This window comes from Mytilus edulis, chromosome 11, assembly GCF_963676685.1.
Source record: "Mytilus edulis chromosome 11, xbMytEdul2.2, whole genome shotgun sequence".
Lineage (NCBI taxonomy): Eukaryota > Metazoa > Mollusca > Bivalvia > Mytilida > Mytilidae > Mytilus > Mytilus edulis.
Window position 1 is genome coordinate 71273240 of NC_092354.1, and position 72089 is coordinate 71345328.

The window sequence follows — 72089 nt, forward strand, 5'->3', positions numbered from 1 at the left end:
TCTCATGTACAAGTCCCAGTTATTAATAGTAAGGTTTGTTTGATTGTTGTTAATAATCGAAAGAGTGAGTTTAAGAAGACGACAACTAAATTTTGCTGTCCTACACAAACTTTATTCTACAATAATTGGACAATTACTCGTAAAAGAATTGTCTCCCTAGTAACATGAGGTACTGTTTAGATGGTGTGCAAGAAATGAAGTGATTTTTCAGGTTTTATTACAGTAATGTGGTTATATCATATTGATATAGATATACACATATTGTAAGGTGTAGGTCCAAGTCATCGATTATGGAAATGAGATCTTAAGACTGGTTTCATGAGTGATAATTATGGTATTTTAACTTTGGGTTTCCTTTTCCTTGTATTTACACCAATATTCAATATTCCAATTTATTACACATACTAGTATATGAATGATAAACTATGCTTGTCTCTGCAAGTGGAGTCATGTGAGAGTTAAGCATGTTATTTCATGCTGGTTTCAGTTCATGAATTGGAAGATAAGTACATTATGTCTTTGACGAAGAGTTGCCTCAATATCACACACACTTCATATTAATTTTATAGTCATTTATTGTGGTTCCATATTTTTCTCTTCCAAGATACCATAAGCAATTGTTGACATATTATATGTAAGAAATAATTGTATGGTGTCAGCTGTCGGAATTAGACCTTGACTCAAGGACTCATGCAATCCCCCTCCCAACTTTCGTTAAATTCCTACCTGAAATATATTAACAGCAAGTTTTTTTACCAAAACAAACATCTCTATAGTCAAGAATGTTATTAGTTCTATATTAAAAAATTAAAACAATAATGTTTAGGGTTACTTTTAATTTATCATCATCAAGCAACACCAAGAATTTTGTGATTACAACCAATTCACATGATCTATTCAGACATATATAAACTGCATATAAACTTGTCCAGATTGTATTAATTCCAAAACAATCAATTATAAATAAAAGTTTTAAAAAGCATAGTTTGATTTGCAGCAGGCCAAGTTTACAGGCTTGTTCCATCCATGCCAGGGACTTATAACCTTACGACCTTTCACAGTGCGCCAGGGGGTTATATCCTGTTCTGCAAATCATTTTATGCACCCACTCCTAAAATTTCAACCTGATTAATCTCAACAGCAAGTTCCTGTAAATAGTAAAATTAACAACTCATTTGTTTTAATAACCTTTCTATATTGCAAAATTTATGAATTAAAAATGCAATAATTTTAACTTTAGACGGCCCACCAATAAGAACAAAAGGCATGAAAATTAAAGAATATTAATAAACTTTAAAAAAAAAAATCACCTTTTTTTTAACCAGGTACATTTTCTGACATGATTTTTTTTAAAAGCTTCTCCTGTTGAAATTGATCTAATCTAACACTAAAAAATCATTGTTCTCAATTTCTCAATTTCCTAAAAAAATATTGTTGTCATTTCTTCTTTGGTTGGTAAATTTAAGGATCTGGACAATTCAGTATTCAATTTATCATGAACTATTCTTGGTACAATAGAAACATCTGTAACAGTGTGTTCAAATAATGTGAAACATGAATGAAAAAGAGTTTCAATGTTTCACAAACAGGTAATTAATTTTGCCTAAATGGAACCGGTTTCCTTTTAAAGGTAAAAGATTGTTGATTGTGTCAAAAATTTCCTTACTCTGTTTACTTAAATAAAGTAAATATTTATTTATTTTAATGTCAATATTATTACTTTCTTCTTCTGCATGGTCAATCAAACATTTGGACTGAACAGCCTTTTGTTGGTTCTCAGATATCTTTCTCGATTCCAACTGATCATATATTTCTGATTCAAGTGACAAAAATTGTTTAGAATCCAAATTTGTGTTGTTAATAGCATTCAGTTAGTCCACTCCTTTTTTTATCTTTAGAAAGTTGCTTGAGAACTGTTTGCTTATACGGATTCCAATGGCTTGACCCTCTGAAACCAGAAATTGTTTAGAATCCAAATTTGTGTTGTTAATAGCATTCAGTTTGTCCACTCCTTTTTTTATCTTTAGAAAGTTGCTCGAGAACTGTTTGCTTATACGGATTCCAATGGCTTGACCCTCTGAAACCCGAAATTGTTTAGAATCCAAATTTGTGTTGTTAATAGCATTTAGTTTGTCCAATCCTTTTTTTATCTTTAGAAAGTTGCTCGAGAACTGTTTGCTTATACGGATTCCAATGGCTTGACCCTCTGAAACCAGAAATTGTTTAGAATCCAAATTTGTGTTGTTAATAGCATTCAGTTTGTCTACTTCTTTTTTTATCTTTAGAAAGTTGCTTGAGAACTGTTTGCTTATACGGATTCCAATGGCTTGACCCTCTGAAAAATTGAGTTTTAAAACCAAGTGCTATTTACTGACATGGTTTAAGCTTTTCCTTTATTTATCGATCTAATAATTGTGTTGTCAACACAAAAAAAGCACTGTTATCAATTTAAATATCATCTTCATCTAATTCCTCGTCACTGTCCTTTTCTATATAAATACTGTTCAAATCATTAGTTTCAAACTGCTCAATTTCCTGAAATACTGTTGTCATTTCTTCTTCGGTTGGTAAATTTAAGGATCTTGACAATTCAGTATTCAATTTATCATGAACTATTCTTGGTACAATAGAAACATCTGTAACAGTGTGTTCAAATAATGTGAAACATGAATGAAAAAGTGTTTCAATATTAAAATGTTTCACAAACAGGTAATTAATTTTGCCTAAATGGAACCGGTTTCCTTCTAAAGGTAAAAGATTGTTGATTGTGTCAATAATTTCCTTACTCTGTTTACTTAAATAAAGTAAATATTTTTTTATTTCAATGTCAATATTATTACTTTCTTCTTCTGCATGGTCAATCAAACATTTGGACTGAACAGCCTTTTGTTGGTTTTCAGATATCTTTCTCGATTCCAACTGATCATATATTTCTGATTCAAGTGACAAAAATTGTTTAGAATCCAAATTTGTGTTGTTAATAGCATTCAGTTTGTCCACTTCTTTTTTTATCTTTAGAAAGTTGCTTGAGAACTGTTTGCTTATACGGATTCCAATGGCTTGACCCTCTGAAAAATTGATATAACAAATTATTTATTGGCTCTCAGAAAAAAGGACATAACACTGATAAAAATAATGGTAACATGTTATTAACGTGTCAAGTAAAACGGTAAATAGAGAGTTGTACAGAAAAACATTTGTGAACAGTTCGCAATGAAAAGCAGGTTATATGACACTTGATTTTGTATTTTGAAGGACTCATTTGTAGTTTGAGAAAAATGCAATAAAAAATTCCTATATGGCTATTTACAAATAGTTGCTGAGAGGTAAACCTTAAAATTTAACACATTGTATAGCTTGACGTATAAAGCTTGAATCACAACTTCTTAGAAAGCCATACATAATTATAGAAAAAAAAAAATGTTAATTCATTGAAAATTGAATTGAAATTATAAATTTGACTCTATGGGTGATTAATTAAGTTTTGAATTGTCTACCGATGGTACCATGTAAGTTTAAATACATGTAGAACAGCTCTTATGAATATAATACTAGTTATACATTTTCATACCTGCATATTTCTTCATCAAGCTAGACAAATATTGCCGGTCAGTTGCAAGTTCCTTTAATTTCACTAAACATGCGCTTTTTCTCTTTGTCTGAGCTGATTCTAAAAGCAGTTGTCCTTGATCTGAAGTAAGCTGAAGCTGGGTTAAATTTGTTTTTTTCTTCAACTTTGAACAATCTGATATTAGCCTAGAAAAGAAGACATTATAATAGAACAAATGAATTTTGTTTTTAAGTGGGGTTAAAATTTCACTCCATAATGTAAAATTGAAAACTTATAACATTTTTAATTATTGCACAACTATACTGTAATCACAAGTGTATTTAGCGTAAGATCTAATGATCAACAGATAAAGTATCATCACATGTTTTAAGTGCAACCCTTACAAATAAAAAAAAATAAACCAAATTTTTTTTAAAAGTTGAAATTAAAAGTTGAAGTGTTCATCCATTTGCAGTTGAGTTTTTTATGGGTTTTTTTAAAGTTTGATGGTTAAATTCATTTCTTCAGTTGTATAGGTTATACGTTCATGAGCTGATATTTGAAAAGTTCACATATTTAAGGACGACATCAAAAGTTCAATGAAGGATAAAAAAAACTTAATTCGTATAGTTTTTTCACTGACCCCCCTCCCTCTAAACTTAATTTGGAAAAAAATGATTGACCCATATGGATATCTTGCAGCAGTTCAACCCCACCCCCAAACTATTTTGAATTAAGTTTTTTTTTTTTTTTTATCTTACATTGATCTTTGATGTTATCCCTTAATGACTGTAATAATATCCATATTCAAATTAATGCATGTACACATTTTTTTCCCAAAGCATGTTTCATCTATGACAAACAATCATCAACAAATGCCAGAAAACTTTGTAATGTCTCTGTATGATTGCAGAAAAGGTTAAAGTGCTAGTGCTTACAAAATAATAAGGAATATAACAATAATATATTAAAAATGTTACATATATATGTGTCAAATTCACCTTTCAATGCGTCTTTCCATTTCCACCTTTTCATCATCTGCTTCATTTATATCTAATAGTTGCCTGTAAAAGAAACACAATAGTGTAACAACAATGCACAAGCATTGTAGCAGTTGTAGCAGGAACTACCACAGCAGACTAAATTAAATCATAAAAAAAAGGAAAGGTAAGTCAGTATTTTCATTTTTTTTTATCTTATTTTGGCACTATGATTTTGGATGAAGTGATTCATATTTCCATGGTCTGAGTTGTCTATAGGCCAAATTGACCTGTGTATTTAATGAGTAGATTTTGAATGTTTTTTTTTTATTTGATACTAAAATAAACTCGAGTGTCTTGTTGTTAAATCTAAAAACTAAAAGGAACAGAAAATAGAATTATCAAAAGCATTTATGTAGTTTCTTATTTAATCCCCCCCCCCCCCCCCCCCAAAAAAAAAAAAGAATCTAGTTGCAATTTAACTACCACCTGGAATATTGGTTGTATTTCCCAATTTCATTGATAACCGTGTTAAAATTCCAATAACTGGCCATGGTCCTTTTTCGCAAAATACCCAGATATACCCCTTATGTCCAACAATTTCAATTAGTTACTTCCTAAATAACAGAAATTAAATGATGTAGTCAGCTGGTTCTACAATAAGAGTTGGTTGGCTTACTGTGACATACATATATTCTGTTTTGGATTTGATTTAAGACTTATTCTAACACTGATTTGGGGCATTTTAAGGCAGCCAGTCATTTAAGATAAGAGCAGCAAGAATGGGTTTAAACTCCTGACCTCCATGTTGACTCACTAGTGATTATAGTTATAACTTAAATCACTCAGCCATCAAAGTTCTAATTTTGTTTTGGCCTTCAGGAAAAAGTTGTAGATGACATTATATTCTGTCCTAAGATCATGTTAGTTTTCAAAACTAGCTTTTAAGAACATAAACCCTCAATCCACCTTTTTTTTTTATTTCACAATGGGTTCTAAATGTTTTACAAGGATGAGCCACATGATTTGTTTTTCATTCAAGTTCTCAATTGAACTGCTTGAAACTCACTTTTTGGATTCAATCTGATGCAGGAGTTCAGCATACTGCTCATCTGTAGTCAAAGGCAGAGCTAAATGAATAAATTTAAAGAACTAGTATAATATATTTAAAAATAAATAATATAAAGTTGCCTGCATTTTTCCAAAAATAGAAAAGATTGTGAGGTAATAGTATTAAGTGTATTTTGAGATTCTGGACTTGTGTTACTGTACTAATTTTCAACCAATATCTTAGATCATTCTTCATAGAAAGTAAATTAACCTGTCAAGGCTTTTACTTTGAATGAGTGGCAAATGTGTAGTATGTGCAGGATGTTGCTGCACAACAAATCTAAACATTAATTACACCCTACAACTCAAAATTATAAAATATTTCTTATGGAAGGCTACCAATGAAAACTATTATAAATTATTTCGTATCGGTTGGGAATAAGATTCTCTTATTGGATAAAAAGGGGTCATGACATTCATTAATCTTCAGTAATAAATTCCATTGGTCATTAACAGAACAATATGGACCAGAAAACCGGTTGTTAATGAACTTTTACATGATATGGACCGGTGGGGCATGGTTTAGGTCTGATAATGACCGTTGGGGCGTGGTTTCCCTTTGATAATGACTGTTGGGGCGTGGTTTCTCTGCTATTAATGACCAATGGGGCGTGGTTTCTCTGTTTAGAAAGATGTACTTTTTATAAAGCATGTTCCTGATTTTAATATTGAATTTAAGTTGTTGAATTGTTTATTATATGTTTTCGTTAATAGTAAAATTAAAGAGAACTTAATTAAGAATTTATATACTGAAAAGTTGCACTAAAATGAATGGCAGTATTACTACGACTGGTCTTCACTATTTGCTATAGAAATCGTACAACTACTCGAGTTCGCTTTAGGCGTTTTGAATTTATGAGAATTTCCTAAAACATGGTTTCTCAATGAAATAACCATGATAGTTCTTGAAAAACTGGTCATTATCATGATATATGGACTTCCCACAGGACAGTGGTATTGACTAAGAAAGTGATAATGACTGAGCCAAAGGCGAGGTCATTATTGCTGTTGCAATATAAGTTTACTTCCCAAGGTCTTTCCTGTAAAATGCATATTGAATCACGCTTAGTCAAATATTTATGCAGAGGACTATGCATTATACCAGACGTACCACAAAAAGCATTCATATTATTCCTCACCTTTCCTTTCTTTTCTGTTGGATTGTGTTTTCCATTCTTCCTTCCAGGTTTGAATCACATCTTTAGATTCTGTAATAAAGAAATAAGTTTAAAGTTCTGTCTACTCTTGAATAAATATATTGGCCATGACGACTTGAAATTAAATCTCAGTCAAAAGTCTGGAACTGTTTAAAAATCGAGTTGTTATAGGAACCCTATAACAAAGAACAAAATTCATCTTACTTTGTACTTGAACATGATAAATTTTCCTTAAACTAAGCAAAGTTATATACATGTAAATGTGCACTTGCATAAGGTCTATTTCTATCTGACGAAGCTCATATATTATCAATCAGCTTTTTTATGAATACTTCTTTTACAAATTAATTTGACTTTTATACTGCATTTTTAAAATTGGTAAAGATTCTGTCAATAAATATTACTCAATAAAATAACAAAAAAAGCATGTTATTATATGACTATAAAACAATAGTTAACTTTTGATTTTAGTTGAATATCATATCTCGGGTTAATAAATATTGATTCTTACATTGATCTGTTAGCATATTTTGATTCATCAAGTTAGCTAAAAAATTTATGACCCTTAAAATCATCCAACAATCTCCGAGATCACCGTCATCAAAAGTCAATAATTGTATATTATCAATATAAATATATTGTTTGAGTGCCAGTGAGAAAAAGACCTATGTATGTACTTCTTGAGAACTATATCTTGCATAATTTCATCAAAAAGTATTGAAACAGGGTATCAAATTACTTGATATTAATAAAATAAAATGGGTTAACTTACATTAAAACTAAACATTGCCTATAAAAGGCAACATAATTCAGGCCAGCATGATAAAGGGGTAGGCTATTTTTTTTTAATTTGAACTGATATGAACCAGCTGAGCATGCATTTATGGATACCCATTTTTATTTCAAAATAATACAAATTTCAATTAATAGTTTAAAGGTCATCCTACCTTTCATATCAACAAGAATTCCAGATATAATGGCCTCATTTTCTTTCAATATCTGCACACATCGTTTCTTCTTCTCTACCATTTTTTTTCCTGAAAAAAAAAGAAAGTATATCTATGTTAAGAACCCTATTTTGAATTATAATATTGAGTCAAGGTAAAGGTGAAGAAAGGAAATAAATTTTGGGACATGCTTACAGACAGGCATGGGTATATTTTTGGCTAGCATAAAGATGATTTTCATATATATGAATTAAATGAAAATCTAATATTAGCTACATACCTAGATTCCATATTTGTTTTTCTGTGTGGTGCAACATAGCTTCCGTTAGTAGATCTTGCCTGTTATTGATCGTCATTTCTTTGGTTATTTTTCTAAAACCCCTCAGATAGGACCACAGCCTTTCAATTCCCTCTCCGTCTGTCAAACCTGTTCCGTCTGCAAATCTCTGACCATACATCAACTAAAAAAAACATTCCAAAAGTTCCTAAAATTAACCTTACAACAACAACAGCATACAAGAAAGACTAAAATACATTAAAAAATATAACACTCAAAAAGTAACTCAATTGAATAAGGTTGGAATCAAAAGCTAAAAATGTAATTGTCCCATTTTATTTCAATCAAGTTGTACCGGAACATTAAAAGTAAAATCAACGAAATTTCAAAATTTTCTATTCAATTGCAGTTAGGGGAACAATTTTATCTTTTGAACAGCCTTTAAAATTAAAACTAGCACTAAAGAAATGTCCAAACAATTGTTTTGTTATCTTAGAACACAAAAATTTGGGAATGAAATTTGGGACACCTAACATGTCTGCTCTATGGTCGGGTTGTTGTCTCTTTGGCACATTCCCCATTTTCATACAGATAAAAAAATTTGCTACCATCATCATATGACTAGGACATAATTCATAAAATTGATAAGTTTACCTGACATTCTGTATTGTGTGCAAAACTGTGAAAAACAGGGACAGCAAAGGAACATCTCTCTAAAACATCAATGTTATTAGTTTTCTGAAATGAAAAGAGAGTAAATTATGCAATTTATGTATACAAACAGCATAAGAAGGAACAATATATATATATATATAGACACTAGTCTAAATTGAAAACATTCAAACCTACAATTACGTTGTATAAAAACATATATATATATATACAAGTACGTCTAAACCAATGACAAACTTTATAGCAGATTTTATCCATCAGGTCACCAGCAGGGATGGTGATACAAGGCTGACAATACATTCTGTATAGATAATTCGTTTAAAATCAGCCCAACAATGTCAGACATCCTTAAAAGAACAAAATGTTTGCTTTCACAAATGTACAGATCTAGCATTGTTGGGCTGATATATAGGGAGTATATACAGTTAATCAATCAGAATCTTTTGAGTATATTTTATTTTAGAATCCAGAATACATGTAACTGATGTTGTTTTCAAAAGAAATAAATCACTTACTAATCCCATGAATAATACTAAATAGGAAAAAAACTTTAAACAGTATATTTTTTTCAAACATCCATTAAACAAATTTTTAAAGATTACCTTCAAATGTTTATGCAACATACAGGCAATGTCATACATGACAACCAAATTATCTGATGACCTATTTTCCAATATACACTTTAACATATAGACTGGATAACTCAATCTGAAAAGAGAAAGAATTTAAAGAAGTTCTACATATAAACATACACAAAGATGTAAAATTTCACAATATTTATGGAAATATTTATTTACACCTTTAAGGTTAATTGTTTGAAAATCATATTTTTACAGTAAACAATCATACTGACTCTTACTTGCCCAAGGAAAGACTTGAAGACAAAAAAAGTATATGAATCAACTTGCAGAAGCATTAGATACTAATAAAAAATGAAAACTATGCTACTGTAAATCTAAAATAAAATAGTTTGACAAATTATTTCTTAATTCAAGGGTAAATAACATGTCATAAGATGACAGTTGATGATTAAAATTACAAGGGTTCCCAAGAGCAGTGGCGGATCCAGGGGGGGGGGGGGGGGGGTTCCGGGGGTGTGCACCACCCCTTTATTTTTGCCGATCAATGCATTTGTATCGGGACATATGTTTTGCACCCCCTCTTTGCCATGGGTGCCCTGGGTTAGCACCCCCCCTTTCGAAAATTCCTGCATCCGCCCCTGAAGAGTGACATTTTTCTTACAACTAAATCTAACTAAAGCAGATTTTTTTAATTGTTTATTAAGTTTATTAATTGGTAATTTTGCATGGTAATAAATACTCCTTTTTTCTTAACTTTGTCCATAGAATAAATAAAGAAACTGAGAAATAACCAAACAAAACAGCCTTTTTTTAATAGGATTTAAATAGGAAAACAGTTGTAACAGAATATACATTTGTACATATACCTTTCTCCATGAACCAAATCTGCAAAATATATTGGAATGTCATGCTTGCATACACTGCCAAATATTCCTGTAACATCAAGTTTTCCATTTTTCACTTTAGAGCGAATGGCATTACCAGCCTGGAAGTTTGAACATTCCTAAAATGTATATATAACTTTATAATTCATCTATATCTATGGTTTATACACATGTGATGTGATTAAAATTGGAGTATATTCTTTAGTTAATGTACAAATAAACTTAAAAATAATTGTATACTGTACATGTATTGTCATTTCAAAATCCTATATTAATATGAAAGTAAAAAAGAGAAATCTGAGAAAAAGGACATTTTAAATTTAATTATCATGGTGGAACCATAAACAATTTAAGGAGTAGGGGTATTTAAGGGCAAGTTTTGGCCCAAGAAATAAAACATTGGACAACTATTTTAAATTTGCACATAATGTACGGAAATGCACAGAGAACAAAAATATGGAGAAACATGATGTCGTCTCAATAATGCATTAAAAGCAAAGTTTTCATTTAAACAATGAACATGATAAAAATTAATATCCGCAAATGTGAATTAATGTGTTGTTCAGCCACTTAATTAATATTTATATCTATTAAAGTTCTTCGATTAGTTATTGTATAATTCTTGGGTGTGCACATAATTTGACAATCTAAAATACACTTAAATTAGTTAAAAAAAACCAACTATAGAACTTTCGTCATATTTTGTTTTCATGGTTACACATTAAATGTGAATTTGGTTCTTATTTTCTGAATACCTTTTACCCAAGTCTAGTTAATAAAAAATGTATCATTCCACTGATGGATAATGACTACCATACACTGTCGTAAGAAATTAAAATAACTTACACTATTTGGTGCTTTACTGTCAAGAGCGTAATCATCAATAAATCTTCTGAGATCCCCATGATCAAGAAAATATAGGTTTTTATGTCTAGCTGATTGTCTGTCTTGACCAGATCCTGACGATTGTTTATGAACAAGACCAAAGTTGGCATCCATGGAAACTATTGATGGTGTCTGTGAAAAGATTATAAAGTCATATAGAACTCAAAATTAAATCATTAAAACAATTATAGCGTACGTTGTTTCAGATTTGAAAAACGAGACAGACCAATTACAAAATTGTATTTGTAAAATTTATCATGACACATGAAATCGCTAATATGTTTTCCAAAATGATATGATAAGTTAAAGTTTGTTGGAACAAATCAACTCAAAAAGAAATAATATAAATTTATATTAGAAACTTACCTTAACACATATTGGACATTCAGTGGCAAAAGAAGATTCTGTTATGTTTGCTCGGGTATTCAGTGAATACCTATGGTAATTGTACTCAGTGAGGCAATCACCAACCACAGCTCTATATATGTTTTTTTCCTAAAAAAAAGAAAGAGAAGAGAATTTTATTAAAACAGATTCAAATGAAGTAACCTGCTACACACTGTAGAGTCAATGCTGTAACCTCTTTTCTTAAGAAAATGAATTGTTTATGTTTGAATTTCTTTTATTATCAATAAAAAAATTAAGGTTTTTACAAATGTCTGATGGTGTAACTAAGCTACTGAAAGCGAGTATTGTAAACAACAGGGCGACTTGTTTTCGCTTTGAGGGTTGAGCAAAGGGAAGTGGCGGTAGCGTAAACCAGTGAGTAAAACTAAACCAATGATAGCAAGGAGCTATATTGATATAATAATTTAGGTGTTATGTTTGAAAGATGTTATTCTTATGTTTTATACCAAGTATTTACAATATACATTGATGAGGTTGAAAACAAATCTTAATGTACCCACAATATACAGGGTATACCAGCATTTTTTTACAAACTTAATTTGCAAGATGTGAACCAAATATCTTTACATTCTAGTCCACAATTCCCATCTTTTTTCTTATTTTTTCTACATCTAGACAGCACATTGTGACAATAAATAGTTTTAAAATATATCAACATTTTTATTGTCTATATTGATGCATTTCTAACAAATGAGTAATGTCAGAGACAAAACACTTTCCTACATCAGAAAACTGTTAAAATTAACTTACAACGTTGGAGATTAATTTGATGTAGTTAGAGTGCATAGTATCTAAAGCATCACAAAAAGATTTTGCAGGTAAACAGCACTCAAGTTGCAAAACAGACAATAGCTCCATAAATCTGAGATCAAAGCCAATTTTAGGGCTTGTAGGTGTAGCTGGCCATAAGCTGTAACGCAAAAAAGTGACAGCAGGATCTTCACATCTGCATAGCTGGATTTTACATGTATGTTGTAAACCTGCAAAATGAGAAAAAAATATTAAATAAAGAAGAACTAGAGGCTCTAAAGAGTAATAAATTCAGTTTCTTTCCCTTTAAAATTATTATTTCATCTGACAGTGTATAAAGTTAATTTCAATTAAGAAAAAGAGGATACTAAAGTAACCATACAGAACCCATTATTTGGAACATTTATTTTGGGGCAGCATAAAAAAATATTTACCCTTTACATCAACAGCATATATGGAAGTAGAGTATGATGATTCACAAATGTGGTCTTTCCTGGCAAGTTCATTAGTCATTTGAATAGGTACATACATGGTTTGCTGTAATAGAGGTAAAGTATGTATATAAATTATAGTATTATTGTATGAGGTTAATACGATCAAATATAAACCTGAAAAAGATATATTAGTACAGGGCAAAGTCACAATTAAATTTTTTTTGGTTTGCCCAAACCCTACCCAAAGGTTGAGACGGTGAGTAGGTAGGTAGGCGTTTTCTTTTTTTTTTTCAAAAAAAGAAATTGAAGTATCTGGTGTTTATTAGCTTTTTTCTGGGTAGGTAGCGTTTGGACAAACAAACCTATTCTTTTTTATGGAATAAAAAATCTTTGGATCAATATACATTGCATCTTGAAGGCGATTAGACCAATCTCGTCTTAACAATTTTTCAATGAATTTCATGGTGTTTTTTTTGTGTGTACATTTTAAGCATTTGAACATTCTTATTGAAAATAGTGAGTAATAACTTCTCAATTTTTAAAACTTATTAACGGTTTTATGATATTCATTAGATAACCTCAAAAAGCATTGCAAAGTATATCAATTTTTAAACATTTCTAAAAGCTGCAATATTGCTTTTCTATTCTAGTTTTCAGGTAACATGGTTAAGTTTTTAAACTACATTTAAACACATGAAAAACTGACATTAGTCTTAGATGCATGATTCTTTTAATAGTTGTAAGTGGATTTGAACTAGCTGTCAGTAACTGCGACGCTGAGTACTCTCAAATCTGTACTAACTAAAATTAATAAAATTGAGAATGGAAATGGGAAATGTGTCAAAGATATTACAACCCAACCATAGAAAAAACAACAGCAGAAGGTCACCGACAGGTCTTAAATGTAGCGAGTAGCAGGATGTACAAGTACCTGGCCACGTCCACTTGTACTAGTAACATTTGTATTTTTATCCATCTGATGAGTTAAGCCTTTTTCAACTGATTTTTATAGTTCGTTCATATGTTAAACTATAACAACATGTCCCAGGTTAGGGGAGGGTTGGGATAATATTGCTAACATTTTAACCCCACCACATTCTGTATGTATGTGCCTGACCCAAGTCATGAGCCTGTAATTCCATGGTTGTCGTTTGCTTATGTGTTACATGTTTTTCGTTCATTTTCTTAACAAAAATTAGGCTGTTAGTTTTCTCATTTAAATTGTTTTACATTGTCATTTCAGGGCTTTGTTCATTGTTGAAGGATGTACAGCAACCTATAGTAAATAATTTCTTTGTCATTTGGTCTCTTGTATGCTTGTGGAGAGTTGTTTCATTAACAATTATACCACATCTTTTTTTATTTATATATTGTGGCCATATTTTACCTTCCACTGGTGTGGTTTATGGAACAAAATGTTCTGGTGAATCCTCTTACAGCAAGTATCACAGTAATATGCAGAGGGACCACAATCCTGACAAAAAATAACATCATCAACAGATGATTCACAAAAGCAACAACAATGAGTTGCTGGGGACTGTTCCTCCAACCTGGTTTCAATGAGCTTGTCTCTCAGCAAGTCCCATGCTCCCATTACCTTTTTCCTTTTTTCTGCATACGTAAGATTGATTCTTCCAGGATTACTGTTCACATTATCTGCAAAAACAGTCAATTTATCATAATCATTGTAATTCGATCAGTTCACAAAGCAGGCAAATTAACAAGACAAATAAACACTCATACAGCCGCAGGTTTTTAATTTGTGGTTTTCAATTTGTTGGTTTAACATGATCGAGTAGACACACCAGGCACAGAATATCATAATACGTCCTGTAAACTGGTGTATAAAAGTAAAATACAAAATGTGTAATCAGACAATTTTACCGTTGTTGTTATTCAACACTTTTAATTACTTTAAACAGTAGCCATCTTTCTTGAGTCAGAGTGTATTGCGTTTTGTGACTAATTTCTAGCAATCTTTACAAGATATTGTCCACAGATGCAATAATAAAAAATATAGTGAAAATGGTGTATAGTACAATAAATTTTTACATTGTAGTAGAAAATCCGGTAAAAATCCATAAGTATAACTGTATTACCTTAAATATCTTATGTAAATAGAACATTTATTTGAATATTTCTTCAAGAATACAAATTCTAAATGTCAGACAATTATATAAAATACAAAAATACCTTCACATTGAAAATCGAATTGGTCAGCTGGATAGTCTATTTGGGCAAGTTGGTTAGTCACTTCTTGGTTGGTATTGTTGCTATTACTAACATCAGAACCATTATATGTCATCCTGACATGTTTTGTTTGGAATTTGGAAGATGCCCCATCAAAAACAGTCCTCTTTATTTTGGGTGGTTTTGTTGTTAAATGAATCCTTTTCATCTGAAAAAGTAATAAATGTGAAGTAAAACAAGTAATTGATAACTCTTTGTTAAAAGTTGTGTTTTTTAAAATAATTCATGGTTTGCACTGCAATCTTAAAATATCATTCAGTTCATGATGTTCAAATGTTACAATTGTGACAATCATCATGATCATGGGCTATTTTAATTGTGCAGTGTTATTACAGAGCCATTGGTTAATTTTAAATAAATATTATGTAAGTAGTCTTTAATGAAATGTTCATAAAACTATTAAGTGTATTTTCCTGTGTATTTTTAATAGTTACTAGAACACACCAATGATATCGCGGGTCCGTGACTGAATTAAAGTATATAACTATGCGCAAGCCTTATTTAAGTATTAGTATTGTCATCTGATAAAGTCATGATGATTATAAGATGCACAGTTTTCTCTGCTTTCAAATCTAAATCTTTCTGTTTGAACCAGTAGAACTGGAACTTATCAATCATTGGTAATATTAATTACTTGGAAAACAAAAGGTCCTGGAACAAATATGGAATGGAGTATGTTTTAATCAACAGCATTGTCCTTTATTAGTTATAAATAAAGTTGAATTCTCTGATTCGCTGTTTTACATCATGCCCGCTAACAAATTGAAAACTGTACCTATACGCTTTATATTTAAGTATTCCTATTGTTATCTTAAAAAGTCTTGCTGATTAAAATACTATAATAGGTAACAGTTTGACAATTTAGAAGGGCCAAAATTAAAAATATGTTTGTTTCCCCTCCCCCCACCCGGGTCAAAATATTATTTTCCACAAAAAAATAAAAATTATTTTTTTCCTGAAAATAATTTGTTTCCATTTTTGGAAAGTGCTTGAAAGCAGAAGGATTGATAATCTAAATAAATACACTCAAATTGAGCACAAACAACTGATAAGTGGCCTGGACTGGACAAATCAAACCATTCATGTGACCATGCAATGACAAGCACGTCCAGTAAAAAAAAACCTGCCTTCCTGGTCTGTTTACAAAGGGTAGACCCGGGGAGGGGAAATAGACATTCTTTAAAATGTGGCCTAGTGTCAACCCTGCGATTATGACCCGTGTATAAATACAGCATATTAATACTGAATACACCGTTTTGTGGTGCGCCTGTCAGATGCGGAACGTACAAATAAGGTAACCGGTAACATGTGAATATATTACTATTGGTATAGGTATTGGACTCGATCCGGAACTTCTTAATTATTGGCAATTTTAATTACGTGGAAAACAAAAGAGCCTGGAGTGGTGTAATTTCTAATCTACACCTTTGTACTATATTAGTTATATATAAAGTTAAATTCTTTGATTCGTCGTTTCTACGTGATGACGGCTGACAAATTGGACCTCATCATTTTAGTATTATCGATGCAATATTTTGAAAATGTCTTTGAATTAAAAGAAATCAAATAAAAAGAATTCCCAAATCCCGATACCAGAGTCCTTGTAAAGGTCAGAACCCCCTCTTAGGCCCATCTATTATTTTTTTACTATTTGCAAACCATGGTCTCTATTACACCTTATTGCTAATTGTCCGCCATTACTGGATATCACACAGGTTCCCGTAAAATTTTTACGTCATAAAACAAAATATCTGACGCCACAATGGAAAAATGATTGTTGTATGCGTCAAAAGTTCAAGCGGCCCGGTCAGCCGGCCGATAAGGTTAATAGCGATAAATTAAGTGTATAGTCCGCAAATAGTCAAATAATAACACTAGAACCTACATGTACCCAAGAGCTACATGTACAGTTCTGCAGCTATGTCATTCCCGGAATTATAGATTATCTTTAATAATCTCAAAGACATTGGGGGGGGGGGGGGAAGGGACCCCATTTCAGATTTTTCTTATTGTTGCTTACGGATTCACTGAAGCGTGAAGCAACCAGCCTACTCTTAGGCAGCCAGTGAGCCCCCATTTATGAAAATTTCTGGATCCGCCACCGATTTGGACTATTTCCATGGACACTGATGGATAGAAACAAGTGCCTGTGGCAATCACCCTTACAAATTAGTCAAGGAAGGCTCATACCCGTAGCCAGGGGGGGGGGTTCGGGGCGTTCGGACGAACCCCCCTTGAAAACAAATAATGACTGTTAAAGTCAACGTTCTGTTCGAATTGTGACTGTAAAAGTCGAGTTTTTGAGGCCAACGAACCCCCCTTTGGAAATTCCTGGCTACGGGCCTGAGGCTAATATTGCAATTGTTTGCTTTGACGCCTTCCTCGTCAATGTGGGATAAAAAAACAAAGGCAAATTAAAAAAATACACGCAGCAGACGGCATGATTAGCTAGATACCTTGTAGTTCAAATAATTATGACGTCTTTATATATTTTTTTTCTTTGACGCATTACTTCGACGTAAGGCGTCAAAGAAACAAATTATAATAGCCTTTCAAGACGTCATAATTATATGGACTAGACACCTTGTAACGTCTTGTTGGAAGGATATTTTCTGTTTTTGCTATAACGCTGTCCGTCGATCAGGAACATATATATTAACGTTAGATATACTGTTCCCAGCGTCGATGTAAGGCGTCAAAGAAAAAAAATATAACAGCCTTTCAACATATCATAAATATTTAGACTATCCTACAGATAAAAAGGTGTTTTTATAAATATGGGCACTTACTTTTTATCTTTTTTCTTAATCTACAAATGGCCGCCAAAAACAGTGATGCTGAATGCAGCGTGCTTAGCTAAACGGAATTGCGCATGCTCGAAAAGACCTTATAGTTCCTCTTAAGTAATTCTATTCAACAGGATAACCCGATACTATATAGTAACATAGTATACTATGTTATCGGCTGAACAGCATAACCCCACATAACCTAACATCTATTGAATAGGAAAACCTGAGTCGTATCGGGTGGTATACAATTCAATTCTGTCACAGTTTGATTACACATATATGCTTAATCACGCGAAGTTCTGGCTCACATACTATACATATATTATATCAAAACATTGCAACCTACTATTAAAAAAACTTCTTTATTGAACTGAACTTTTCTTCCTTAATAAATCTTAATTTCACCTGTTTAGTACTTTCAACATGTTATACTAATAATATCATATGTAAAACACAATAAGACCTTTCAATATAAGACCATTTCCATTATTTAGACTGATGATATTTCTATAATCAATTGAGAAATTACCTGTTATATTTCATGTTTTCGCAATAAATACTTCGTAGTTAAAAAAGGATTTCAAGATAAATTCAAGTATTATGTTTGACGATATTATTACTTTTTTTCGTAGGAAAAACCCGGATATGTACATCTTTTAATATAATATTTTATACCCACTAACAACATGAACAAACGGTAGGAAGCATTGAAGAATACATCTTGTTAACGTGGAATCTGATATTATAAGGGAATCAACACACATTATAAAAACTGTAATCACTATGGTTTTGGCATCTTTGTAGTCAGTCAGGAAGTATGATGACAAACGTTAAATATTAAATTCAGTGTCCATATCATCAGTTGATGGAAAAAATTTAAGTGAGAACATTCAAAACAAGATATTAAAACTATTAAATCCAAAAAGGCGACTACTAACAAAATTGTATAAGGTCCTTATTTATCAAATGGTTGCTGCAGTACGTTTTATAGACTCAAAAATGAAAAATAATTCATGATATTGAATTACAATCAGTATACATGTCAAATACCAAAATATGGTAATTCACTAGCCGTCTTACATGTTACATTTGTGTTAAGTTGAAAACATATACTATAATGATGCAATCTAATTGTTGATGTCTTTCATTTCTAAAAAAAACCTTCATTAAAAATGGTGACAAACTGCTCACGTTCAAAATATTCGAGAAGCGAAAGGGTCTATAATGCTTATCCGGTCAATTTTAGGTACGAAATTTAAGATCATATATAAGATCATAAATCTTACACAGTATTATACAGATCCCTGTAATTGACATATTATTTCTGCATGTTGATCCGTTGCTAGTTATCAATTGTGTAAAACTAGTTTGACCGGTCAGTAATCCTCTGTCATCTGTTACTTCAACAACAAAGGTTTCGCTCTCGAATCCTTTGTTTTCTATAGTGTAGGATACAGTACTAACCGTGTTCATATATAGATCTAAAAATATAATATAAAACAGCAAATGAATTCAATGTCAAAGACATGTTTCAACACCTCAGTAACAAACAGTAAATTCACAAAAATACTGAACTCAGAGGAAAATCTAATCATTTTGAAGTGCACAAAGCAGGAAAGAACAATGCTATGTGCACATCATGGAGCCCTTTAAATAACTTTGCTTATTGTTTATTTGCATTAACAATCTGTATCTGGGCGATAAACAAACACCAACCAAAATGTTTAATCAATCACTGGTCAGGTATATCAGGATTTTAATTATTTACGCAAAAGAGAGAACAAAAGGAAATAAATCATTCTTAGTTGGATATCTAAAAATTATTTTGATCCGGAACGAAAAAAGACAAATAATTTGTAAGCCAACTATTTGTGAATGCATTGTTCATTTTGTTTTAAAACTGCATTACATCAGTTTTATAAATTTTCCATAATTTGCACTGCATATTGTATGTTAAGAATTTATTGCAAGCATTTATTATTAATGCGAGTAATGCGATAGGGTTAGAATCGTAATGAAAAAAACGCACATTCTGATATCTGATATATATTTATGCAGCTTTTCTGAAATCGCAATAACTAAGCTTGCATTTTTGTCCATTCTTCAAAAATAACAATGTACGCAATAACAGTATATTGATGCAGTTCATTGTTATTTACAAAATGTATACAAACCGGGTGTTGAAATGACTTTGAGTCTAACGGTAGTCGGAGTTATCAAATACGGTGAAGTTCTCATCCATGTATTTCCACTGTTGTCTGTTCCGTACATACTTATCTTGTAAAGCTGAAAAAAGCTTACCGATATTATGTTTGAAGGATAAATAAAGTCGGATCAATAATTTCTAAAGTTGCTAATTCCAAATCTTTTGGTCAATTTATTTAATATGATTCCAATAACTCCTTCTATTGATGCAGTGAACCAAAATGAATTGATCGTGAAAGTGTATAAAAGAACAATTAAAAAAAGGTTTTTTGTTCTTTAATTTCATTTATCATGCTGCATAAATTTAGTTCAGGACACTGATATTGTTTATTAAAACATTAGCCACCTCTACCTGAGAGGTATATTACATATAAAATTAGGTTACTATCTTCTGGTAAACACAGTGTATAGATAATGATACAACATACTTTAAAAGTTGTTTTTGCGTGTTTATGTGATGTTTTTCTGTCGGGTAGTGTTTTTGCACTATTTTGTAACTGGTATACAGCGAGAGGATTTGGTAAACCATTTAACACACCATTCTTTTTGTAAATGTCCTGTACCAAGTCAGGAATATGGCAATTCGTTTCTATTGTGTTGGCGTTTGTTTTTGTTGCACTTCGATGTTCATGTTGTTCTTTTACATTCCTCCTATAGTTAATGTGTTTCCCTCGGTTTTGATTTATAACGCCGATTTGTTTTTTCTCCTCAATCGATTGATTGATTTTTTTATTCGTTATATAAAATACATAACTACATCAGATGACAGAGTCGTTGAAACAAAATATGTGGTTCCAAAATCCCCAGCAACTTCTGTTATATCAAGATTGGTTGTTGGTGAACCATTCGTTTCCAAACGCACTGTTGATGCATCCATACCAACAGGTAGATCATAAACAGTCAAATATATTCTATATTGTTCGCCTTAAAAAAGTTTAAAAGCTCGTTTTATGTTTTTATTTTTCTATCTTTATGCTAACGTTAACAACATATTTTTCACATTTATAACCTTCTACTTATACTTAAATGTGTTTTTTTTAAACATTATTATGAAATACTAATTAAAACATGTCATTGTAATCATTTCGTCACTTTCAAGTTGGAATATAATATCACGTAAGACACAAGAAAATCTGACAATGTCATGGGGTCATGGTACAAAAAAAAAGACAACGGGGAAAAGGCACAGCATTCTTCAAAACAAAACTCAGAAAACATATGACGCTATAAAACCGGATTTGGGAATGTAAGAATATGCTGAGAAACTTATAGGGCGCATATGCGGACTTCAAATTAGTATGTTGTAAAATGTTTACAATAATTAAAAGAATATTTACACCAAAGTGTTACAATACTCCTTGATAAACGTACTTTTTGAACATACAAGGACCATAACAACAATACTGAATAAATATATCAGTCAAATTTGTGAAATGAAATGGAACTAATTTATATACATGTATAATTATACAACATTCTTTTAGTGCAACATTGTATTATATTGACCATAGCTTATCAAAATGAACTGCTATAATCGCAATAAATGCAAATTAAAACAATCCACACCGGCGTGCATTCGATAGACATTCTAACAGTTACATTTTATATCTGTTGAATAAACAGTAACAACTAGCGGTATTTGTTAAACCAGTGTGTTTTAACAAAATTTATTACACTAACCGTTTATTATTCATGTTGATGAACAATTTTCAGACAGATAGTTATCATATCTTATCACGTTAACAAGTTGCAAATAGTAAAACCTTCTTACTGGTGTTAATCATTTAATACATACCTACAATTGGCTTTCCTGATATTCTATAAAAGTATCCATCTTCTGCTTCTTCTGTTATAAGATAATGAAAATCTACAGAAGTTTGAGCTGTTATATTAGCATACCAATAGTTGTTTCCTGTTCTTAATAACTTGTATATACCCCGGGTTGGATTCTAAGAGCAAAAAAGGCATTATTAATATCTGATTAGTTTCAAACATATTTAACTAGTTTAAGTAAAAATAGTGGTGTAACATGTGTAAACTGACCATCTGATCAAATCATGTATTGTCGAACTTTTTAATTTTGCATAAAAGAGGGACGACGAAAGATACCAATGGGACAGTCAAACTCATAAATCTGAAATAAACTGACAACACCATGTCTAAAAATGAAAATGACAAACAGACAAACAATAGTACCCACAACATGGAAAACTAAAGAATAAGCAACACGAACCCCATAACTATTTACTAGATTTCTATAAAACTATCAGAATATTAACATTGATTAAGCTAATCTTTTTATAGCTTACAATGCGGTATGGACTTTGCTCATTGTTAAAGGCTGTACGGTGACCTATACTTGTTAATTTCTGTGTCATTTTGGTCTCTGGTGGAGAGTTGTTTCATTGGCAATCATACCGCATCTTCTTTTTTTTATATTTGCCGAATCGTAAACTGAAACAAATGAGACAAAATAGTTTTTTTAATGATTTTATTTTGACCAATTGAAGATGGAGACGTTCCTTTATGATTTGCAGCATTACTTCGAGAAACATGATATAGTATAAAGGTAGTATACTGTTGTTCAAAATTCATAAATCGATAGAGAAAAAACAATCCGGGTTACAAACTAAAACTGAGGGAAACGTATCGAAAATATTAGAGAACTACGACACAACAGAGACACAACATATTATGCCATAAGTACATGAAGTACAAGAATAAGTATATAGCAATTTTGTTGTTGAATTACACATGTATATGCGATGACAATTAGTAAGATTAAAGCAATCAAAAACTAAAATCATCCGTACTAGAGTTATTTTGGTGACTGTAAAACAAACATCGATTCTGAAGGACAAATAAAGGCAACATTAGTATACTACTCTTTAATAGCCATAAATCGATTAACTTAAAAATCGGGTAACAAACAAAACCGAGAGAGAAAAAAAGAACTATAAGAAGACAACAAATTAACAGTAGAATCACGAATGTGCAGAAAAAAACACGTTTATATACATTGATATCAACTCCCATATCCCTGACTAAGTACAGGACATACACAGAAAACATATTGGGTTGTAACTCAAAAGAAAATCAAATCGAAAAGTCCCTAAGCACATGGCAAAATCAAATGACAAAACACATCAAAAACGAATTAACAACTGTCATATTCCTGACTTGTTATAGGCATTTTCAAAGGTAGAAAATGGTGTATTAAACCTGGTTTTGTAGCACTAAACTTCTCACTTTGTACGACAGTCTCAAATGTTATATTTACAATGATGGGTGAACTAAACACATACTAAATAAAATGGTCAAAATAAAGGTAGAGCAGTCATCATCGTGTTACAATTTTGAAGGAAACAATTTTGCGTGTCTGATATCAGAAAATTTATACGTCATATTTTTGTCGTTCAATGTTCATAAAAACAATTTTAATTTCACTTGGCAATGCTTATTCAAGAAAATGTCAAAGAAGCATAATTGACATACATATTCTGCTGATAACTGAATGTTTAATGTATTTACCAAAACAGTGACACCTACTTTGTCTGGGCTTTCGAAATACACACTTGTAGTAACAGCTGTCATTATTGATCCTAGAAAAAAAATCAGATATGTAAAGAAAACCATACAGATGATAATACATATTTAATATATCTCTTAAGGTACTCTTTGTCGCTAAATATTACCTGCTATCATGTGGGCCCTTTTTGTGGTGACTATGTTGAACGCGAATCTATCCCATCGAAATTAAGATAAAGGATACATCAGATACAGTTATGGAGGTACCTAACACTACAGGGAGATAACTCTGTAAAATCAGCAAAACGTTTTAATCACGTTGTTTTGTAAAGGAAATAGAATTTTTTATAATTATGACAAAGAGTCAAAGTAAATATTTTGGCAAAATTTTATGAAAATTAAACGAGCCAAATTTATTTTAGTCCAGGTGTTTGGAACCATCTAAAGTCTATCTAATATATTGACTTACATCTTAATTTAATTTAATTTAGTGGAGGTCGGTTGAAAATAAAACTTTACGACAAAAAATATGTTTCAACTTCCCAATTGTGAACTTTCCATTTCTATGTAGCAACATTCTAGCAACGCCTGCATATAGAGTATATATCGACCAGTTGGTACGATGCTCCAGGATGATTTCCTTCCTGTTGTTGCTTACATGGAACCTATTAAACCAAGTTTCAAGTCGTGATGTTGAAATCATCCTTACGTACGTTTAACGGAGCCCGTCACAAGTTAGTTGACCGTACTGTAATATTCGTGTTTCACAAATGATAGCGGTTATGTTCCCAATATCGATATTACAATCCCGTCCCTACTTGCCATCACATAAGGTCACCCCAGTTTTTGATTGGGTTCGTTGTGCTCCGTCTTTATTTTTTCTATGTTGTGTTTTGTGTACAATTGTTTGTATGTTGGTCTTCGTCTTTTTAAGCTATGGCTTTATCAGTTCATTTCCGACTTATGAGTTTGAATGTCCCTTTGGTACATTTTACCTTCATTTCTGTAATATCCTACACTCTTTCTGAACTTATCTTAATAATATATAATGAAAAAATTTCGCATTTTTTTGTTGTAACATATACATGTACATGATATAGTCATTTGTTCACCATAGAAAGATTTTTCATAAAGGTTTTGGCGAAACAATTTCAATCAAAGTGTATTTCGGAGGGGAAAAAAACATAAACGAATCAACTAAATCCAAATGTGTTGCTGTTATCATTCAAGCATATCTCATATAAAATGTATTTACGAGACATTTTAAAAAAATAAAAAAATATTAAAGTTACCAAGTGGAGATTCGGTATCAACATCAGCAGCAGAAGTAGCACCAATCACTGTGATTTTAACATTATTTAACATTGAATCCACTGGAAACGAAATTGGATTAGTTTCACCATCCTTGAGCTCGAACGTGTCCACTATTGCAGTTGCTGATGGAAAAAGTTCCTAAATATGTGGACACAAAATAAAAAGATAAAGGAATAATAGAATGTGAAATTTATATAGATATATAGAGAAGATGCATGTAAAGCATGTGTAAGTATATACAAATCAATGCATATATGCTATCAATGGATGTCTTTTGCGATTCTTGATATCATTTGAAAAAATACTCATTCACCTTTAATGTGTTGGAATGCAGTTTGCTGTATAACAATTAATATAAATATTGATATTGTACATCGTTATTTAGATTTAAGGTTTTGTTGCAAATCAAGCGGGTTTTTTTTTGTATTATGTTAAACATTTGAATTCGTGGAATTTCTTCCTTCGAAACTCAGACACACAGTATTGTCAGATATAATAGATGTGCAGGACAGGGCATTGTGGGTAGTGTAAGTTCTGAAACAATTGATAACGTACCAAGGGTAACTGAAATATATTAGTACAATTATCACAGACAACACACAGACAGAAAAAGATAAGAAATCGACTGGAGATTTAAAATTAACAATATCAATGCATTACACACACCTATATCTTGCTGTGCAATGCAAATGCCAGTATTATCTTTATAGAACGAGAATTTGGTTTACAAATGTGCACATAGTTATCTTACTTGTGTAATTGAACATATGTTTTTTTGCGTTATTCAGAACAGGAAAACTACCGGTCTAATCTATAAACGAAAGACAATGAGAAACACTAAGGAACCATATCAACAAACGACAATCACTGAACAAAAGATCCCTATCTAATGACAGATACAAACAAATGCAATGGATTTAAACGTTTTTACAGGCGCAAACATTCACCCTAACCTAAACATGCTAAAATAGTAGGGTGACATTAAATCATAAAAAGTCAAACAATAAAATATCAATTAAAATGGCTGTAGGAACTTACTTTAAATAAATCAAATTTATTCGGTAATAACTGTCCTTTCCTGGATTTAGATATTTCGGTTTTAAACGGGAAACTCCACACTAAAATTTACGACAAAAGAGACGATTTTCCGTTCCCTATTGTTAATTTTCCATTTTTAGATGGTGATGTTCCTTTGGCACCATCTTACGGTTTTTATATTTCACAACTTGTTCGCTATGCCCGTGTCTGTTGTGACGTTTTTGATTTTTACGAACGCAACCTATGTATTACTGGTAAATCATTAAACCAGGGATATCGTTACCGTAAATTACTTAAAACCTTTACTAAATTTTTCCATAGATATAAAGATTTGGTTTTGAAGTTTGGTTGTCCCTATAGAAAACTTATTTCAAACGGGATAACACATCCTTATTTTTACGGAAATGTTGTTAACCGTGCCCGGAAATTTAGAAATGATCCATGTAAACTTGTCGCCCCTTTAAATAAACCTATTCTAAAAGGTTACCTATTCAACACTGTAATAAGATCATTAAATATTGTTTTTATTGGTATAAATATTGATTTTGTTATCAGTAAATTAAAAGCTAACTAAATATACATATTCAGATCCGTTCATTGTGTCTTTTTGTGTCAGGATATATAAGTACCGGGCCACGTCCACTGTATTTTTGTCCTTCTGATGAGTTAAGCCTTTTTCAACTGATTTTTATAGTTCGTTCTTATGTTGTACTGTTATACCACTGTCCCAGGTTAGGGGAGGGTTTGGGATCCCGCTAACATGTTTAACCCCGCCACATTATTTATGTATGTGCCTGTCCCAAGTCAGGAGCCTGTTATTCAGTGGTTGTCGTTTGTTTATGTGTTACATATTTGTTTTTCGTTCATTTTTTTTACATAAATAAGGTCGCTAGCTTTCTCGTTTGAATTGTTTTAGTTTGAATTGTTTTACATTGTCTTATCCGGGCCTTTTATAGCTCACTATGCGGTATGGGCTTTGCTCATTGTTGAAGGCATGGTGACCTATAATTGTTAATGTCTGTGCTATTTTGTTTTTTTGTGGATAATTGTCTCATTGGCAATCAAACCACATCTTCTTTTATATACTACTCAATCAAGAAGAAATATTATCAAATACTGGTAAACACACTAAACGAATAAATTGATCTCTGACGAAATATAAATACAATATAAAATTTAAAAAAAAAAGGTGATGTCAAACAATGTCGAAAAGACAACAATTACCTAGGATAATATTGCCTTTTATTCAATAAAGAACACCGATAAATTCATTTATACTAATTTTATTGTTAGGAGTACGTAAATATGTTTTACAAAATAAATACATTTGTAGTTCAAGTACGAGAACAGCAGTGAACATATATCGTCACACTAAATACTTGTTGTATAACAAAACTGCATTACAAATTGTGTCATCAGGTAAAATTAAAACGAAAGTACGATTTGAGAGAACTCGCAGTTTCTAAAAACTAGTTAAAACCCAAAAACATTAAATAAAAAGAAATCTTGTCTTACGCAATGGACAGCCAAAGAAGACATGATATGTGCAATACCAAAATAGGATTTGACCTTATAATAAAAATGTATAATTTTATATATAGATAATGCCATCTCTATATTGAAAATGAGGTGGATGTGTATTCATACATCCGAGCAATCATTCAGTTTTTTTATTTAAAAAAAAAAGTAAATTGTGCCTCACTCTTTTAAAAAAAAAATGGCTGGAAAATATATGTTAAAATGGAGACGCATGACCAAATATAACATATACATGTTATACCTTTCTCTAATCCACTCATTGCATACTCTGGACAGTCAAAGCCACCATCTACAGTTATATTACCAAGTGCACTTATCATTTCTAGTCCGTTTGAGGTCGTTAGGCGATGCATATGCTTCACTGCAAATACAATATTTTGAAAACAGAATTATATTATCAACAGGTTTTTCTAAATAACGTTTATAATTCTTATATTGTTTATGAATAGTTTTAACTAAGGGCCAACTGTAAGTGCTGTGTTGGTTTAAATGAATATACTACTTCAATCAAATGCTGAAATGATGTAGGGATCAAAGCAGGAGTTTATACAGAGGGACTATGACTGTCGGGATGGCATCAACAACACATGAAGAAAGATGACATCACCTAGCTTTTGAAAAGATAGAATGATAGTCAAATCAATCCACAAAACATAACATCAAATACTTCAAGTGTACAAAAAGAGGGACAAAAGATACCAAAGAAACAGTCAAACTCATAAATCTAAAACAAACTGACAACGCCATGGCTAAAAATGAAAAAGACAAACAGAAAAACAATAGTACACATGACACAACATAAAAAACTAAAGAATAAACAACAAGTGTAGCAACAAAAATAAAGTACTTAAAGCAAAAGTCTTTCGATCATATACAAAATCTACAGAGTTCATATGTACGGTTTTCATATAATTGTTTTACCTTTTGGGTTTTTTAAATTTTCTAGTCAAATTTTTGTTTGTTATATTGCACTTACCTTTGCCTATTTGAATCGTCTCTGCTTTTTAAAGAATAAAGAATACACATGAGATCGTTTGTAGAAAATGAAAAGTGTACTTGTATTATGTGTTTGTGTGAGTTTATCTAGATTTTTCTGGTGATGTTGTATGCATCCATGAGATTGTATAAGTAGGAACTTTTCATCAAAGCTAGTGGCCAGGGTTGCATATTTCTCTCTTCAAAAAGCTTAATGTTCAAATGTGTTTTACGAGGTTCACAAATTACGGCAGACTGAATGTTGGCTTGAGAATAAGGCTATCTTTTACTGTTGTATCATGATTTTAGTACTTAGTATGTATATTCTTATTGTTTCATTACTCATAAATGTTATAACAACTACCTGGATCGTTGAACGTAACTAAAATGTAATTGGATGGCGCATTTGGAGTACCGAAAACATTAGTGATGATATCTATGCATGCCTTTCGAACTTCTTCAATTTCGTCCCCCATGGAGCCAGTGTCATCTATCACAAAACCAAATGACGCCTGGTGACGCTTAAACAACCCAAATATCTGTACAAATGTGTCTGCGTTCATGTCGTTTATGATACCTATATCTGTAACACATACAAATTTGTGTACAATATATTTCGTCATAAAAATCACTCCATTATACATCGTATATGTGTAAATTGTATTTTGTTGAAAAGAACAAAAAATTGAAACTGTCTTTTTACATTAATATCAGAAATTGAATTGCATGTACACAGACTTTTTTTTCTTCAAAAAATATTCTATAAACAAAACAATATTAAAAAAAACAATGTTATAATAAGAACAAATCATACCCTGATCTTCTAGAAATTGTTTTGTTGCCTTCCGTGCCGCATAAAATGCATTATAATGTAGATGGTGTTGAGGGGAATACTTAGAGTCTAATCTATCTTTGTTTATTCCACCTTTGGCAGTTCGGAAACCATTTTCAGTATCAGTACTACCTCCAAATCCACACTTCCCTTGATCAAAGTTGTCATTCGTTTCTACAATAAGATGGACTTTTATATTATACGCACATTTTTCTCTTCGTGTGTAACGTTGCATGACGTTATTAATCTGTAATTGAAAAAACGATTTATATAAAATCCAGGTATTAATTTTGACGATAAATGTTTACTTCTGTTCTCGTACTATGAACATCAAATACGTATTTTGTAAAATATATCTCCGTCCACTATGGACTCCTTGCAAATAAATATTTATATTAACCTGTGAACGTTATCTTTTTAAACGGCATGCTGAACAATGTTATTGTTGTCTTTCTTTTGTCATTTATCAATTATTACGCTATGTTTAATCAATTTTAATTGACATTGTGTCATAGATCAAATCTTTTCGTTCAGCTTACGTTTACTTGTTTTTGTAAATATGTCTTTAGTTTGAGTGAAGTAATTTTATTTGATATCTTATAGTGCGTCTTTCTATGTTCTGATGCTACACTATGATATTAGGTAAGTATGAATATTGGCGCCTGTTTGAACCCGCTGCATTTGATTGCGCCAATCATTAGTTAGGAACCTGTTGTACTGTTGTTGTCGTTTTGTTGCTGTTCAGTGTGAGTCAAGGCTCCGTGTTGAAAACCGTACTTTGAACTATAATGTTTACTTTTACAATTTGTGACTTGTATGAAGAGTTGTCTAATTGTCACTTATACCACAGCTTCTCATATCTGTTTTTAATATACAGTTTTTACTGAAGAGACATGTATTGTCGAAATGCGCATCTGGTGCAGGACAATTTGTACCGTTAATGTTATTACTACCACTCGGTCGATGCCACTGCTGGTGGACTGTTAGTCCCCGGAGGTATCACCAGTCCAGTAGTCAGTACTTTGGTACCGGCATGAAAATACGGAAATTTGTGTTATTAAAATTTCTGTTACAAAATATTAGAAATTATTATAAATTAAGGAATGTATTTCCCTCATGCAAAGCTCTGATTCCTTTCACAGATTTGGCTATACTTTTTGGACCTATTGGTTTATAGCTCTCCATCTTTTATATAAGCTTTGGATTTCAAATAGTTTGGCCACGAGCATCACTGAAGAGACATGTATTGTCGAAATGCACATCTGGTGCAGGAAAATTGTGCCGTTAATGTTATTTCGAATACACATGTAATTAGTTAATTTTATTAAGTATTATTTATGATTTGTTCTAAAATCGATCTTATTTTTTTTATTAATAGTAATTTTATTTGGATGCAAATCATGACGATAAAACAAACGATTTGTATCACGTTTTATCAGAAACACAGATGCGCTCATATAGTACTCTTAAACCATTGAACTACCAGTTAAACATAGGTATGTGTTTGTTTATTTGTTATAGTATATTGTGACGTAATCAGCTGATTTTACACAATGAGCATATGCATTTGGAAAGCAACTATATCTTGGGACGTTAAGGATGTTCGCTTGTCATGTTTTGGGAATTTTGTCAAATTTTTGAAATCCTCTGGTTTTATGCCTTAACAGTTTTTGCCCATTGACCCCTATTTTTCTGTTCATACATCTTTTACTTGTATAATTATAAGCCATCTGTAAAAGTCTTATAAAATCTTTGTTGTTTTTCAATAGCTTTTGAGAACGTTAACTTGTCAATGATAAAGTTAAGAAAAGTCAAGAGAGAGCATTTTCCCGCCAATATTTCGAAAACAAAGCACATTGACCTATACATTTTTTCTGCTTTTTTTTGTTACATTATTTATCCCCTATGAATATATACTAGTGTTATGAAAAGCTTGTTATTTTTAAACTGAGTAGCAAACCTCCTTAAGAATCACTTTTACAGTACGCGCAATTGAAAGGAATGAAAATTAATGTAATATATATATATATAAAGCTTATACAGTGTTGTAGTCGTATCGTATCTTCAGTTTGTAAATTATATACATACTATATGGAGGTTGGACATCTTGGCCCGTCTGGTATCCACTAGTTAACATATCGCCTACCAATAAATTGTTATTGCAGGAATTCTAATTTGTTCTTAGAAAATAAAATAAAGATGTCATCATATCAATAGACACTCTCTACCTATGCTATTATTATGTGTTAAAGAGCCTTGAAGGCAAACAAAAAAATAAAAAGTCAACTCGATTAAGACCAGCTATTCTTTTTGATGAATAAACCTTAATATGAAAAATTAAATATACATATTGATGTTAACTGAATCTTGTATATATTTGTATTGCTTTGTTTTCAGATAACAAACGTTGCCCGTTTTAAGTCAGTAATATATCTATATCACTTTGTATTTTATTCTTAAATGCACATAGCAATTAATTATGTCACCGCGCTTTGAACTGTTCTGAATTTTCGGTTGTGCGTATTTTTTGGCGCGATGTTAAAAAATGCATGTAGTTTATATCGCTATGAAGTATATTATATATTTCTATATCCTACTAATTGATATTTCACGAAAATTGGTATATAAGGGAATTAATTTTGAGACATAAGTATGTATAGTTCACTTATGTAAATATTGCAAGCAACCGTAAACATTAAAAAAACAAACTCGTATGAAATCAAAATTGCATGTGTTCATGTGGTCCAACAAGGAGAACATTTCAATGTATGCCTTACTTTTGTTATAATAAAGACGTAAAATTAAATACATAAAGTGAGAACCATTTTTTTTATGAGGATCAACTACCGCAATCATGACACATATATATTAAATATGCTTCTAAGCAATTGTGTTATTAATATTTTTACAGCTTCATGGGCGCCATTGTATAGGTTTCGACTGTTTATTTATATACTATACGTACCCAGAATTATCACAATCCTGGCAAGTGTCCACCAAGTGTGCCAACGATAGCCATTAATGTCCTGTTTGGGAAACCTATACCACAGAAAGAATAGATTTAATTTAGCAGTCAATTTTCATAATGTCTTTTACCGGTAATGACTATTTTAATTGGCTCCTTGGCATAACTTCTATGCACTGTATAAAACATGCAGGATCACGTTATATATTTATATATATATATTTGTTATACACTTTGCTAGTGACATAATTAGTTTTATGTGTAAATTCCATATGTGGATTTGAGATTTGATCTCACTATAATGATGCCATTTCAATTTAGCAGTGCATCTTAGGTTTATTTGTTTGATGCATATTAAGTTGAAATGATCATACTCATAATTAATTGGTATTTGCATTTGCATTTTTTTTTACGAATATATTAATGGCTTTGTAAATGTTTTGTACATACTCCACGATTTTGAATAACTAAAACATTTCAATTTCGACACGTTTATTAATGAATTTATGTAACGAACTGATTCTTGTTTGATTCAAATGCTCACGTAAAGAGATATTTTGACACTTTACACGTTCGGATTGTCCGGTCGTCACTGTTCGTCAATTTTGTAAATTATAATACATCTTACCGAAATCTTTGTAAACACTATCCCCATTCATTTCCACCCAATTACTTCCGCTATAAAAAGCTTGTATTGTGTAAATACACTTTCCAATCATTTTGCGTATCAAAGAAAGATCTGGTTCCGTACTTTGTGCAAGTACCGCAATTTGTTTTCTCAGTTTTATAACATGGTTGTGAGCTGAAAATATAATTCAAAGACACTTATCTGCTGTATAGCATTACACCTCAAAAACCATTCTCTAGATTTAAGCAGTATTTGGATGTTAAAGAATAAATTCCTTCGAAACATATTTACTGGTATGCCAATTCTATATATTTGAAGAACTGTATGAAAAACTCTCTATGCAAACACATTGCTCAACACCAAATGCATTTGGACGTTTTTTATAGTCTTGTAAAAAATGCTTAATCGAATATTGTTTTCATATAAGATTAGAATCTTGAAACAATTGTGTGCAATGTCCAAATTATAGTATAGATAAAACTTGTACAAACAGTTTTTAAGTGAAGCACATATAATAAACCTAACAAATTGATTAACTCCCAGAAGCAGTCGCATACTAAAGTAAGGAATTTTAGAATTCATCAACTGAAAACACAATTTTATATTATAGGACATATCTTTGTCATAAGCTGATGAAGTAATTTGTAAAGTCTGTTATTTTTATATATTCAACAAAAAAATCTGATGTGGATGTCTTAGAAAGTTAGAATCCAAAAAGCATTTTCATAATGAACCGTCTTACCTAATTCAATCTGTTCAGAATTACAGTGTATATAAGCTTCATTGATTTTTCTTAATCCTTCACATTTTCTATTATATCAGTTTCCTTTTCAATAAATTTCGCATATCCATCTGAATCTGAAGTTGTGTGTTTAAATATATAGAGGATGTAAATGAAAAAAAAATAATTCAATAAAACAGTAACAAAACGTCAAAAAAGAACGATATCTAGAAGTCAACATGCACATTATGCTTATTTAAAACAGACTTGTGTCTTCATAACATATTTCAAACTCTGTATTGTCTTAGTCTTAAAAAAAATTACCAACTTGTTAAAACCAGACAAAGATCTGCAATTAAGTAACAAATATCAAAATACATTGCATTATCAAAATGAGCAAAAACGAACACTTTGTCAGATAAAAAAATATATGTGGCTCATCATTTAGCTAGAGCAATGTTTTTATATTTTTGCGGTTTTTTTTTATAATCTCAATCAACAGATTAAAATAATACACCAGAAAGAAAATATACCAAACGGTTAATTGTTGAATGCCATACGTTAATAGCTATCAAAGGTACAAGGATTATAATTTAGTACGCCAGACGCGCGTTTCGTCTACATACTTTACAATTGACTTCATACATTTCATTTAAATGGTAATGTTAAGTTGTCTCATTAATAATTATACCATTGCATTATTTGGATTGCAATAAAAAGGAAAACTGAAAAGGACCTTAACCAAAAACTAAAGATGTAACAAGATAAAGAAAAAGTTAAAATTAACACAATTATATTATATTGTTTAATTCAAAGTAACAAGCGGTAACTTTAATTGCAATATTTCGTATTTCAAAAAATATCTCAAGGTTCAAATCAGGACAAGATTAAATAAGAAATGATATAATGTTGTATGTACAATGTAATACTAGGTTTCTATTTTGTAACGCTATACACGCATTTTGTCTTCATAAGAATCATCAGTGGTCCCCACATCTAAGCATTATGAAGTATAAATCAAACATGAGGTAAAAGATCATTGAAAACGTATCCCTCGAAATGGTTTATTCATTTTTATGGTATATGTATTGGTATGTAGACTGTTTCTTGTTTTTCCTCGATTTTGTTTCATTGGCCAACGAGTTCTTTGTTGAAATATAAAAAAAAAATGAAGTGTGGCATTCTGATGAAATATCCTACCAAGTACTGTTATGTTACCACAGAAGGGATTATCTTAGCAGAGTGTGAAATACTCTTGTGAAGAAACAAATAAAACACACATATGTACTAACCATTTCCAAATAATGTGTTGACTGCGTCAATAACATCGGTTGTATCATCTATCAATGTTAAGTTGTTATCCTTTATGTATCTACCAACAGAAATTCGAATGGCAACACGGGTTATTTCTGCATGGTGTTTGGTAAATGAGGCACTTCCGGTTAAAGCATCTGGTGGAAATCCTACTGATGGATGGATTTTCAGTATCATCATCCATATTAATGCCCTTATTATTGGCATTATCATACTGATGTTTTCTATAATTTGAATTCATCACATGTTCATAGAATTCAACAAAAAATTAAAGACCGAAAAGAAATTACATTAAAAGTTTGTCTCTACATTCAGTTCTTTCGGAACTATATTATCAACCACTTGACAACTGTGTATGCGTCGTTAAAACATTCTAATAAATGTATTCCTGTTGTATTCGGACTGATTACTTGGAGCTGATTTCGTTATAATTTTATGATATGCATTAATTTTAAATTGCAAAAATATTTACTCGAAAATGCCACTTTAAACTGATTTAAGAGATCCGCACCATGGACATAATTTTAAAGTTTAATAGCTGTGTAAATCCTTTAAAACTATAAAAATCCGTTTGTTGTTAGTATCTAAAGCTATTGCTAGAAGGGTGTTGATGATTGGCATGGTCATTTTAACTTTTATATTTAGAAATTCCTCGAATCGCTTTCCAAAGTTGTCCGTTAAGAGATTTAGAAATTTCAAAGAAACTACTTTTTTAGCTCACCTGGCCTAAAAGGCCATGTGAGCTTTTCTCATCACTTGGCGTCCGTCGTCGTCGACGTCGTCGTCGTCGTCGTCGTCTGTCGTCGTTAACAATTTTTCAAACATCTTCTCCTCTGAAACTACTGAATGGATTTGAATGAAACTTAACATGATTGTTCCTTAGTATATCCTGCACAAAATGTGCGCTTCGATTTTTGATCTGTCAAAAAACATGGCCGCCGTTACTTAAAATAGAACATAGGGGGGCAAATGCAGTTTTTGGCTTATATCTCAAAAACGAAAGCATTTAGAGCAAATCTGACATGGGGTAAAAATGTTCATCAGGTCAAGTTCTATCAGCCCTGAAATTTTCAGATGAATCAAACAAACCATTGTTGGGTTGCTGCCACTTAATTGGTAATTTTAAGGAAATTTTGCAGTTTTTGGTCATTATCTTGAATATTATTATAGATAAAGATAAACTGTAAACAGCAAAAAAGATCAGCAAAGTAAGATCTACAAATAAGTTAATATGACCAAAATTGTCAATTGACCCCTTAAGGGGTTATTGTCCTTTAATGACAATTTTTCACAATTTGTTCATCATATTTGCTAACTTTAAAAAATCTTCTCCTCTGAAACTACTGAATGGATTTGGTTAAAACTTATTATGGTTGTTCCTTAGATTATCCTGCACAAAGTGTGTGCTTTGATTTTTGATCCGTCAAAAAACATAGCCGCCGTTACTTAAAATAGAACATAGGGGTCAAATGCAGTTTTTGGCTTATATCTCAAAAACGAAAGCATTAAGAGCAAATCTGACATGGAGTAAAAATGTTCATTAGGTCAATATCTATCAGCCCTGAAATTTTCATTAGGTCAATCAAACATCCAATTGTTGGGTTGCTGCCACTTAATTGGTAATTTTAAGGAAATTTTGCAGTTTTTGGTCATTATCTTGAATATTATTATAGATAAAGATAAACTGTAAACAGCAAAAAAGATCAGCAAAGTAAGATCTACAAATAAGTTAATATGACCAAAATTGTCAATTGACCCCTTAAGGGGTTATTGTCCTTTAATGACAATTTTTCACAATTTGTTCATCATATTTGCTAACTTTAAAAAATCTTCTCCTCTGAAACTACTGAATGGATTTGGTTAAAACTTATCATGGTTGTTCCTTAGATTATCCTGCACCAAGTGTGTGCTTTGATTTTTGATCCGTCAAAAAACATGGCCGCCGTTACTTAAAATAGAACATAGGGGTCAAATGCAGTTTTTGGCTTATATCTCAAAAACGAAAGCATTAAGAGCAAATCTAACATGGAGTAAAAATGTTCATTAGGTCAATATCTATCAGCCCTGAAATTTTCAGATGAATCAAACATCCAATTGTTGGGTTGCTGCCACTTAATTGGTAATTTTAAGGAAATTTTGCAGTTTTTGGTCATTATCTTGAATATTATTATAGATAAAGATAAACTGTAAACAGCAAAAAAGATCAGCAAAGTAAGATCTACAAATAAGTTAATATGACCAAAATTGTCAATTGACCCCTTAAGGGGTTATTGTCCTTTAATGACAATTTTTCACAATTTGTTCATCATATTTGCTAACTTTAAAAAATCTTCTCCTCTGAAACTACTGAATGGATTTGGTTAAAACTTATCATGGTTGTTCCTTAGATTATCCTGCACCAAGTGTGTGCTTTGATTTTTGATCCGTCAAAAAACATGGCCGCCGTTACTTAAAATAGAACATAGGGGTCAAATGCAGTTTTTGGCTTATATCTCAAAAACGAAAGCACTAAGAGCAAATCTGACATGGAGTAAAAATGTTCATTAGGTCAATATCTATCAGCCCTGAAATTTTCAGATGAATCAAACATCCAATTGTTGGGTTGCTGCCACTTAATTGGTAATTTTAAGGAAATTTTGCAGTTTTTGGTCATTATCTTGAATATTATTATAGATAAAGATAAACTGTAAACAGCAAATATGATTAGCAAAGTAAGATCTACAAATAAGTCAATTTGACCAAAATTGTCAATTGACCTCTTTAGGAGTTATTGCCCTTTAAAGACTTTTTTTCACAATTTGTTCATCATGTTGACTTACTTTAAAAAATCTTCTCTTATGAAACTGCTGTATCAATTTCAGCCAAACTTAGGCTAAATGAGTTTCAGAGTTTCAGAGTATCTAGTATAAATTTTATATTTCATTTCCTTGTATGTCAAGAAACATAGCTCCTATGGCTAAAATAGAACATAGGAGAAAATGATTTTTTTTTGCTTTTGAAGAAAATAGGACGATTCAAAGAACATTTAAATAAATTGAAAAGCCAAAATAATCATTGATGAGAGATTAAACCAAAAAAATTCAGGTGAGCGATTCAGGCTCTTGAGAGCCTCTTGTTTTTCTACGTCATGTTTAGTTGTCCTTGAATAGATTTAGCTATAAGTTAAATTGCTTCTTGGTCATAAGCTCTTCAACTGTTTTAGTTCGTATAGATCAAATACTAGTGGTCAGCTTTGAATTGTTCCTGATCAAGTTCAATGCAGAAAATGGCATAATACACTTCATATTTTAGAGAGGTGTTCTGTATGTATGTACCTTCCCTAAGTCAGGAGCCTGTAAGTCAGTGGTTGTCGTGCGTTAATATGTTACATATTTGTTTTTCGTTCATTATTTGTACATAAAATATACCGTTACTTTTCTTGTTTGAATTGTTTTACACTGTCATTTTTTTTGGGGCCTTTTATAGCTGACTATGCGGTATGGCCTTTGCTCCGATGAAGGCCGTACGTTGACCTTCATTGTTTAATTTCTGTGTCATTTGATCTCTTGAGAGTTTTCTCATTGGCAATCATACCACATCTTCTTGTTTGTATTCCCCACAAAGCATTTATTTTTTTTATTATTTTTGTTAAAATCGTATGTATATAGGCCTTGTAGACAGGAAATATATGATACATCAAGCCCAAACAATTAAAGACATACTTACTCTTTTGCTGTTAGATCATGTTATTAATGTAATATATATTAGCAATGGCTGATTTCTGTTCATTGACACTTACTGGTCAGAAATATCACTACGTTTTGTATAATTCCTCTTTCAAAAAGCCCCTAATGACAGATGAACACACAAATTATTTACAAATTTAAGTGACCCCAATTGCACCGCTAACCTACATTTATTGTCATCTTTTGGCAGAATATAACTAATCTGACTGTACATACTATATAACTATATAACTATAAACAAAAGATCGAATACCTTGGTGTCTTTAAAAGATACAATACCACGAATTAGTATCTGTCAACATTTATGACATTAATAACAATAGGTTTATATTTACGTTTTTCTTATAGGACATTTATATACATAATTTTTTAATATTGTGTATCCTGATGAGTCTTATGAAGACGAAAAGCGCGTCTGACGTATCAAATTATAAGCTTGGTACCTTTGATAGCTAATATAACGAATTTTATTTATTTCGTTTTCCTGATTTTACATTTAGTTGACAATCGAACATGCTAGGACTACAAACATATGGATTTTAAGTAATTCCACGTTAGTGTTTTCTTCTTAACTCATAAAATATTTAAGACGTTTAATTTATAAAGTTTAAGTTCAAACTTAAACTTCAGATTTAAAAATACTACTGCAGTACGTTTTATCTTTTATGGAGAACACTATAATATAATAACTCTACACAATGCCTATCAATCACATTGTTTCGACAATTAAGTTAAATCTAAAACTTAATGATTAAATGACTGATATAGGTATTTTATGACTAGGTTCAAAGAAAAACTGTTTATACTAAAAGATGTTTAATTGAAGTCTGGAGCTGGCATGTCAGTTAACTGCTAGTAGTCTGATGTTATTTATGTATTATTGTCATTTTTTTTTTATTTTATTTTTTTGGTTATATCTTCTGACATCAGACTTCGGACTTCTCTTGAACTGTATTTTAATGTGCGTATTGTTATGCGTTTACTTTTCTGCATTGGCTAGAAGTATAGGGGAAGGGTTTAGATCTCACAAACATGTTTAACCCCGCCGCTTTTTTGGGCCTGTCCCAAGTCAGGAGTCTCTCGCCTTTGTTAGTCTTGTATTATTTTAACTTTTAGTTTCTTGTGTACAATTTGGAGTTTAGTATGGCGTTCATTATCACTGAACTAGTATATATGTAACACTCAGAAACGTGTCCTTCCCCCAAACGTGTCCGATTCCCCTAAACGTGTCCGCGTGAAGTTACTGAACTGCAAAACATGTCTAAGTTGTAAAAAAGCGCCAAAGCATATCATTTGTATAAACGCCCAAACGTGTCCATTTTTAATAAATACCCAAACGTGTCCAATTCCCTTAATGTGTCCATATTTTTTATTTTATACTGGAAATGTCATTCGTGTAAATATCATAAATACACAGGTTATTTGGTTAATTGTTTTTTCATTAACGTAATTTTGCTATTTCATTAAACTGAAATAGAAAATGACTTTTTTTCTAAACCGCCAGAATTACCTGGGTAAAAGCGGGGACGTTCGTTAAGCTATCTTGGATGTAAATGTAAGCAGCCATGCTCAGTTAAATTGTAGATATATTAAATCAGATACCTCGTGTAGGGAGAATTTTCTATTCACTGCGTAATTCTAACTGGAGTCATAAAAAAATCGTTCATACTCGCTGTTGAAATTTTAAAATCAAATCTCAACTAGTGTTAATCCCGAATAATCGTAAACATTTAGGTCCAATCCTCACTCCTGGTACATGTATGAGAATAGAACCTATCTACCTTATAAAAAATAAAATGCGGTGTGATTGCCAATGAGACAACTCTCCGACCACAAAACACAGCAATTAACAACTATAGGTCACCGTAAAGCCTTCAACAATGAGTAAAGCTCATACCGCATAACAGCTATAAAAGGCCCCGAAAGGACAAATGTAATTTTGCTAACATAATATCGTTCAAATAATGCATGAAATATTTGACACTGGACGTTATGTCTCTTGTTCGTGTGGCTTTATAGTGATGCTCGAAACCTAAAATTTATTAAAGAAAACACTGACAACCAGATAATGATTTGAAGAGCATTTACAATACCAGACTGAGAGTTGAAAAAAGGAAGTCAATTCTGTTGAAAGCCCGCCGTGCAATATTAGGATGAATATAAAAGTATCATCGGAGTTTTTAAGTACAAAATAACTTACATAGTAAACGATTAGTTCAACTCCACTACAATTATTTTTTGTTCGCTCTAAATGAGCATGAAATACTTGCAACTGGCCAATAAGCAAATACAGTCAAAAGTTAATTCATATGTTGCAGATTTAATTTACAATTATGATAATAATTAATAACCGGCATTGAACAAACTAATGGTAATAAATGACCACTTTATCATCTATTTTCCCCATCATAGAATAGCCGTAAACGTTAATTCATTCTGGAAATGAGAGTATTAACGCTAAAAGACGTGAGACGTTCTGCCGTGTAATAGTGGACACGTTTTGGCGAATATCAATTATCGGACACGTTTGTGGGTTCTGAAATCGGACACGTTAGGGGATATTGAATATTACGGACACGTTTGGGGAAAATAGACACGTTTGGGGGAATCGGACATGTTTGGGGGGAAGGACACGTTAAAGAGTGTTACATATATATTTGTGTAGGGGCCAGCTGAAGGACGCCTCCGGGTGCGGGAATTTCTCGCTGCATTGAAGACCTGTTGGTGACCTTCTGCAGTTGTCTGCTCTATGGTCGGGTTGTTGTCTCTTTGGCACACTCCCCATTTCCATTCCCAATTTTATTAACCTGTTAAAAAACAAAATAAACAATTTTAACTATATTATCAATGTAATTTTTTATTCGTGGTTCTTCTAAAAAAAATTGTCTTTGGAAACTTCTCATATTTGTTATTATTGGTAAAAGATTGTGTTCATTTTAGCATAAAAAATCTGAGATGTGAAATTTATGACAAGATATTTGCAATTGGAATCATAACTTTGTTTCAAAAATGAATAAGAATGCATGTTCAATTACTATTCAATAAGACATCAAATACCAGGTGCACTGAAATTTCTTAAAATACAATGTAAGAAATAATAAAATACAACCTCAAGCATTGGACCAAACTTAAAACGTGATTAGCTAGATTCATGTATGAAGACATACCCTAAACTTTACTTTTTCAAGATTTGTAGAAATGATCAGGAAATTATTTAGAGATAACTGAAGCTTCAGGTATTTGATTATGATGACTAGAAAATTTTGAAATGTTCCTTTGACAAAACAATCTTTTTTCAAAAACATATTAGGGCTGACTCTGTGTTGATTGTATTTCAATTTGGCAGATAATCAGTCGGCAAAGGATAAAGTTTTTGAGATAGAAACATTGCTGAACTAGTAACATGTTGTCTAACAAAGGAGGAATCTGAAGAAGAAAATAAAGACATAATAAACATGTCATATGTCTTTTGCTAAATTTTAAGCGTAATACTAATCTAAAGATAACTCTTTAGGGGCAGAATACACACTGATAAAAAAAGAATAGTCTTTTAACTGTTTTTTAACAATCTAATTAATTCTTATTTGTCAAATGTTGGTTTACAAAATTTATTGTTGCTAAATTTATGACCTTTTGGTATAGATTCAATCCAATTTAGAAGCTATAATCGTGTATTAAATCTTAAAACAAAATACGGTGATCTTTTTACTCTCTTTAAAATGAGAATAAAGACGATAATGACTGACAGTTGAAGGGTAATATATTTAAACCTTTTTCGAAAGTGTCGCCTACTCTGTAAAAATCAATGGTAAAAAATTGTTTAAATTAATTTGATAAAAATCCCGCACTCATTTTATAGTCTCAAGTATTATATACACAATTAGTTGACGGATTCTGAAAAAACACTTGCAAACATCAAAGGTTTACTTTTTTTAAATGCAAATGATTAATACATTTTTTAGTGATTACGAACATGTTTAAGGCAAGTTGAATTGGTAAAACAAAACACAACGATGTCACTGTGTGTCTATTTCTGTTAGGTAAGTATGTTAAACGTAGTCTTGTAGGAAATGAATAAATGTTTGTGAAATTTAATTCAAATTAACAGAAACATTGTCAAATTGTTCCTTTGAATCACATTTCTCTTGATGTGGATTACTGTTTGATTTGAGAGTGTTGATTTTACTGGCTCCCAGTTTTGGTTTGATAGCTTTTCGATATATTATTATTCCAGATACCAACGATGCAAATAAACAAGCGCCAATAATTCCACCAATAACTCCTATAGCAATCTGTTCCTAAAAGAAAAAGTATCTAGGATGTAAGTATAATGTTTAAAGGATGTACTGTAAGCACAATAAAATATCAACAATGAGACTTGCATATTTCATTGAAAGTTTTCACGTTTTTGTTTAAATCAAAAGCCTACCCCACAGATTAGCAATCAAAATGATAAATGCAATAAAACTAATGCGAAATCCCATTAGTTTCAATGTATTTATCATTGTGAATTAATAAGGGCTTGCATTTATGTAACGAGTCTTAAAAGGAGTGCGTTCTCAGAAGGAAGCTTTTAAACCAAAAGTTCCAAATGGTAAGGTTGAGTCATACATGTCGAACAAATAAATGAGTTGGTTAACTGTTATGGAATATCTGCTTCAGATATGTCGACGGGTAGTTTCCAATTGTTGTAACCACAATCCTTAACAGTTTATTTGAATAATACAAACCGAATAAAACGTTTCACGGAGTAAGGAACTTCAAGAGCAACACGGCAAATGTCAAATGTAAAGCGGTATCCTTCATGAACATCTGTGGGTCAACCCGGATTTTTGATAGGACTCGTGTTGCAGAGTTTTTAGTGTTATAAGTTGTGTGTGGTATACTGTTGTAAGTAAATTTTTTTTTACTTGTCAATCATTTTCGACTTTAAGTTTTTTTTGTACCTTTGGTATTTTTTTACTTTCGTTTGTAAAAAGTATGGAACCTCTTTGGTTATGAATAGTCTGTCTTATATAGTTTGAGTCTATTGCTGATCGTTAAAAAACTTCGATATTTTCATTTACAACCAACCTTGTAATTTTTAAAGGTTTTTAAAAGGTACTGATTGGTGACCTTTATATGCCATGTCGTATACCATACTGCTTTGTTTTCTATATAACTTACTCTTACAACGAGATCAGGCAATCAACAATCAACCAATATTTTAGTGGAACATGGTATTATTATTTTTTATGTTTCAAGTCTTTATTTTGGGAAGTGTTTATTAGATGTTTTTCATTTATTGCAATAGTTCGGTTGCAATAGTTCGGTTTAATTTGTAAACATAACGACACCTGAACAAATATTGGGCGTACGATTTCCATATCAGATTAGACAGCACAACATGTAGGATGAATCTTTCTAAGTGATAAGTCGCATATAAAATTCACATTTAAATGCTTAATATAATTTGTCTAGAAAATGTTTTTTTTTAAACTTGCGCATAACGTATCGAGGATAAAACAAATCCAAACGTATATGAAATTTTATGTTTTTAGGTCACAATCACGTTATAATGTTCCCCCTTTTAATGAAAGTGACCACACAATGTTATCATTATGCAATTATCAATAATATAATTGTCTGCAAGAAAAATTGTCTGCCGGTAAAAGGCGGAAGGTAAAATATGTTGCCCTATAACACCAATGTATCTTTTTACATAAGACTTAATAGCTAATAAAAGGTCATTTGCCAAAATTAAAGCAGATTCGTGATTTTTTTCTTTTGATTTGAGACCCAATTAATACCAATGCAAATATGCGGTAAAAGTCCGAGTCAGCCTTTTCCCGCCATATCCAAAAAATCAAACATCTCGAAAAGGAGCACATGACCTATCAATATTTTTAACTTATTTTGTTTCTGAACTAATGTTCTTCCGACTAAAAGTACCAATATTATATTCTTGATTTATTCGTTTCGCTTTACTAAATCAATTAATATACCTTGTCGATTTATATGTCAGATATGTATCTAATTTCGTTTGTTGCAGGATTACTTAGTGTCATCTTAAGATAAACGGCAGAGTATATAATACAGATAAAATTGTGTATTACAGAACACGTTTCCTTACCGTTGTTGTCAGCAATCGTTTCGTGGAGATCTCTACAGGAAGTACATTACCGAGATAGAAATGACACCTGGCAAAGTTACTATTTGTGTCAGTCACTGTTAGATATGCTGATGGTGTGCAGCAATCACCACTGAAAGAAATATTAAAAACATAGAATTTCATAATGAAATGAGCATATCTTTAGGAATTTAATACAGCTGTAAAGATTGACTTCATCTCTTGAATTTGAATTAAAAATATCGACAAAAGTAAATGTGTGCCTTGTAATCAAATGGTCAGTTTGATGAAGAGATTACATATATGTGTAGATATATTGAATACAGTATAAGAGAGACTAATCGGTTTGGTATGCATATAACAGAAAAAATCAAAAAGTAGAAAAAAGGGTTAAAAGCTAGGGCATAAGATGTCAAATACCTGTTCAACGATTTTCATAATTGATTTCTAACATACTTAAACGTATATTCAAATCGTAAAACAAATGCAATACACATTTCAGGATGCATGTACTTCCAAGGACGACAGTCAGTAATAAAATCAGAGATAAACATAAAAATTGATATGAATAGATAGTGAATGCACATAAAATATCAAACAGAGTTTCTGGTGTTCTGCGTAATGATATAAGACGCTCGACACGATTGCTAGCTAGGTGTTGCGCTCGTTCACTTCGCTAAAAAAAATTATATAAATGCTTTTAACATATTTGGACTATTTTATTTATTATATCTGTTTAGTTCACGCATACTTGTAAATATAACGGAATTTGATGAGACTGTTATCAAAGTGAGAGGTTTAGAGCTATAAAACCAGGTTTAATTCACCATTTTCTACATTTGAAAATGCCTGTACCAAGTCAGGAATATGACAGTTCTTGTCCATTCGTTTTTGATGTGTTTTGTCATTTGATTTGCCATGTTATTATGGACTTTCCGATTAGATTTTCCTCTGAGTTCAGTATTTTTGTGATTTTACTTTGTAAATTAGTGTTAATATTTTACAATATGAATGTACAGAAAAGCGGGTAATCTTAATGTTGTAAATGTGCATTACCTTGCACTGATATTTATTGGCGATGGATGTTCACTGCTAATTTCAAATGTCCATCCCGTTGACCCAGAAATCGACGACAGTTCAGTTGTATATGTTATCGTGGCCTGTCCATTCCATGTCACTCCTGAACATGACATGGTATTCACGTTATCACAATTTCCAACTAATTTTTCAACTGTACAGGTAGGTGCAATATCTGGACTTATCTAGAGAGATAAAAACAAATCCTTGACTATTACACATTGAACTACAGAGCAAAATAATTGAGCTACGTTGGATAGTAATTAACCTTATGCAAATGAGTATCCATACATCTGTCAATTTTTTTCAGGTTGAAAACATCTCAATGGAAATGCTGTAACTGTTCACAATTGAGTTTTTATTTTTTTTTAAACAAGCTCCAACATTAACCAAATTCTTATACATGTACATGTACATTTGCACTGATATAAGGTCCGTTTTTATCCAACGGGGCTCAATTTTAATCTATTGTTGTATATTTGTTTGCGTAAAGCATAGGATGTAACAACGAAGTGATTTTTTTAATGAAAGAAGAAGATACCTTTCATTTTCAAATTCTTTTAACGGCAAAATTAAACTATTTTTTTTATTAGTCTCTATCGTTTATTTAGTTAATTACCAGTGATGTAATACGACGACAAATTAACTACAGTATCTTTGAAATAAACACGAACCTATCAAAGGAGTAGAACATACTAAACATAACAATAACGTGCCCAAAAATTGTATCATTACCGAAATGTTTTTTCCCCCAGAATAATGAGAATAGTTAATGCAAAGATTTACAACACAAGGAGCCTTCGTGTTCGGGAGGTCTAAGTTTTCGATTTACCGTATTACTTGCCAGTCAACACAGAGGTTGTGAGATCGAATCCCGAACGCCGGAGATACGGTTGACTCAAATCAAGGTTCAATGGAACTCTGGGTTCCACCACCAACAAAAAGTGAAGAAAACTAAATAGCACTAAAGTGCTGGAAGTGACCTTAAATACTAATCAATCAAGCAACAACTAGAGATTCAAAGTCTTGAATAATCACTGAAGTCACGTGTGTCTTATAATAATTACTCCATCGTTACATTATCTCATTTTCTCAGTTTTTATAACAAAAATATTTAATGCAATCTATCAAATATTCTATAATGATAGTATAAGTAATAGACGTTTTGATATGATTATTTCCATAATTCCTTAACTAGTGACCATGCCTTTGAAGTCGATTCAAGCATGTATAGCAGGATCCAGAGGGACGAACAAACTTGTAAAACGCGGATTGAAATTCAGTTGAATCCGGATGATTCGTCCAATAAGAAGTAAGAATACACGTTTATATTTTGACTTGAACAACAAGATGGTAAATTCAGCATGACGTCCAAGATAATGTTAACATGGTTAATATATTCAGCAACTTGAAATAATTTGTTTCTTCCCACGGCTACTTGAAACTCTCACATAATATGTATTTGTTTTCCTATTTGTAATGACAATAGCAGTGTATGTGCATAACCAATAATAAACTGTACATTACACACAAGACAACACACGTGTGATCAAATTTGCTTCCAAATAACTTTAACATTAGTTTCAAATAAGAAATATAATACGTACATATATTGTTTGACTGTCGTACACAACTGCATTAACTGCTCCCTGTTTTCGAACTGTAATATTGTACGTCCTGACAATAAAAAAAACAAACGGAAATCATTATTACATGCAGTTATGGTTAGAGGAACAAAACTATTATTGATATGAACACGTTGCTTTGTTAAAAATATTGATTTTTATTGTGTTTGCCCTTCCACCTCTTTCTGTTCATCTATATACTGTGTAAAACTATTTGTTTATATTAGATGTATAGTAAAGCACTCTTTCCTGCTCTTCTATAATATCATATCCTAACATTTATACACATAACAGTTACTCTATAAGAGCAATTGATACATGTACATGTGCATATTTGTCCAAATAAAAATATTATGCAACCTTACAAACTGATGGAATAATTAATGTGCAAAACTGTCATAACTTATATTTTATGTTTTAATCGATTGGTACATGTATAGAATCAATCAACATTACCGATAATGTATAGTAAGTATATAATTATCTGCAAATAACCTTCATGATGAACCAAAAAATCAGAAAGATTATGCAAAAATGTTTGAGAAAATTTTTAAAAAACGTTAACACTATGTTATATTAACTCTCCAGTAATTAAATTATACTCTACAATAAATCTTACACTGTAGTATAAAGACTTGAACCAGTTATTTGAAATATTATTTCGGTAGAACCATTGCTACTAATCAACTGCGTAAAACTTGTCTGGCCGGTCAGTAAACCTCTGTTATCTGTTACATCAATAACAAATGTTTCGTTCTCTGATCCTTTATTTTCTACAGTGTAGGATACGTTACCAACAGTGTTCTTATATAGATCTGAAAAGAGTGAATAATACAAAACCAGTCAATATTTGTAATTACTTTTTTATAGATAGTGAATGAACATAGAATATCAAACAGAGTGTCTGGTTTTCTGCGTAATGATATAAGACAATTGGCACGATTGCTAGCTATGTGTTTCGCTCGTTCACTTCGCTTAAAATAATTATAAAAATGCTTACATGAATGTACATACACTATTCAGCGTAAGTTAAGAATGGTATAGATGCTGTACCAAGTCAGGAATATGACAGATGTTTTCCACTCGTTTGATGTGTTTGCGCTTTTGATGTTACCATTTGTTTAGAGACTTTCGTTTTGAATATTACCCGGATTTTGATATTTTTGTGGTTTTACTTTCAATACATGGTAAACGAACCTGTAATGGAATTAGAAGTGAGTCTTATAGTCGCTGGATATATGTAATAAGGAGATGTCCTCATCCAGGTGTGTCCACTGCTATCTGTTCCATAAATACTGACTTCATATTTCTGTAAAAAAAAATAGGTTGTCAACAATAATACCATTCCATTTTGAATATAAAAAAAATGGATGATGTTGTATGATTAACCCAAGGTATGTGAAATAGACTACAAATTTCAATTTATATATTACTAAGTACTTACGTCTGATGTCAAAGTTGTTGACACGAAATATGTCGAGTCAAAGTCCCCAGCTATCTGTACTAAATTGAGGTTGTTTGTTGTTGAATTACTTGTTTTCAAACGCAAAGCTGATACGTTCATTCCAACAGGTAGGTTGTATACAGTGAACAATAATGTGTATCTTTCGCCTGCAAAAAGCGTTATTGATGTCTTCATGCATAATTGTAAATAATTTGATAAACAAAAATATTGGTTTTTTTTTTAGTGTAAATTTCAAAAGGAAGCATTTTGTCATCCGACAGTGATTTCATCTAAATGTGTATTAGTTTTGTTTGAAAATATATCGATTCTAGTTTATTAAATGATGACATATACTCAATTCAAATAAATTAATCGTTTGGAACATTTCAATGTTTTAATCGATTATTATTTTGTAAGATTGTTTGTGTGACAATGGTGTTCAAAAACTATGGTTTAGTCATGTGTTCGTAAAAAAAGGTACAGCGCATTGACAAATCTCCATTATCGAATGTATCAGTACCTGTTTTGTTGGACTGTGAGTTTCACCATCCATTATTTAATTCATGTTGAAAAGTTTGTATTGTTGTTTGACGAATAATATATTGAGTTTAATATCCCGTTGTACACATGCATTTTAACATATAGGATGACAGAAACTCGTTAGAAATACACATTTTACGTATGACAATGATCTGGTGTTGACCGTAAACTCAATGATGTTATTTTAATGCTACATTAACACAGCATTATCATACTTATCTTGCCATACCTATAATTGGATTTCCTAATACTTTATATAAGCTTCCATCATCTGACTCCTCCGTAATTGCATAGTGAAAATCTACTGACGTTTGGGCTGTAATGGTAACATTCCAATTATTGTTTCCAGTTCTAATCACCTTGTAAACGCCATCCGTTGGATTCTGAAACATATCAGTATTCAAAGGAAAATGATTTTTGTCTTTTACATTAGTCGTATTATTGCTGGAGTTTGTACACAAACTTATGGAAAATTTATACTTAATTCAACATTTTAATTCGTTGTTCGTTCATAAACACAAAATCTACTACACATTTTCAAAACTCGTAAATCATTTTTGATGGAAACGTTTTGATTTTTTTCTAATAAACAATATGAGAAAAAGAAGAAAGTGTTATTACCATGAATCAAATACAGTTGGTATATTTAAAGATTAGATATCCGATATTTCCATAAATATTACACACACTCATGAAATTGTTTTTTACGAAAATTAAATGTTAACATATATTATAAAATTTAGTAACCACCATTGCAACAAAATATTACCTGAGGATACAGGAATTAATTAACTTATTTATTTATTTACCAAAACAGTGACAACAACTTTATCTGGGCTTTCAAAAAGCACACTTGTATTCTCAGCTGTCAAAATGGATCCTGTAACAAATATTGTAAAAAAAAGATATACTGATGAAACTATACGGATGCAAATAAAACGTTGTATAGATGTGTTCAAATACATAATCTTCTATAAGCTGATATATATATTTCGATGAATAATGCTTATAGTTGATATATTCACATGTTAAAATTAAAATCAGTTAAACAATTTTTTTCTAACAATTCCAATAAAACGTTGAAAATAGGACCCAAAATAGACAAAAAAAAAGAATTGCGATGAGATAGGTTTTAAAATCCCATTTCATTCCATGTGATCAAATACTGAAACTTAAGATAACTGTGACATGGTAACAATTTCGTTCATTCTGAAATCATCAAAACGTTAAACAAAAAAGTTTGGAAATTCATGACACAACATGAAAACGTCCATTGAACTCCTATATGAAATGTAAGCTTTAAAAAGTTGCCATATTTTGGACAATTCGAACAAACTTCATGTCTTGCTGTTGGGTCCTTTTTCAATTTTTTTTTTTGTAAATATATCATGCATTTATTTCTATTTTCTCAAACCAATTTTAAATTCAGTTCTGACTGCAAATGCAAAGATTTCATGATACAAAGTTTCGGTTTTTTTTTTAATTTTAAAATTCTAAAATAAGTAAGCCATGTTGTTTCCTAACTATCTGTCTACTCTTCGCATAATTCAGTGGGTATCGTTTGCAGTTGTACTTCAATTTAGTTTTTGTTTATTTATTTGTACGTAAATCAATCCTTTATTAGTTTTTTCGTTTGAATTGTTTTCTATTGTGTATTCTGGTATTTTATAGCCATCTGTGCGATATGGGTATTGCATCTGCCTCGTTTTTGATCTCAACTTTGTTCACCAATATATGTGAATCTAATAACTTACATGGACTCTAAACTCCGAACTTAAAATTAGTAAAGAACGATCAGTCATTCACAAAGACGAGCTATCAACTTCCATTAACATTACTAGTCTCGATTCTATTTGTTTGGTATGTGTTTTTGGACTTACTGCAACGTTTATATTCAAAAGATATTATGTCAGTTAATTTAAAATTGATGAAATATTACCGAATGGAGATTCGACATCAATATCATCTACAGCATCAGCACCAATCACTGTGATTTTAACATTATTCAACATATTGTCGACTGGAAACATCACAGAATCGTCGTCATCTGGATAGATCTCAAACATGTCCACAATAGCTGTTGCAGATGGAAAGATTTCCTTGATTCATGAAATATAAAAATAAATGTAAATTGTGTTTTAAATAAAACGAGATATCAAAAAAGGGGTCATTAACGAAATAAGTATCCCTCAACTATATGACTGTATGTATTTATTTTATTTGCTTCCTATGTAATATTTCGAATTTTTCATGCTTGTTTGACTTAACGATGATTACTGTTAATTTGTTGATGATTTTAGAAGAGATTTTTTTGTAAAATATGTATGTTTATGTTTCTACAAATCAGATGATTTGTCAAAAGAACCAAGATTACCCGTCGATATATAAACATTTATATGACGTGAACGATATAATGAAGGTTGGAATATGAGGAAACAGTGGGATTAAAAACCACGTTGTTTATCAAGCTATTATAGAATGCCATTAAGAATACCATGTGTTTGTGTGTGTGTGTGTGGGGGGGGGGGTTACGGAATGGGGGTAAGAATTGTTGGCTCACGAATTTTGAGTGTATGAAAGATATGTGATAGTGCTTGCTTCAGTAATTCTATTTTCCTACTATCGCAATGAGAATAGAAAGTTATTGTAGTTGATATAACAATGTGTTTTGCATTAGGCACCAAGGTCATTCTGGGGACCAGAGAAAACTGGCAATTTAAGAGAAGTTTAAAATGCAAAGGTATTTCTACAGCCAGAAAAGAAGAAGTTAACCTGACAAGACAGTTTTTCTCTAAACTAAGTGACCTTTATAGCAGGTTGGATTGTACCGACGCCTTTGTAATAATTAACTTAAAGGTTTTTTACATATAATTTGCGTTAAGGGCTATATAAAGCATAACCACCAATTGCTTTAACTAAATTGAATCAGGTTTTGTTGTTTTATATGTCTTTTTGTAACGTATTTAGAAATATAAACAAATTGAATACGATTCCATATTTCTAGTTGTAACCTTATGTCGTCTCTGAGTAATCAATTACGAAATTTGTTTATAAACAACGGCCTTTTTTTTTAGATTTCATTCGAAAACATAAGTTGCACGATTCAAAATATTTTTTTCTCTTTTTTATATAATATTCCCTTACTCAATGTTACTCCTAATTGAAAAAAAATGTTATATGATTATTAGAAAAGAATGATATACGCTCAGTATATTTATTTTTCTCATAACATCAACCGTTCTTACCTCACTGATTTGTCGTATGATTTCACCTAGTTCTGCTGTATTAAACCGGTAAACTGTTCCACCTGTACCCTCTGCCACTAAAGAATATGGATCTGATCCAGCATCACGCTTTGTTCGACCTTGGGTGAAATCAATTTATTGATATGCATGTACATATTATTAAAACATGCATGTTAAAGTCGTATACAGATTCATTTTATTCATCAAGAAAATATGTATCAGTTGTAACTTCGTTCGTCATTGCAAAGATGTCCGGCTTTACAAAACTTTTAAAAATGTGTATTATTCTCTTTTACATTTATTTTACAACGGTGCAAAAGTATAATCAAATATAGATACATTATTATCGACAAGCTTTTCCTACTTTATTTGCATAATATCTTTAAGTTCTACAGTGCTCTAAAAATATATGTCAGGTATTGTTTTAATTCAGATTATAATACTCCGATTCTCTGATATATATCAAAATGTTTGGTCTTTCAAAAGGTACTTACAAATTGAGTTGAAGACTATGCAGTGTATCAATGATCTTTTTTAGATTTCGCGGTTATAACAGATTTTACAGTAAATATATGTACAATAATAGGTCACTAACATTTATAACATGTGATGTTTTTGATGTATACAAATAATCAAAATGAATTGATAGTCTCCACGAAAGAGAAATCAAACAAATGTTACTCCGTTTCAAAAATGCATTTAGTATTGTGCTAGTGTTGCATTTCAGGTTAGTTGGCGTATAAAAAGGGGGGTATAACGTTTAAAAAAACGCAAAATTCTGTACTAAAAAACATAAAAACCATTATTTGGAAATAACATTAAAATTCAAAAACACACTTATATTCATAAATCATTAATCAAAAAGAATACGATTTTTTTTGGATTATAGCTCTTCATCTTTTATATAAGCTTTGGATTTCAAATATTTTGGCCACGAGCATCACTGAAGAGACATGTATTGTCGAAATACGCATCTGGTGCAAGAAAATTGGTACCGTTAATGTTATTACAGAATGGTTACAAAACTCCTAATTTTAAGCATTACCACTAGTATCCCTCTTTCTCCGACCAATGCACAGAGAGTCCTGCAGAAATAATCGAAGATCAATTTGTTTCTCGATTACAGCATCTATGACAGTTTGGTTCTCTGATGCATCTTTAGCTGGGGCATCGGTATAGAAAAATATTGTAGATTTGTCTTTGCACAATTCAATACCTAAAAAATTTTAAAGCATTTAAGACTCATTGGTTGTTGTCTACTCTTTGGTCGGGTTGTTTGCTCCTTGACATATTCCTCATTTCCATTCTCAGTTTTAAAGCATTAGAATACATTTGAGCATCTTCTTATAACCAGAAATTGAACACGTTTGCAAAACGACATTAAGATACCACTTTTTGTATAATTTTCCTTGAAGAGATTACACAACTCGGGATGATTAATTTATTTTCTAAAAGAGACAAGAAGCATGACGTATTTCAATGCCGTAATATAGATAATGTTTATTATTTATAATACTTTTACTGCACTCTCGAAAGAGAATTTCGAAATAATAGCAACGCAAACATTTGTGTATCATTAACAGCTTTTACCTTTCATCAGTCCGTTCATAGCATGCTCTGGACAGTCACCACCTCCGTTCACAGTTATATTATCAAGTGCACTGATCATTTCAACTCCATTTTCCGTCGTTAGTCGATGCATATGCTTCTCTATGAATAATACAGATAAACCATAGAATAATTAGTTAAATGTTTATTACAATAATTCGATTTGGTGATATAATTTAAAATTTAAATAGTTTTTGACAGTATAAAAATCTTATACGATATTGAGATTATACTTAGACAATAGTTCTATGTTTCCATGAACGGTTTTTGCAGCCTTTGTAGGGCTTTATCAAATCAGATTCATAAACACACCAGACAAATGAGTCGCTTTGAGTATTTTCAGTTATAACTCAATAAGATTGTGACTCCTCGATTTCAATCGATGAGACATAAGCTATTTTGCATTGGTATTACGGTTTTAATATGTTTCAAGTAAAATTTATCTACTTAAAATAAATGTTAAGTCACCCACCTGGGTCGTTAAAGGTTACTAAGATGTAATTGGATGGCGCGTTAGCTGTGCCTAAAACATTGGTGACAATATCGATGCATGCCTTTCGAACTTGTGCAATAATAGGTCCCATAGAGCCTGTGTCATCTATCACAAAGCCAAATGACGTCTGGTATCTTTTCACCAAGCCAAATATCTGTATAAATTTGTCCACCTGTAGTTCGTTTATGATACCAATATCTGCCAAAAAAAGTATTGTTTTGTTTATCTATATGGCATGTATGATATGCTATCCGACTATATACCCACCAGGAATTGAAAAATAGTTTTTAAACATCGTACTTATGCACCTTATGGTACTGACTTATTTTTATTAATTTCAACTTTTCATAAAACATACCTTGATCTACTAGGAATAGCTCTGTTGCCTTTTTTGCAGCATTATATGCGCTATAGTGAAGGTGATGGTGGGGTGAGTACTTGGGGTCTAATCTATCTTTGTTTATTCCGCCATTTGCAGTTCGATAACCATTGTCTGTGTCATCGCTTCCTCCAAATCCACATTTTCCTTTTCCGATATCACCACTAGTTTCTACAAAGGTTTTCAATTTGAACGAAAACAACATTAATTTACTTTTATTCATGGGATACTTTGGCAAAACCACGAAATCAAATATCCACGAAAAGACAATTATTTCCTGCATAATTATTATACTTGGTTCTCACGAAAATAAATCCACAGTAGTTCATTTTCAAAACTTATAAATAAATTATCTAACCATTAAGACAATATCATTGTTCCATTTGAAAAAAAAGTATGTGCCTTCAGCAGGGTAAGAGTTTTAATGGAGCAATTATATAATAAGGTCTGTTCGATAGACAGAGATAAAAAAAAAAACAACAAACAAACAAACAATCTAACAACATTTAAAACAACCAACAGATAGTCTACATGAATATTATTTAAATATTACGATGCACTACATCATGTACATTGTAGGAAGTAATGATGGTTATAAAATAAACTCGTTCACGCAAATTTGTAACGAACGTTTATATAAATAAGAAGAATTGAAATGATTGTCAACGAGACAACTCTCAACAAGAGACCAAATGACACATAAATTAATACATATAGGTCATTGCATGATCTACAACAATGAGCTAATCCCATACTGCGTAGTCAGCTATAAAAGGCCCCAAAATGACTAATCAGATGGATACAAATAGAAATACATATAACAGAAACACAGAGTGGACGTGGCCGATTACTTGTATATCCCTACAACTAAAATACACTAAGTACGCTATTACTGTTTTGTATATACATACTATATGGAGGTTGAACATCCTGCCCTGTCTTGTATCCACTAGTTAACATATCATGCACCAATAAATTATTTTCACAGGAATTCACCTCTTCGCTAAAGAAAACCAACATGTATTCTTAAGTTATGAAGGTATAGTTGATTTGCTTTTAATCTGTTTAGATCCGTTTTCGATTTTTTTATCATGAATTCATTCATCATATCCATTATTTCCCAATGATTAAAGAATACCTAAGTAGCATACGATTCCGTTATTTGATTGACAAATCATTTCAACTTTTCTGTGTCGTTGACGTTTAAATACAATATTAATGACATCCCGTACTATAATACTTGAAAACACACTATTCATAATTTTAGAATTAACTAAGTGAATGTTATTTTCCGTTTTTCATAATTTTTGTGCTCTTTTCTCATTTCTTGATCGGCGTGAGAGAGAAAACTATTTCTTTTCTCTAGTGGAATATTTGTTCTCGGAAAATGATTGGTCGAAAATTAGTTATAACGTCAAATTTTCCCGAAGCCTTGCAATTTAGATTTTAAAAGTTACCTTATCAAGTGGTGTAATAGGGTACCACGCTTATTACAGTGTTTGAATATATATATACTAGTAGCTTGTTTCATTTTGTACTTTCTTTTAAATACGTTGAATACAAAATATGATGATGATTTTGCACTGAAAGGAAATTTGGACTACATTGACAAAATGTTTTAAACCAAAATAGAATGTATTTCAAATCCTTGTAGCACGGCGTGGATGGTATCTTTTCAGTAATAGGGGATAAGTTGACGGGATGCTAAATATGCTGCTTTTTCTTTTTAGTTATTATTTTAACATTATTTGGTACAAGTACGAATGAATATGTACAAATCATGCACATGTTAACACTTGAAAAGAATTTATAAGATAACTCTACCTACCCAGAATTGTCACAATCTTGGCAAGTGTCCACTGTCGCACCAGCAATAGCCATTAATGTTTTATTTGGTACACCTGCTCCACAGAAAATAATCATCAACAAAAACAACAATGTGTTCGTCGGTAGATATTATATAAATGTACGTTTATGATTGAGATACGCCGTTTATTTATTGTGTTTGGGTATTGGCATTCTATCTATTGAATAGTTTTATAAAATATTTCTGTTGTATTCTTCAAGTAAAAAAGGTTCTACGGAGAACCAGAGAAAAATATTTGTTGACATATTGGTGTATATGAACGTTAATCTTCAATAAGGACATGTGGTTTGAATGCAAATGAGCATAAATAATCTATAGTAAAGGATCCTACAAATTAATGTAAGATACAGTCACAGAAATAATTATATTTATAAGATTTAGCTGATCTGTAAAAAATAACATCTTCATGCTTTATATATCATGTACTGTAGTACGACGCTAGATTCAAACTGACGTGGAAAGGTAACACACGGCCACCGAAAGCTTCATTTTTATGAAGCCCAGGTGGTCGTGTGTTCTAGTGGGACGGCTACAGTGCAGGCGATTTGGTGTCACGATATCTCAGTAGCATTGGTTCGAATCCCGGCGAGGGAAGAACAAAATATTTGAGAAAGCAAATTTACAGATCTAACATTGTTGGGTTGATGTTTAGACGAGTTGTGTATACAGAATGTACACAGCCATGTATCACCATCACTGCTGGTGATCCGATGGAAGAATCTGTTTATATATATAAGAATTCCGTGTGTATTTTAGTCTAGACGCAATCTAGTAAAGTTTCCAGATGACCAACGGAGACTGAGGATTGCCCGATATAAACATAAACATAGATATAAATAAATAAATAGCGACCCCGTACAATTGGATTTTTCAAGGTTTGTTTAATTTCAGGTTATAGGTTAAATAAAAAACGAATAATTCATCAGCAATGTTTCTCTGCTTGTTTTGAGAAAATTGAACACAATTGGTGGTCGAAAACGAATTAGTATTTCATCATTTTACTTATATTAATGATTGAACCAAACAAAATCATATTATTTTTTTTATTTTTCATATATCGTAGCTAGTGTCCTTTTAAACTATTTACTATCTAGCATGTCTATATCTTACCAAAATCTTTGTAAACACTGTCCCCATTCATTTCAACCCAGTTAGTCCCGCTATAAAAAGCTTGTATTGTGTAAATACATTTTCCAATCATTTCTCGTATCAAATAAAGATCTGGCTCTGTACTTTGTGCAAGTTCCTCAATTTGTCCTCTTAGTTTTATAACATGGTTATGAGCTAAAAGATGATTGCAAATTCAAAGATTGGTAAGTTACCTTTATATATCTAAAAACTTAACAAAGAAAGTTAATTTAAAGATCTAAAATATGCAGATATTAACCAAAAAATCGAAAAGCAAATGGACGATTAAAGGTATACCAGATTCTTCAATAATTAGAAGATTGGTTGAACAAATAGATCAATAATACTTTTGGGGGATATCAATAAGTATTACATTTCTTTGTTCAAAAGACATATCCTTTTACGTGGAAGATGAATGTGTATTATTAATCGATGCTTTAATACTTATTAACATATATACATGTAGTTATAGAGGTAATCTATACATTTTTTATTCATATAATCATGTTCATTATATATTATCTTACCAAACTCAATTTGTTCTGAATTGCAGTGTACATGAGCTTGCTTTGACAATTCCTGGTTTTGGACATGTTCTACTATTTCGATCTGCTTTTCAACGAATTTTTCATATCCGTCTGAATCTGAAATGTTTTGGTAAAATCATTTATGGAAGTGTGTTTGATTTATATACGCAATTTTGTGTTTAAAAGGTAAAAGATAAAGGGCTCACAAAACATGTACAATTCACCTATATATAGAAAAATTATTTGCATTTATATTTTAGGAACATATATCATCCTATTGTACATGTTATAATAAAAATCTTCATGATAAGGTTGTATGACCGATATGCAAATTAGCAAAGCACCCCAAATTTTGCCCAATGATTTGAAAGAGAATTTAGTTTGTCAGATGTTTGATGAGCGTGACCATTGATTGTATTTTGCGTGTTTTTTATTGTGATACTGTCTCATTAATAGTTAGTTTAAACATATTTATTTATAGTGGATTGGGAAACAAGTTTTTGCAAGTTATATTAATCCCTTTCCACTTTGCGAGTGCTGCCTTGTAGCGGCATTAGCCTACTCTTTTTCGAAATCTACAAAGGTGCTTTTACGTGCAAGATATATTGCTCTCTCTTAACACGGGTCAACCATGTATCGTCCCCTTCCGACGGACTATCGTCGTTTCCTCAAGACCATACTCGCAAATGGTGTCAAGGGAGAGCCGAAAATTCAGTCCCTGAAATTTTCATCCAGGTGCGGGAATCGAACAAGAAACCTTTGTTAGTAGTCCGATGCACTAACCACTACACCACGGCTCTCTATAATAGCTATCTCTCATTAATAGTGATCTCTGCTTCAGCTCATTGTAAGCATTCAATTTAAAAGGTACGTATTATATTTAAGATTTTTCATATTATGTATATATTTAGCGTTTTGACTTTATCTTAAGAGGATCATTCGTTCTTCGGGTACATAAAGTATGGAGTTAAAAAGCTGCGATAAAAACTGATGATATATATTTTTCATTATGCTGGATTACAGGATTATCATATAGTTTCAAATTATCATCGGCTATCAGAAAAATCTGATATATATATATATATATATATTGCTGAAATGTTATCATATTATCTTATGTTAGTTATAATTATTTACTTATAAGTTTTTGTATAAGCAATGAAATACCTTCACCATACAAATATAAAATTAATGTAATGCGATCTGAGTTAAGTTTAAAGACATAAACAATAACATTCGTATAACCATACTGTCTGTTCAAGTGCATGAACCTTAACAGTGTATTGACCTTAAATGATAAACCTAGTCTTTGTTTGAAATTTAAATTATTAAAATATCCACGAGTATTTGAAGTAGCTTCTTTAAATGAAAACTAAAAGATACCTGAGATGTGTTGCAAATGTCAATGTAAACACCTAATATTACATTTTAAACATCATTTTGATTTAAAATATAAAGTGAAAAGTAAAATCACAAAAATACTAAACTCAAGAAAATACAAAACGGAAATTCCATATCAAATGGCAAAATCAAAATTTCAAACACATCAAAACGAATGTATAACAATTATCATATTCTTGACTTGTTACAGGTATTTTTTTATGTTAAAATTGGTGGATTGAACCGGATAACTAACTAAACCTCTGACTTGTATGACAGTCGCATTAAATTTCATTATGTTAACAACGATGCGTGAACAAAACAAACAGACATAATATGTAAATAAAGGCAACAGTAGTATACCGCTGTTCGAACTCATAAATCCATGGACAAAAAACAAAATTTGGGTAACAAACTAAAACTGAGGGAAACGCATAAATATAAGAGGAGAACAACGACACAACACTACAATTAAACTAACACACACAGAAACGGACCAAGCATCAGACAAAATCCCACGAGAATAACAAATAAAACATCAAAACCAAATACATGAATTTGGGATAGACAAGTACCGTGACACGTCTTATCGCAATGTCAATTTACACTCAAAAATAAGAGAAAACAAACGACGCAACGTTAAATTGAAAATACTTTCAATGTTATGAAAGACAATGCTTCAAGCAACTACATACCAAGCCATTAATCAATCTAGGGGATGCCGTTAGTTTTACTCGTTTAAATTATTGAAAGAGTTGTCTAATTAACCATTTTACCACATCTTCTTGTTTAAATTAACATATGTTGTACATTGGTATATTATATCAAAATCATTTATACTAACCATCCCCAAAGAAATTCTTGACTATGTTGGTTACATCGATATCATCATCTATTACAGTAAGATTATTTTCCGTTATAAATCTACCAACAGCCATCCTAATGGCAGATTCTGTTATTTCTGCATGATGTTTAGTGTCATATGCACTGCCAGTTAAAGCATCTGTCGGAAATCCATTCGCAGGATGATATACAAGTAGTGATAGCCAGATGACTACATTTAATAGTGTCATTGTTGAATTGATTTTTTCCTAAAATTTCATATCAAAAGCTTAAGAAGTAAAATTTATCAATAACATGTTTTTATATTTTTGTTTTACTTCATATATTCACTTTTACGTTGTGTAAAACTTTTTTTTTACTTTTAATGTATAACTACTACTTTGTCGATACCTCTACTGGTGGATTGCTTGTTACCGTCAATGTTATTTTCCCAGTAGCCAATACTTCGTTAAAGCGGAATGCGTATTTGCGGATATTGTTTTATTTCAGTTGCTGGTTTTTTTTCTTGAATTTAACAGAAAAATTATTGTCCATCATATATTGACAGATAACCTTATACATCCCTACTTATTTATAGCATTATAGTATCGAAACGCGTCCTTCTTAAATCGTTTGCATTCAGCATAACTTAATACTTAGTAGACATTGATTTGTCGAAATGTGCATTTGGTGCAATAAAATGGCACACTAAATATTATTTATAATCCTGGAGGCTAAAAATGAATAGACGCGTTTTGACCTTACCCATAAGAAATATACAGTAATGTGTCAAATTCGGTTACTTATGCTCTTCAACTTCGTTATAATTGATTTGTCATTGCAAATGTTTGTGGGACCAAATTATATAACGTGTTTGACCTTATGAATATAATTAATCACTTGACATCCTAAATTAACAGATACATTTGAAAAGTAAGTTTTTCTTCTTCTATATTGTATCCTCAATGAGAAAAAGCTAATGTATAATTAATATTTTGAATAAACAGAAGCAACGTGTAATTACACATATTGAGGCAACTGTGCAACTCAGTTAACAAACATGATCTAGATATACATACCATCTAACAGTTATTTCATGTCAATCTCAGTTATGTTTATGCGCAAAAATAATTTAGAATTTATTTATATGTGCTGAGACCTTCTATGGTTCCGATTGGGTTATCAATGGTTTTATTGTTTAGTTGGATAATTTCAAGTCTTATTTTCCATTTAAATAAATTTGTCATCCAAAAAGGCCATATAATTACGACATGTTTCTGTCAAACTGTGAGGGTACATTTCCAAGAAGACAATATTATTATACAAAAGATTTTAAAATACTTCGAATTTATGGGAGTTCTAAATTCACAGAAGAGCTTTGTCATTATTTTTGTTTTTAGTTTTGATGACATATTAAGATACTGGCATGTCAATGCATTTCTGCTTCATCCGTTATTCCTTTTAAAAACAAATAAACAACATATACATGAATTTGAAGAAGGTTATTTAAACAATTAAACAATATAATGTATCGTCTTAATCAAACAGTTCAATGACTTTGATTAGAACGAAACAACGGTTATATAAATTAAATACAGTTTTAAATACCTTTAACAAAAAACTAAAGGGATAAACCATTTAGTATATGCATGATATGTATCTTAGTTTAAATATAGACAAAGTCTACTTTGATTATCACATCTCTTGTCTACATATCATTATCAAAAGAACAAAAAATCCCCCGCCAGATTTGAAAAAAAACATATTTGCTTTAAAACTTTCAGATTTTAAATCATAATCCGTTTACAATGTCAAAACAACATTCTCGTAGTGAAGCATGAACTCCAAATTGTGTAATTAAACTTCATATATATTACATATAATTGGATGTATGAGATAAATTAATACAAGGTATACTGTAACCGTTTGAATACTTATTCCGGTAGGGTTGTTCACGGGAAGTGCTTATTTCATTTGTTTATATGACATTCTTATTTTGTATAACTTTAATTACAAATCCTTAAAGTATCAATCAAAAGGAGACCAATTTAGGTTATGTCGACTGTATGGAAGTTTTCGATAATCCCTTTTTAAAACAGAAATGTCTATCTTCTAGATGCATAGATCGCAAATGGGAATCCTTGCTAAAACCATTTAGCAGGTGCAAAATGCCAGTTCGAATTATATAAAAAGAAATCATTTTAAGGAGAGTGATGAAAGATGCTAAAAATATGACGACTTTATTTTCAATAATATATTTCCACAATAAGCCGAAGGAGAATTTTATTAAACGTTTTTTTTTTTAAATGATTAGTATTGGACTACAACATAACAAGAATAACACGAATGTGTCCATAGTACACCGTTGCCCTCGGCACTATTATTTTCTATGATCAGTGGACCGTGAAAATTGGGTCAAAACTCTAATTTGGCATTAAAATTAGAAAGATCATATCATATGTGTACTAAGTTTCAAGTTGATCGAACTTCAACTTCATCATAAACGTCCTCGAGCAAAAACTTTAACCAGAAGCAGGACGACCGGACGGACGGACTAACGAACGGATGGACGAACGAACGGATGTATAGACCAGAACACATAATGATCATAAATGGAGCATAAAAATACATTGACGGTTTAAGATGAGATATAAGAGTTTACGACACAGCAAACGCTGTACAACTGATCTTTTAAGTGTTATGTGAAGTTATTTAAAATGATGTCATGCTCAGTAACATCTATAAGTGATATATGTTTGTTAAGACCAGCTAGATTGTTTTGTTCAGTTGATTTTATTGCTTTTCTTTTAATATTTCCTTTGTACTTAAATATACAGTGTCCGTTTATCCCAGGAAATTAGTAATAAATAAATTATTATTGTCTTATAAACTGGATGAATGATATTGGCTATATCTTATATCACGACTATGCATTTCCCTATGATTCTAGACCCTTTTCAAGTTTGGTTTTCAAAACCAAGAATAATCTATAAAAAATGCAGTCTTCATGTAAAAGGTCCGGTAAAGACTTCAGAATGTTTCGTACCTTTTGATGATATTTTCTTAGACATTTTTAGTATATTGCATGTCAAATTTGTTTATGTATATGTAGTATTTCAGACCAAATTTGTATTAATGGATGCCCTCTGCATTATATTGTCGGGGTCATTTTATTTTAAACGTCCTCTAAGTACATATAATTAAGTAAACATTTAAATACTTAATTAACGGTTATTTATTGGAACAGTATTTCTTTGGAACTATATTTCTAAGAATACTTGCCAAATATGTTACATTGTTAACAAAAGACTTTTATTCGGAATTAATCAGGAGTTCTACTACATGCTTCAATATCTGCACCTATTATTGTATATTCATGAGAACATTTGAAGAATTTCTTTATATCGTCTGCATTAACATTTAGTTCTTGATTACAAGAAACCAATAATGTGTTGGTCAATTTCAAATAAGAGTTACATTTATATCTTCATTTATTAGTAGAAATCTTTGATCTATCATTTCTATGTGCCATAAGTTCAAGTGAATATACTCAACATTTTATTTGAGTAGTATAGTTTGTCTTTCAACAAGATAAGAGAAGTAAATTTGGTATGATATGAATTTGTCTCAAAATGTCACCTGTTCTTTAGTCTTTAGTTTTCTATAAAGTGGTTTGTGTACAACCATGTTCGTATTTTCGTCGTTTTTGGTTTCGGTTTTGCAGTGGCGATGTCGATATTTTCTTCGAATTTTAAATGCGCCCTTGGTATCTTCCGCCTGTTTTTAGTTTAATTAGAAACACATTAAATAAATGAGCGTTATTTATGGACATTGAAGCATATTTACTTAAAAATAACAATTTTAAATGCATTTAAAAAAAAACAACAAAGGAACAGAAAAAATAGGGTCCATGCCCAAATTCTAAATTTTTTAGATGATTGCATGGATGGTTCCGTTCATCCTTGGTGTGAAATTGTCAAATTGATTTGATATTTTACAAAATGCTAAACTATTGATTGATAATTTTGAAATGTTGACTGTTGAAATGACTTTTGTCTACAATATGTCTTCTTGAACTTCATGCATGTGCAGAGTTTTCAATAAGGTTGTCATACAAACAAATTGTTGTGGTTGCTTGTTTAAATGAAAACCGAAATAATCACTACACAGAAGAAGCAAGTATCTGCCTTGTAAATTGCCTGGCAAGCCTGCTACTACTAGTCAGGAATATGACAGTTCTTGTCCATTCGTTTTTTATGTGTTTTGTTATTTGATTTTGCCATGTGATTATGGACTTTTCCTCTCAGTTCAGTATTTTTGTGATTTTACTTTCTACGTAACTGCATGGTCTTTAGATCAGTCAATAATTACTATGTTCTCTGCCATTTGATAACAGAAAAAAAACTGTTCGACTGGAGAAGTATACATTTTAGTTGTGTTTGGCTTTTGTAAATAAATGTGGCATACACTTGACCTTATAAAGCACTTAGCTTTACCCAAGGTACGTCAAAACAAAACAACGCGTAACCTTTTATAAGGGAATTTTGTCGATTTTGATATCTTGTGGCGGCCGTTATGGAAAAAGCGTAGGTGCTTTTATCATCAAACCCACATTTTTTAAACGATCTATAGAGATGCACGCCAGCTCTGGTAATATTGACCAAAGAGACGTTCTATCAATATATCAAAACTTATTTTAACACTCTCTTGTTCATTCCATATTATAAGTTTTTTGGTTTGCTACTGACCCCTACAGATCCATATAGGGTTAGTAAAGTCATAGTTGATGACGCTGAGGGCCGAATTCATAATCGATTGTATTGGACTCTTAGGGGGTCATTAGTGAACCTTATATAACGAATTTGTCGCACACGGGATTTTTCCTGTTTTATATAAAAATAAATAATGAAAAACAATAACATTAATAGATGGCATCACCATTTATGGTTGACGTGACGTCATGAATTCCATATAAAATTTACTGACCCCCTAAGGATTCATAGGGTCACAACGTGACACGTTACACAATCACAACGTGACACGTTACACAATCACAACGTCACTTTTCACTCGAGATGCGACAAATAGTTAAATCCCAGTTGAAAGGTCAATAAAGAATACGTGTGGCCCAATTTTCTGTAAAATTATAGACGTATTTACACTTGTTTACAAATATTTGGCCGTAATTACGTAAAATCACACAAGTACTCGTAAAATTTTACATCAAATTTTAAAAAATTGACGTAATAATTAAAAAGAGTTTGTTGCTTGACGTCAGAAGGTTATTCGGAGCAGATATAAGGTCATTCTGAGACAAAATTCAGCTAAATACCAAAAGTGTATATACGTTTTTGTCAGCAACTAGAATTTGATATATTTCATTTACAATATGGTGTTTCTTAGCTATAATATTAACACAGAATTATAACTACTTTTGTTTCCAATTTATAAGATAGATAAGTGACCAAGATCGCCAAGAATACAACAGACAGGCGTATTTTTTTTGTACTTTCAAAACCAACTTAAAAAAAATCTTTTGCTTGATACATGTAACATTCCATTCTGAGTCGTCTTTAAAACACATATAACTAGACTGTAATGTATAGTACGTTGTTGTTCTGGTGAGATATAAGTAGATACACATGTTTAGCAGTTTGGCAAGGGCTTTACTTCCCTGTTCTGATAGGCGTTTGAGTGTTTTTTTAATAGAAAAGATGAAAATATACAATGTAATTTGCTTCAGTAATACATTAAAAATTTTCAGAGAAGTATTTGAATGTACAAAAAAAGTAATTATCATCAATGGTGAATCAGGTTTATGATCCATCATTATTCAAATACCTTTATGACATTAATTTATATTTTATGGCCTATTAAATTTTCTTTTGATACTCTTAAAATGTTTTAATTAATGTAATGAAATATTTAAAAAAGAAATACTTTTTAAAATATTCTAATGGTTGATGATTCTAATTGATGTCTAAAATACCTATCTTGTCGTATGATTTTATAAATATTTATAAATGTAAAATATTATTTAAACTCAAGATGAATCTGAAATTAAAAAATAATCATTTTACTCGCATGAATTTCATTTTACGGAAACCAAACCTTTTTCATACATTGACGTCAGCCTATACGTTACCGCTTAAGAGAAGTAGCCAAACATCTGTCCGGTTGCTGCTTGTATCTTCTCTCAATAATTTCAGAAAAGAATCTGGGATTACGTTGAGGTTCTTTTATTCGGAAAATTAATCATTTTGTAATGCCATGACAATTTTATGGCTTTATGATTTTTATTTTTGGAATAACCATTTTGGATTTCTGAAACCAGAGCATTGACTTTCCTATATTCCAAATAGAAAAATCAATGATCTGGTCATTAGGACTTTGGTCCAAAGTCTCATAAGCAATCATATCACATCCTCTTATTTTTAAAATGAAATATCATTAAAAATCAATATTAATTTTATCTGCACTTCTTAGTTGCATTATTGGAATTTTGACTGAAGTACTTCATCACAGAAATTAAGGTACCATTTCATTTACCATTTTCCTAAGACTTATTTAACATGTACATTTCAATTACTATGGAACAGTCATTTGGAAAAAAAGTTTATGACCGGTTCTGTAATTTTGGACAAAAGTGAAAAATTGGCCTCCATATCTATACATTATATATGATTTTGATATGGAATAGTCTTCAGCAATCATTTAAAAATGTTTGTCCCGGTTCTGTCCTTTTGGAGAACAAAATTATTTTCAAGTTAAAAATTTGCAGAATGCACTTTTCCATACGATATAAGAACTTCCGGGTATGATTTTGCCCTTTTTCAATAAGTTCTCATAATTTATATAGATAGACACATTATCATCCAGTACGGCAGTTTGACCAACGTCTCTGTTAAAAAATGCATTCCATTCACACGTAGACTGGTTTTTGTCGTTTTTATAACGAGGTTTACAGCTAACACGGATTGTAGGGAAAGGGACTCAAATTCCATTCATACAGGGACTGATCTTGTTTCGTTTTTATAACGAGGTTTGCAGCTAACACGGATTGTAGGTAAAGGGCTAACATTCCATTTACGCAGGGACTGATATGTTTTTCGTATTTATAACGAGGTTTGCAGCTAACACGGATTTGTATTCACTATTTTCCACTGGACTTGTGTTTATATTTTTATTTATTTTTTAATTAATTCACCCCCACCCCCTTTTTGACAACAATGAATCAATCAACCAAATATTTAAAACATGATCGATATATTGATTATGATTTTATAAAACATATAAGTGGTGTGATCTCAACCCTCATCTAAGTTGAATGACAATTTAACTGAAAGTATAAAATTTGATTTAAAAAATTAGGAATTCTTGCAAAGGGTAAATTACTATCAAACTGTTAGACATATTTTTTATTAATTGTTTGATATTTGTTTTACTTTACGTCCAGTGGCAAATAGTTCCTGAATGTCTTGAACGAGAGCAATTTAATGTGAAAAATATATCATGATACATTACAATAAGAAGGATCTGAAATAAGTGGTCGACCGTGAAATTTGGCGGGAAACTTGACATGCTGCTGGAAATTAGGGTATATTGTATAGGGACATATATTGACAGGCCACCTACTGAACCTTCAAAGAGTTGTTGCAAGGGTTAATAACTTGCTAACTCTACACGAGGAACGAATTTGATATTCCCATTCTGACCGAATTTGATATCCCCATTCTGACCGGATTTGTCTACGAATTTATACATTCCACACAGCCGGCCCATCATAATTGAGTGCAGCAATTTTAATCTGGTTTTCGTAGCCCTTATTCAACGGAAATTTTTCTTATCTGTTTTTTTTTATCACATTCAATTACAAACATCAAAATTGAGGATATTCTGATGAGAAGAAGAAGTCGCAGTCCTTTGCTTAAATTTTTAAAGAATATTTGAAAACAACGGCACACTGATAACACCTTAGTAACCTCTACAACTAATTTAAAGAAGTTAGGTTCAAAAGATGTTTGAGCTGAATGAATACGAATATGCTTCGTTTCTCGAATTGAAAGTTCAAATGCATGATCAAGTTCGGAATCAAATATCTTGCTTCTTTTTCGTCATTTACTAAATCACTGAAACATTCTTTAAAGGCAAATAAGAGCATATCAATTTCTTTCAAAGTCTTTAATAGAAAAATACATAGTAACAAAATAAAAATATATCAACATATACAATTTAAAAACGTTCTTCTGTTGTCGCTATCACCAATATGGTCTATATAAACATTTGTAGATGGTTTTCAGTTGTATCACCAGGACTGTTTTAATCTAAAAGGAAGATATTAATGTTAACTTTATTATTGTTTTCAAGAGCAAAATTTCGACAGTATTTTCAGATTATTATTTGGTCATCTGACTTTATGTATAATAAGATAAAGAACTGAAACAGATAAAATATCATACTGAAACTATACCACAATATAAAAAAAAGAAGATGTGGTATGATTGTCAATGAGAAAACAGTCCACAAGAGACCAAAATGACACCGACATCAACAACTATAGGTCACCGTACGGCCTTCAACAATGAGCAAACCCCCTACCGCATAGTCCTGTTTTCATCTTAAACGAAGTTATCAACTTTATAAACTTTATAATTGTTGTTTTCATGTGCAAAATTTCGACAGTATTTTTCATATTATTGGTTTTTTTTCTACATGGTTTCATTTATAAAGATACAGGAGACTTAAATAGATAAAATACAAGCAATAACTTTAAAAGTGTCAGTTTCTGTCTGTTGTGAAGAAAACTTAATGATCACCTCATGATAAATAAACAAAAGTATTTTAAGGATGTTTGCTGCTCAGCTTCAAAATAAATAGGTTTCCATAGTATATAATGATAGGGGATATCGGGGTCAATGTGCTTTTTTCTGAGATATTAGCTATTGGAACTTTGGCGGGAAAATGTTCCCTCTTGATTTTTCATAGCTTTTATCAAAAAAGATCTCAAAACCTATTAAAAAAATAAGATTTTAGAAGACTTTTACAAATAGCTTATAATTATACATGTAAAAGATTTATAAAAAGAAAAATGGTGGTCCATGGGCAAATTTTTTAAGGCATTCAAATTCGAAAATCTGACAAAAATTCCAAAACATGAAGAGCAAACATCCTTTAGCATAACGCTCCCTAATACATACATTAAAAGACTGTTCAGAAGACTAATTTAATCAACAACATACCATAAACAACAAGGACGGTATGATCAAAACGTTTGTCTACCATCTATTTCGTCGACCGCCTCCGAATTGTCGTCGACCGCCTCCGAATTGTCGTCGGCCGCCTCCGAACTGTCGTCGGCCGCCTCCAAACTGTCGTCGGCCGCCTCCGAACTGTTGTCTACCACCCCATTGTCGTCCGCCTCCTCGGCTGTTATCAACAATAATGTCTTTTCGACCTCCTCCTCCGCCACCGCCACCACCACCGCCTCCTCCTCCTCCTCCGCCACCACCACCACCACCCCCTCCTCCTCCGCCTCCCCCGCCACCTCCTCCTCCACCGCCGCCGCCTCCTTGACAAATTATTAAGTCAACAAGGACCACCAATACTACTATAGCGATAAGTTGGTGTTTCATTGTGTTCTACAGTAAAATAAAATGGACATTAAAATAAATGGCATATAACAAGTTTATTTCAATAACATAAAAAGTAAAATCACAAAAATACTGAACTCCGAGTAAAATTCAAACGGAAAGTTCCCAATCAAATGGCAAATTCAAATGATAAAACTCATCAAACGAATGGACAACAACTGTCATATTCCTGACTTAGTACAGGCATTTTCAAATGCAGAAAATGGTGGATTGAACCTGGTTTTATAGCGCGAAACCTCTCACTTATATGACAGTCGCATCAAATTCCGTTATTTTTACAACGATGCGTGAACAAAACAGACATAATCGGTAAAATAGTTAAAATATGGTACATTTACTTTAATATTTCAATGTTTTTGTAGCCACTGCCAAAAATTAATCTTGCGAAATCAAAAATTTTAAACTTTACTCATAAAATTGTTTTGCCCTTACATGTTCCTGTGCGGTTTAGTTTGCTTTTTTTTAAATATCAATTCTAAAATTGTCAATTTCTAAATATTTTTTATATTAACACGTTTTTCTGATTGTATTCGTTCAATAGAAAGATTTTATTTGATAAATTTTCATAAATGTTGTCAATCATTTTAAAATACATGTTTTTATTATTTTTTTATTATAGCTATGCTTGAGCATGTCCTATTACTTTGCCCTTAATCAGAAGGAATTTCAGATTGCCTTTTAATTTTCTGTAAAAATTGTTTCTTTACATGGTCAATATCCATTCTGATTCTCTTTTAAATTCAAATTTATTTCTTATTCTTAAAAAGTCAGTTTGTTGTTTTGAAAAGATCATTTTTGGGGGTTTAATGTTCAAATGCTTACTTAATCCTCAATATGCTTTACATGTTTTCATCCTGTATGGACTGTCAACAAAAAAAAAGAAGTAATACATTTTTTTATTTAAAGAATTATGTTGGAAAGTTTTCTTTTTAAATAAAAGTAACTTTTTTTTTAAAGTATCAAAGTACTTTTTCATACTTAATAAGTTCGATATCTTCTTACCTGAACTACTAGATCTTTATTTGTATATACCTGACTTTGACTTGATGTTTGTCTTTTATATAATTCCAATATCCTTATTATTTTTTATTATTTACCCAATGATCTTTTTTCATTCGCCAATGACCTTTTGCGTATAACGTCACTTGATAACAAATGTCCCAATTATTTTACTTATGTATTCATAACATGAATAGATCTGTTTTTATATTCTATATAGCATATGATATATTTATCTAAATATGACATAGGTAAATGTTAATATGGTTAATGATAAACGAAAGGGAACAATGAATCAATGTAAAAACTATGTTGACAGTTTTATGGGGCTATTTATGTTTTTTTTTACAAAATTCCCCTATATGTAAACATAGTTCATACCTTCATCGTACACGTAACAACCTTGTTAGGTCTTTCCACTTTTCGTGGAAAGACCTTTTGTTTTTCTTCTAGATCTGATTATTAGGTCTTTCCACTTTTCGTGGAAAGACCTTTTGTTTTTCTTCTGATTATTTTTTTTCTATTGCCGTCTGAGATGCTTTTTTGTCTTACAACATATCGAATGAATTGTTTTGCCAATGATGTTGTACAGTAATGGGGGTTTCAAAACTCACCCTGTGTGACCGAACACTTATTCTTATAGGAGTTATCTCCCCTCATCCCCTTTTTCTTGTTATCGCTATATCTCTAAAACCGTAAAAGATTTTAACAAACTGTATTCACCAAATTGTTCGTCTA

General features: G+C 31.3%; 3 protein-coding genes and 2 long non-coding RNA genes across 6 annotated transcripts; all 5 read right to left on the reverse strand.

Moving 5' to 3' along the window:
- Positions 1–695: 695 nt before the first annotated feature.
- On the reverse strand, positions 696–17910 carry LOC139496188 (uncharacterized). The gene is made up of 17 exons (XM_071284657.1): positions 17675–17910; positions 14829–15033; positions 14023–14291; positions 12636–12738; positions 12202–12431; positions 11410–11538; positions 11005–11175; positions 10141–10277; positions 9296–9401; positions 8676–8759; positions 8025–8205; positions 7745–7834; positions 6780–6848; positions 5600–5660; positions 4552–4614; positions 3572–3756; positions 696–3068 (listed from the first exon to the last, which is right to left on the reverse strand). Exons 2-17 carry the CDS (start codon positions 15031–15033, stop codon positions 2449–2451), a joined length of 2703 nt encoding a protein of 900 aa, XP_071140758.1. The 5' UTR covers positions 17675–17910; the 3' UTR covers positions 696–2448.
- A 1006-nt stretch (positions 17911–18916) lies between these two features.
- On the reverse strand, positions 18917–28836 carry LOC139494559 (uncharacterized). Its single transcript, XM_071282720.1, has 10 exons — positions 28638–28836; positions 27540–27659; positions 26247–26256; positions 25035–25059; positions 24700–24859; positions 23411–23481; positions 21675–21828; positions 20637–20803; positions 19849–19960; positions 18917–19155 (listed from the first exon to the last, which is right to left on the reverse strand). Exons 1-10 carry the CDS (start codon positions 28834–28836, stop codon positions 18917–18919), a joined length of 1257 nt encoding a protein of 418 aa, XP_071138821.1.
- Positions 28837–29094: 258 nt separating this feature from the next.
- Positions 29095–34951, reverse strand: LOC139496189 (uncharacterized). The gene is made up of 6 exons (XR_011657556.1): positions 34712–34951; positions 33441–33556; positions 32699–32872; positions 32071–32144; positions 31194–31285; positions 29095–29279 (listed from the first exon to the last, which is right to left on the reverse strand). It is a non-coding gene; the product is annotated as an uncharacterized lncRNA (long non-coding RNA).
- Positions 34952–42047: 7096 nt separating this feature from the next.
- LOC139496190 (uncharacterized) lies at positions 42048–61823 on the reverse strand. 2 transcript variants are annotated; one of them, XM_071284658.1, is made up of 21 exons: positions 61782–61823; positions 60725–60971; positions 58501–58617; positions 57956–58129; positions 56807–56879; positions 55890–55981; positions 54958–55149; positions 54579–54797; positions 54089–54208; positions 53544–53714; positions 52499–52617; positions 51193–51352; positions 50063–50133; positions 49483–49636; positions 48714–48880; positions 48467–48578; positions 47889–48084; positions 47252–47321; positions 45624–45829; positions 44571–44700; positions 42048–42756 (listed from the first exon to the last, which is right to left on the reverse strand). In XM_071284658.1, exons 1-21 carry the CDS (start codon positions 61782–61784, stop codon positions 42550–42552), a joined length of 3000 nt encoding a protein of 999 aa, XP_071140759.1. In that variant the 5' UTR covers positions 61785–61823; the 3' UTR covers positions 42048–42549. The 2 variants fall into 2 exon arrangements, with proteins under 2 accessions (XP_071140759.1, XP_071140760.1); XM_071284659.1 differs by lacking the exon at positions 61782–61823 and having other exon boundaries at positions 60725–60995.
- A 7045-nt stretch (positions 61824–68868) lies between these two features.
- Positions 68869–70187, reverse strand: LOC139494971 (uncharacterized). The gene is made up of 2 exons (XR_011657225.1): positions 69942–70187; positions 68869–69026 (listed from the first exon to the last, which is right to left on the reverse strand). It is a non-coding gene; the product is annotated as an uncharacterized lncRNA (long non-coding RNA).
- Between the last annotated feature and the right edge of the window lie 1902 nt (positions 70188–72089).

Bases quoted from the DNA above. Each gene is read 5' to 3' on its own strand.
- LOC139496190 (XM_071284658.1), bottom strand. The intron at 58,618-60,724 runs GTTAGTATAAAT...AAAACATTTCAG, and splicing joins CAAGAATTTCTTTGGGGATG to ATTCAGACGGATATGAAAAA. The intron at 42,757-44,570 runs GTAAGGAAACGT...TTTTTCTTTTAG, and splicing joins AACGATTGCTGACAACAACG to GAACAGATTGCTATAGGAGT.
- LOC139496188 (XM_071284657.1), bottom strand. From the start codon at position 15,033: ATGAAAAGGATTCATTTAACAACAAAACCACCCAAAATAAAGAGGACT. The intron at 5,661-6,779 runs GTGAGGAATAAT...TTATTCATTTAG, and splicing joins CAACAGAAAAGAAAGGAAAG to CTCTGCCTTTGACTACAGAT. The intron at 3,757-4,551 runs GTGAATTTGACA...CTTCTTTTCTAG, and splicing joins ATGGAAAGACGCATTGAAAG to GCTAATATCAGATTGTTCAA.
- LOC139494559 (XM_071282720.1), bottom strand. From the start codon at position 28,836: ATGAACGCAGACACATTTGTACAGATATTTGGGTTGTTTAAGCGTCAC. The intron at 23,482-24,699 runs GTAACTTTAATA...TTTTTTTTCTAG, and splicing joins TGATACCGAATCTCCACTTG to GATCAATAATGACAGCTGTT. The intron at 19,961-20,636 runs GTAGTTATGTAT...AGCTTTTTTCAG, and splicing joins CAACGACTCTGTCATCTGAT to CTTTACAAGATAAGTATGTA.